Source organism: Somniosus microcephalus, chromosome 18 (assembly GCF_052327205.1).
Source record: "Somniosus microcephalus isolate GS21.2 chromosome 18, FLI_Smic_1.0, whole genome shotgun sequence".
Classification (NCBI taxonomy): domain Eukaryota; kingdom Metazoa; phylum Chordata; class Chondrichthyes; order Squaliformes; family Somniosidae; genus Somniosus; species Somniosus microcephalus.
The window spans coordinates 1,133,752-1,205,840 of NC_141004.1; positions in this window are offsets into that span (position 1 = coordinate 1,133,752).

Consider the following 72,089-nt stretch of genomic DNA (forward strand, 5'->3'; position numbering starts at 1 on the left):
AAATGCGAAGTTATCCACTTTGGTAGAAAAAAACAAAGGCAGAATATTTCCTAAATGGTGAAAGATTGGGGAATGCAGATGCTCAAAGGGACCTGGGTGTCCTTGTACATGAGTCACTGAAAGTGAATGTGCAGGTGCAACAAACCATTAGGAAGACAAATGGTATGCTGGCCTTCATTACAAGAGGTTTTGAGTACAGGAGTAAAGAAGTCTTACTCCAATTATATCAGGCCTTGGTGAGATCACACCTGGAGTAATGTGTACAATTTTGGTCTCCTTACCTAAGGAAGGATATACTTGCCATAGAGGGAGTGCAATGAAGGTTCACGAGATTGATTCCTGGGATGGCGGGACTGTCGTTTGAGAAGAGATTGAGTAAACTAGGCCTGTATTCTCTTGAATTTAGAAGAATGAGAGGGGATCACATTGAAGTATACAAAATTATTACAGGGCTTGATAGGGTGGATGCTGGGAGAATGTTTCCCTTGGCTGGGGAATCTAGAACCAGGGGCCACAGCCTCAGGATAAAGGGTAGGCCATTCAGGACTGAGATGAGTAGAATTTCTTCACACACAGGGTGGTGAATCTTTGGAATTCTCTACCCCAGAGGGCTGTGGAGGCTCAGTCATTGGTTATATTCAAAACAGAAGTCGATAGATTTCTGACTAATAAGGGCATCAAGGGATATGGCGATAGGGCCGGTGAATGGAGTTGAGGCAGAAGATCAGCCATGATCTCATTGAATGGCGGAGCAGGCTCAAATGGCCTACTCCTGCTCCTATTTCTTATGTTCTTATGTTCTAACAACAGTGGTCCCGGCACCAATCCCTGTGGGACACCGCTTCCCATCTTCCACTAGTCTGAGTAACTAACTTTAAACCCTCCTCTCTGTTTTCTGTTTTGTAGCCAGCTTTCTATCCATTCTTCTACTTGTCCCCTAACTCCATGTGTTCTGATGTTAAGCCATGAGTCTACTATGCGGTACCTTACCGAAGGCCTTTTGAAAATCCAGATATATTACATCCACTGCATTACCCTTGTCTGCTCTTTTTATTACTTCAAAGAATTTAATAAGAGTGGCCAATCATAGAATCATAGAAACTTATACCACAGAAGGAGGCCATTCAGCCTGCCATGCCTGTGCTGGCTCTTTGAAAGAGCAGTCGCTCTTAGTCCCACATCCCTGCTTTTTGTCCGTAACCCTGTAAGTTCTTCATCCTCAAGTACCTGTCCAACTCCCTTTTAAAATTACTTATGGAATCAGCTTCCACCACCTTTTCAGGTAGAGCGTTCCAGATCCCGACAACTCTGGGTGAATGCATTCTCTTCATCTCCCTTCTAGATCTTTTGCCAATGATTTTGAATCTATGACCTCTGGTTATTGACCCACTCCCCAGAGGGAATAGTCTCTATCTATCTACTCTATGAAAACCTCTCATCATCTTGAAAACCTCTATTAGATCACCTCTTAACCTTTTCTGTTCCAAGGAGAACAGTCCTAACTATTCAAACCTCTCCTCATATGTCCCTCATCCCTGGTAACATCCTGGTAAACCTCCTCTATACCCTGGGCTGAAGTGTGGTGCCTAGAATTTCACACTTCACTTCACACTTACCCACATTGTCATAGAGTCATAGAGTAATACAGCACAGATAGAGGCCCTTCGGCCCATCGTGTCCATGCCGGCCATCAAGCCCTGTCTAATCTAATCCCATATTCCAGCATTTGGCCCGTAGCCTTGTATGCTATGGCATTTCAAATGCTCATCCAAATGCTTCTTAAATGTTGTGAGGGTTTCTGCCTCCACAACCCTTTCAGGCAGTGAGTTCCAGACTCCAACCACCCTCTGGGTGAAAAAGTTCTTTCTCAAATCCCCTCTAAACCTCCCTCCCTTTACCTTGAATCTATGCCCCCTAGTTATTGACCCCTCTACTAAGGGGAAAAGCTCCTCAGCATCCATCCTATCTATGCCCCTCACAATTTTGTACACCTCAATCATGTCCCCCCTCAGCCTCCTCTGCTCCAAGGAAAACAAACCCAATCTGCCCAGTCTCTCTTCATAGCTGAAGCGCTCCAGCCCTGGTAACATCCTGGTGAACCTCCTCTGCACCCTCTCTAACGCGATCACATCTTTCCTGTAGTGTGGCGACCAGAACTGCACACAGTATTCCAGCTGTGGCCTAACCAGTGTTTTATACAGCTCCATCATAACCTCCTTGCTCTTATATTCTATGCCTCGGCTAATGAAGGCAAGTATCCCATATGCCTTTTTTACCACCTTATCCACCTGTTCCGCCGCCTTCAGGGATCTGTGTACCTGCACACCCAGATCCCTCTGACCCTCCGTCTTGCCTAGGGTCTTACCATTCATTGTGTATTCCCTTGCCTTGTTAGACCCCCCAAAGTGCATCACCTCGCACTTTTCCGGGTTAAATTCCATTTGCCACTGTTCCGCCCATCTGACCAACCCATCTATATCGTTCTGCAGACTGAGGCTACCCTCCTCGCTATTTACCACCCTACCAATTTTAGTATCATCCGCGAATTTACTGATCATACCCTTTACATTCATATCCAAGTCATTAATGTAGACCACAAACAGCAAGGGACCCAGCACCGATCCCTGTGGTACCCCACTGGCCACAGGTTTCCAGTCACAAAAACAACCTTCGACCATCACCCTCTGCCTTCTGCCACTAAGCCAGTTTTGTATCCAATGTGCCAAGGCACCCTGGATTCCATGGGCTCTTACCTTCTTGACCAGTCTCCTGTGCGGGACTTTATCGAAGGCCTTACTGAAATCCATGTATACCACATCCACTGCGTTACCCTCATCCACACACCTAGTCACCCCCTCAAAAAATTCAATCAAATTAGTCAGACATGATCTTCCCTTGACAAAGCCATGTTGACTATCCCTGATTAATCCTTGCCTCTCCAAGTGGAGACAAATTTTGTCCCTCAGGATTTTTTCCAGTAATTTTCCTACCACTGATGTTAGGCTCACTGGCCTGTAGTTCCCCGGTTTTTCCCTACTACCCTTCTTGAATAATGGTACTACATTAGCGGTTCTCCAGTCCTCTGGCACATCCCCTGTGGCCAGAGAGGTCCTGAATATATGTGTTAGAGCCCCCGCAATCTCCTCCTTTGCCTCACACAGCAGCCTGGGGTACATTTCATCGGGGCCTGGGGATTTATCCATTTTTAGGCCAGCTAAAACCGCCAATACCTTCTCCCTCTCGATGTTAATATGTTCGAGCATATCACAGTCCCCCCGCCCTATTTCTATGTCTACATCGTCCTTCTCCATAGTGAAAACAGATGCAAAAAATTCATTTAGAACCCCTCCTACATCTTCCGGCTCCACACACAGATTGCCACTTTTGTCCCTAATGGGCCCTATTTTTTCCCTAGTTATCCTTTTACCCTTAATATACTTATAAAACATCTTCGGATTTTCCTTTATTTTGCTCGCCAGTGTTATTTCATGGCCCCTCCTTGATCTCCTAATTTCTTTTTTAAGTATCCCCCTGCACTTTTTGTACTCCTCTAGGGCTTCCTCCGTCTTTAGCCTTTTGTATCTACCAAAAGCCCTCCTTTTTTTCCTAATCCATTCCCGTATATCCCCTGACATCCACGGTTCCCTGTGGTTTTTGGAACCACTCTTGACATTTATGGGAACATGTTGCCCTTGTATGATCTCAATCTCCCTTCTGAAAGCCTCCCATTGCTCCGATGTGGATTTTCCTACAAGTAGCTGATCCCAGTCCATTTTGGCCAGATCCTGCCTTATCCTATTAAAATCGGCCTTCCCCCAATTTAGAACCTTTATTTCCGGCCCATCCCTGTCCTTTTCCATGACCACCTTAAATCTTACCATATTATGGTCACTATCACCAAAGTGCTCACCTACTAGCACTTTTTCCACTTGGCCGGCCACATTCCCTAGAATTAGGTCCAGTACCGCCCCCTCTCTTGTAGGACTTTCTACATGCTGGCTCAAAAAGCTCTCCTGGATGCACTTTAAGAATTCTACACCCTCTGAGCCTTTCACACTTTGACTATCCCAGTTAATATTGGGGAAGTTGAAATCCCCCATTATTATTACCCTATTATTTGCACATTTCTCTGAGATTTGCCTACATATCTGTTCCTCTATCTCCCCCTGACTGTTTGGAGGCCTATAGTACACTCCCAGCAAAGTGCTTGCCCCCTTTTTGTTTTTAAGCTCCACCCATATGGCCTCATTAGAGGACCCAGCTAATATATCATCCCTCCTTACTGCAGTAATTGACTCCTTAATTAATATTGCGACACCCCCTCCTCTTATACCTCCCCCTCTGTCTCGCCTGAAGATTCTGTACCCCGGAATATTGAGCTGCCAGTCTTGCCCCTCCCTCAACCATGTCTCAGTGATAGCAACAATATCATACTCCCATGTGTTTATCAACACCTTCAGTTCATCCACCTTATTTGCAAGGCTCCTTGCATTAAAATAGATGCCATCCAGCCTTGCCCTTATATATTTGCCCTGCCTACCAAGCTGACTTGTTTTTTCCTCCATAATTGGCAGCACATCCCCCCCCTACTTCAGCTCCCCCCTGTATCCCATCCCCCTGCCAAGTTAGTTTAAACCCCCCCCGACAGTGCTAGCAAACCTCCCCGCAAGGATATTTGTCCCGCTCTGGTTCAGGTGCAACCCGTCCGACTTGTACAAGTCCCACCTTTCCCAGAAGCAGGCCCAGTGATCCAGGAAAGTAAAACCCTCCCCCCTACACCAACTCTTTAGCCACGCATTCATCTGCTCTATCCTCCCATTCCTATACTTACTAGCACGTGGCACTGGGAGTAATCCAGAGATTACACCCTTTGAGGTCCTGCCCTTTAATCTGTTACCTAGCTCCCTAAATTCTTGATGCAGGACCTCATCCCTCTTTTTACCTATGTCGTTGGTACCAATGTGGACCACGACCACTGGCTGTTCACCCTCCCCCTCCAGAATGCCCTGCAGCCGCTCAGTGAAATCCATCTGCCAAGCATCTGCTCATTTAACCATCCTATCTGTCATCCTGAAGCCTACAACTATCCTCATCACTATCTACAACGTTGCCACGTTTTGTAATATCTGCAAACTTTATAATGCTGCTCCCTACACTCAAGTCCAGGTCGTTTATAAAAATTGAAGAGTGTCATGGACCCAAAATTGACCCTTGGGGAACACCACTGCAAACCACCTCCCAGTCTGAAAAACATCCATCAATCACCACCCTCTGCTTCCTGTCACTGAGCCAATTCTGTGTCCATACCACCACTTTCCCCTTAATTCCATGGGCTTCCATCTTTTTAACAAACCTCCTGTGTGGCACTTTGTCGAATGCCTTCCAAAAGTCCATATATACAAGCATGACCTTCCCTTTTGAAATATGTGCTGACTACTACGTTTTTAGTTCTAGATGTTTTTCTTTTAATATGTTTGAATAAAGATTCTATTATCTTTCCTACCACCGACCTTAAGCTAACTGGTCTAGTTCCCTGGACTTGTTCTATCTACCTTTTTGAACATAGGAATAACAAAAGCTTGAAGGTTGGAGGAGGAAGAGAAGGGACGACTGAGAGTGGTGATGTATTCCACAGGTGTACAGTAGGAGATGGTGGGGCTACTTTGGGAGCAGCAGCACTGGTCTGGTGTAGAATCTGCCTGATTTTCACCTAATGATGATGCACAGAGTGGGAAAAACATTTGAGGCTTAGGAACAAGAGAGGAAACGAGTATCAATAAAAAGGAGAGAGTAGAATTGACATCAGCTGCATGTGGGAAAGTCAGAAAGTCATTACAAGCAAATGTAATCAGGCTGGATCCTGCTCTTTACAATCCTCAATTACGTTGTAAATCAACCTCAAGTGCAGACTGCCTGCAACCTGCCAACTGCACCATTAAACATGATGTAGAGTAAGTGAAAGAGGATAATGAATCAGCAGACATGTCCTGATAACACGCCGACCAAAACTCCTGAAAGCACAGATCAAAGGTCCCCCCAGAGAGCAGACTAATTGAGATATGAATCAGAATGCGCCTGTTGAATCTCTAACAGTTACAGAACAGTGAAGGTGCTTGTTTTTCATTTTTTCTTACACTTACCTACTACTTAAGAAAATATTCCCCTCTCTAATTTTGCCTCTTCAGTGCTGAAGCACAGTTCCACAGAACATCCTCTGGTACCTTGACTAAGTGATCATTCTTCATTTGAATCCAGTGACTGTTGGTCGACAATTCGACCATGGAAGGGAGCACAGCCAAGCTCGGTACTGTCATCACTTGATATCCATGCATGCTAACCAGAAGGTGAACTAGATCATCTTTATTCCCCATTGACTGGTTTGGAGACTCTTGAACAGGGTATCAGACACCTGGCCAACCCAAAAAACTGTGTCTAAACTGATCACTTTATAACTTGGAGCGCTTTGGTCCTCCAATAAAATACTGTAGTTTTAGAATGATTTACATGTGCATACAGTCACACACACACAAATACCGAGATACACTCCTAGTTTATTTCCACAAGGTTACATCAGTTTGTTATAAACAACAACATAAATTTATAACACGCCTTTAATATAGTAAAACATCCCTTGGCATTTCACAGAAGCTTAAGAATCCTTTGCCACTGGGCAGCATTGCCTCATCTCACTGCTTTCAGTGAAAAATCCCCAAATATCTGAGCTTTTTAAACAACTGCACCTCCATTGGCAGCAAGATGTAATTATAGTGCATGTATGTGGACATAAGAATTCATAATGGAATAAGTTGACAGGAAATGTTCAAAGATGTAAGATTTTCAACTTATTACTAGTCAATCTCCCATGGGGTTACACACTAGAAATCAAAACTAAGTCTTGAGGTGAAGTCATAGATCATAGAATGATACAGCACAGAATGAGGCCATTCAGCCAATCATGCCTGTGCCGGCTCTTTGAAAGAGCTCTCCCATTAGTCCCACTCCCCTGCTCTTTCGCCAGAGCCCTGCAAATTTTTCCCCTTCAATTATTTATCTAATTCCCTTTTGAAAGTTACTGTTGTGTCTGCTTCCACCATCCTTTCAGGCAGCGCATTCCAGATCACAACAACTTGATGTGTAAAATTTTTATTTCCTCATGTTGCCTCTGGTTCTTTTGCTAATTACCTTAAATCTGTGTCCTCTGGTTACCGACCCTTCTCCCACTGGAAACAGTTTCTCCTTGTTTATTCTATCAAAACCCTTCATGATTTTGAACATCTCTATCAAATCTCCCATTAATTTTCTCTGTTCTAAGGAGATCAAGCCCAGTTTTTCTAGTCTCTCTACATAACTGAATTTTTTCATCCCTGGTACCATGCAAGTAAATCTCCTCTGCATCTTCTCCAAGGCCTTAACATACTTCCTAAAGTGCAGTGTCCAGAATTGGACACAATACTCCTGCTGGGGCTTAACCAGTGTTTTTATTTCAGATCTCCAGCATCTGCAATATTTTGCATTTATGTTAGTGTTTTATAAAGGTATAGCATAACTTCCTTGCTTTTGTCCTCTATGCCTCTATTTATAAAGCCAAAGATCCCATATGCCCTTTTAACAGCCTTATCAACTTGTCCTGTCACCTTCAAAGATTTATGCACATATACCCCCAGGTCTCTCTGTGCCTGCACCCCCTTTAAAATTGTATCATTTAGTTTATATTGCCTCTCCTCATTCTTCCTTCCAAAATGTATCACTTCAAACTTCTCTGCGTTAAATTGCATCTGCCATGTGTTTGCCCATTTTACCAGTCTGCCTATGTCCCCCTGAAGTCTGTTACTTTCCTCCTCACTGTTTACTACATTTCCAAGTTTCGTGTCATCTGCAAACTTTGAAATTATGCCCTGTATACCCAAGTCCAGGCCATTAATATATATGAAAAAGAGAAATGGTCCTAATACCAACCCCTGGGGGACACCACTGCACACTTCTCTCCAGTCTGAAAAACAACCCTTCACCACCACACTCTGCTTTCTGTCCCTTAACCAATTTGTATCCTCGTTGCCATTGTCCCTTTATTCCCATGGGCTTCAATTTTGCTATTAGGTGGTACTATATCAAACGCCTTTTGAAAGTCCATATACACAAGACCAACTGCACTGCCTTCATCAACCCTCTCCACTACTTCATCAAAGTACTCGATCAAGTTAGTCAAACACAATTTGCCTTTAACAAATCCGTGCTGGTTTTCATTTATTAACCCATATTTTTCCAAGTGCCAATTAATTTTGTCCTGGATTGTTCTAAAAATTCAACAAATTTTCCCACCACTGAAGTAAACACATAAGAACGTAAGAATTAGGAGCAGGAGTCGGCCATATGGCCCTTCGAGCTTGCTCTGCCATTCAATAAGATCATGGCTAATCTTCAAACTCAACTCCACTTTCCCACCCGATCTCCATATTCTTTGATTCCCCTAGAGTCCAAAAATATATCTATCTCAGCCTTGAATATACTCAAAATGTTAGGCTGACTGACCTGTCATTGCCGGGTTTATTCCTTTTTGAACAATATGAAATTAGAAGTTGGGGTAAATTCGACCAAATGACACAACAACAACAACTTATATTTATATAGTGCCTTTAACATAATAAAATGTCCCAAGGCGCTTCACAGGAGTGTTACAAAAAAAAATTGACAGTGAGCTATATAAGGAGATGTTAGGGCAGATGACCAAAAGCTTGGTCGAAGAGGTAGGTGTTAAGGAGTGTCTTAAAGGAGGAAAGAGAAGTGGAGAGGCAGAGAGAATTCCAGAGCTTAGTGTTGTGTATGTAATATGTGTGCTACTTTGAACCTATGGACAGGACTGCACTACTTGTTGGGCGTAGTGATACGCAGTACCACTCCTGGCCATAGGGGTATAAATAGTACTGTGGGTACTGATCTCCCCTCAGTTCCCGCCTGTGGGCATGAAGTAAAGACCTACGTATAGTCCCTACCTCCAACCAGTAAAGACCTGTTTGAGTTATACATTTAAGTCTTTGTGTTAATTGTTCAATACAATACACATACTTAACACTGGTTCAGTCAGGTTCTTACCCTGCGGCAGTTGAAGAGAGGTTTCAAACATCACCACCCCACTAGAAGCGACAGGCTTTAGGACTCTGAAGCCTCCATCAGCGACTGAGCATTGGAGTGCAGCAAACATCCTGACAGCTTCCAGCGACTGACAGAAGTCTTTCTGCAGTTTCCTTGTTCAACCTAGGTGGTGGGGTAAGCCGTGCAGTGTTGGCTGCAAAGACAGGGCTGGGGAAGTTGGAGAAGATAAGGGCGATCGCAATCCCTGATAAGAGCCGCGGTGAAATGCGCGAGCGGGTGAGTCAGAGGCCGGGAGCCGCTTCAAGTGCGAGGCGCAGCGCGGGCCAGCGATCGGGACCAAAGATAAGAGCCGCACTCGGACTGAAAGGCGCGGCGGCTGCAGAAGCTCAAGGTGCGAGAGCCGCGGTGCAAAGCGCGGGCTATCGATCGCGGCGAAGATAAGGGCCGCACTCGGGGGCTGAAGGGAGACGGCGTCGGGGGACGGGTGAAGACCGCCAAGCGCGGGAAAACCGCCATTTTGTGGGCGGAGGACGACGGCAAGAGCGGGAAGCCGCCATCTTTGATAACAAGTAAAGAAAATAAAATCTGAGAAATTGCAAATCTACAATGCCTAAACACGGGAATATTAGCACCTTTGATAGTGACCTCGAAGATTGGGCCATATATGTTGAAAGAGTAAAAAATTATTGTAAGGCCAATAAAATTCGTGACCAAGATAAAGCTCTAACACTATTAAATTTAATGGGTGCGAAGACATACGGGCAATTGAAACACCTGTTATCACCAGATGAACCGGCGGATAAGACGTTCGATGAGATTGTTACTGTCCTGAAAGATCATCTAAACCCCACGCCGCTGATGCTAGCGGAACGATTTAAATTTTACGACAGAAGGCAGCTACAGCATGAAAGCAATGCTGAATATTTGCTGGAATTGCGTAAATTAGCGAAATATTGCCAGTTTCGAACGGGACTGACAGATGCACTACGAGACAAATTTGTGTGTGGGTTATTTAAACAAGATACACAAAAGCGACTGCTCGAGGAGAATGAGCTGACGCTTGAGAAGGCGGTCACTATGGCAGCAGCACACGAAGCCGCAGCGAGAGGCACGGCAGTAATGCAGCTACGGTCACCGGAGCTCAGTGCACACAAATTGGGTGTGAGTTCTGGCAAATGTTATCGTTGTGGAAAGACAACGCATGATCAGAACCAGTGTTGGTTTAAAAACCAAGAATGTAGAACTTGTGGTAGGCTTGGACATATAGCTGGAGTATGCAGGTCAGCGAAGAAGACCAGCAACAAGAAGTCACCACAAGGAAAATACGCAAAGGTACACAAGGTGACCGAACAGGAGTCCGATTCAGACGCTGCAGTAATGAACTGGCTAGCTTAAGAGTACTCAACGCTGGTAAGGGTGCAGACCTCCAGACAATTTGGGTCACTCTTCAGATAGAAGGAGTCCAAGTAAAACTGGAATTGGACACTGGATCGGCATTGACGGTCATAAATAAGAAAGATTACGGAAAGTTATTCCAACATATTCCCCTACAGGATACGGGGATTATATTGGAAACATACACGGGGCAAAGAGTGTACCCCATCGGGAAAATAGAGGTTGCAGTGGTCCACAAGGGCGAAGACAGTCAAATAATGGACTTATATGTGATATCTGAAGGAGGTCCTCCACTACTAGGACGGGAGTGGATTAGGAAAATGAATATGGACTGGCATTTCCTACAAACAATAACGAGTGAGAACTCGGTGAAGATAGTCGGCCCAGACTCTGGAACGGATGATGGTAAGCCCAACTCAGGTGCAAAAGACAAAGTTTCAGCACAGAATTCCACTGAGCAACAACAACATAGTTTAACTGTGGATTCTGAGTCTGGCAAGTCTACTGATGTGCCCATTTCTGAGGGACACCGGGCTCGAACTCAACTCCATTTCAAACTACAACAGCAATTAGAACAAATGCTTCGCCGTTTTGAGCAAGAGTTGAATGCAACGAAAGAGTTCTTTGATATAGAGTTGGAGAATCTGGAAAGACAACAGAAGCAGCTGATGGAGAAAATGGAGCAGGAGCACACAAAACGTCTGATGTCAGAGGAGTTAACGGTCAGCCAACTCTTGCATATGCTGAAGGACAGGACTCTGAAATGGGAAAAACTTGAACACGAACTTCAATATTCAAACGAAAGGGGTTCAGAGCTCTCAAAGGTTATTGGAAGAGCTGAGGTGGCAACACAGACTGAGATGACTGCAACAGAGCAGCCCTTGGATGCCAAAAGTACGCTGACTCACGTCAACGTAGAACAACAGACCGCTGAAACAGCTGCTCCGGTAGAGGGATTGAATAGTCCGATCAATCAATCTCCAAAAGAAGTTGAAGTAGTAAAATCTCAAATGAGGTCATTAGTAAACGACTTGCTGAAAGCCCAGAAAAAGCTGGATGAAGAGGTACGCATGAAGAAGTCTCTTCAGGAAAGATGTCTGGACTTGGAACAAAAGCTGGCTAACGCCCAGCTGGGTATGGAGGAAATAGAAGACCCTCTCGCTGGCCTAGATCAGGACGACACCGAATATTACTATGTCCTGTCCTGCCCAACTTGTAACTTCGACTCCCACCATACAGAAATCATGGAGGAGCACCGAAAGTCTACGGAACATCGGGAGAAGGTGGCTCTACGACGGAAACAGGAGGAAGAGAAGGAGGAACTGCGCATGCAGCTGGCAGCTGTGGCAGCTGACAATGGAGCCCAGAGAGTCTCCAAGAAGCAAAAAAGGAAAAGTAAAAACAGAAGATGACCCATCTGAACCATTATCACCTCTACCAGATCACACACGTGGTCCCTCCGAACGGAGCCAATTCAGTTCGGAAGTTCAAACTGTTAAATCCATGGAAGGACTATTGAATGAGTCACTCCAGCAACGTGAACCGACTCCACCACAGAGATTGAATCTGTGAACTGTTTTCCGCAGAGACTGAATCTGTGATCTGTTTTGACATGAAGTTATCTATGTATCTATGTTATTCTGTTATGTAAACCTGAAGTTATATATGTATATATGTTATTACGTTATGTTAAATGGGGAGATGACTGTAAAGCTAGGAAGGGAGGAATGTTGTGTATGTAATTTGTGTGCTACTTTGAACCTATGGACAGGACTGCACTACTTGTTGGGCGTAGTGATACGCAGTACCACTCCTGGCCATAGGGGTATAAATAGTACTGTGGGTACTGATCTCCCCTCAGTTCCCGCCTGTGGGCATGAAGTAAAGACCTACGTATAGTCCCTACCTCCAACCAGTAAAGACCTGTTTGAGTTATACATTTAAGTCTTTGTGTTAATTGTTCAATACAATACACATACTTAACACTTAGGACCTACGTGGCTGAAGGCACGACCGCCAATGGTAGAGCAATTAAAATTGAGTGTGCAAAAGGCGAGAATAGAAGGAGCGCAGAGTTCTAGGGGGATTATAGGGCCGGAGGAGATTACAGAGATAAGGAGGGACGAGGCCATGGAGGAATTTGAAAACAAGGATGAGAATTATAAAATCGAGGCGTTGCTTAACTGGGAGCCAATGTAGGTCAGCAAGCACAGGGGAGATGGATGAGTGGGACTTGGTGCGAGTTAGGACACAGGCAGCAGAGTTTTGTATGACCTCAAGTTTATGGAGGGAAGAACTAGGGAGGCCGGCCAGGAGTGCGTTGGATTAATCAAGTCTAGAGGTGATAAAGGAATGGATGAGGGTTTCAGCAGCAGATAAGTTGAGGCAAGGGCAGACATGGGTGATGTTACGAAGGTGGAAATGGGCGGCCTTAGTGCTAGAACGGATACGAGGTAAGAAGCTCAATTTGTGATCAAATATGACACCAAGGTTGCGAACAGACTTTGACAGTTGCCGAGGAGAGAGATCGAATCAGTGGAAAGGAGTTTGTGACATGAACCGGTGTAGGATTCACAAAATTGAACATTGCCCTATAAGGGTCTATTGGCAGAAAAGGCCTTAATTTTAAAGACTGTTTTAAAAGAAACCCAGAAAAAGGGGCACACAAAATGGCCACCAGACCCCGTGACCAGCTTTTTGGGACATTTTAAAATGGGTCCTGCAGTCCACAGACAGCTTTTGTGGATTCAGCCCACAGTAAGTTCTGGAATGCAATTTCGGAGAATGCGAAACCAGACAGAACCCCATACATATGGATTGGATGCAGATCCAATCAGATTGGCCTGTAGATAAAGGCCATCAAAATGTTTACCCAGACAAAGGGAAACAGCTTCAAATTCAAAGGGGGACATCAAGACCCATTAAAGACAATACAAGGTCATTCCAGACCAGAGATGGCAGTTACCGGCCATCCCGAAAGTACTTTAAACACAATGACTATCCCCTCTGTGCTACAAGCCCACCAAAAGTTAAACAAAGACTAACCTTGATATGGTGGGAGATAAGGGCCTCGATGAGAAGTATAACTGGAGACCCGGGGTAGCTATCGGGAAAAGATCGAGTTGGAGGTTCGAGTTCGGAGAGAAATTCGAGAGAGAGGTTCGAGAGGGAAGATCGAGTCAGCGCCCAAACCCGGGGTAGCTATCGGGAGATCATCGACAAACCCCGGGCCATTTGACGAGACGAAAAGATGGCGACCCTCCAAGAAGAAACCTATATGAAAATGGTCAAACAGTTGGTCTCTCTCCACGCTGACGTCCAGGCCTGCTAACATCCAGCCTGCCCATGTCCATCACCTCGAGGGAGAAAAGAGTGTGTCGCAGCCCGCTGTGTTCCGCTGACCACGTGAAGACAGGATGCCTGAGAGGACCAAAACGCAGACTTCAAAACCTCTATTTTCTAACTGGGACTGGTGAGCATGTTTCTGGCCCCTCATAATCTACTCTAGCTAGGTTTAGGGGGTGGGCATTTTAGGGGATAATTAACAATGAGTTGTTGTCCCTCGATGTTCCGTGTGTTTCCCTATTTCATGGTGAACCATGTAAAGTGTAATATGCCTGTGGATATATTGGTTAGTACTGTATTATGATTTGTTTTCCCCTCCCATGTACTTTATTTTGGCTTACATTCAATTTTTCCTTTATGCAATAAAATTTTGCTTCATTTCATTAAACTTGATCTACAGAGTATTCTCTGCATTGTAGTTCCTGCCTCAAAGTCCAGTGTACAGAACCTAAGGGGTGAGTGGGTCGAACCACTCGGTAAATTACTGTGCAAAAGAGAGAGAGGTCTCACCAGAGAGAGAGACCTAGCAAGAAAAACCCCTTACAGAAAATGGTGACCGTGGCAGGACATTGGCAGCAGGATTGCAATGTATTAGACCCAGGTTTAAATGGACAAAATGTTATGGATGAGAGGATAGCGGATTATGTTTTTGGTAAGGTAAATCTCACTAAGCAGTGGATTTCCGATCTCTTACTGGATGGGCGTCCGGTAGACGCAGCCGTCAGGTGGACAGAGAGTAAAGAATATAAAAGGTCAGTAGAGAAGGCAGTGTGGCTGATGTGCTACAAAAGACAAGTCCAGATTTTGGACAGAGTCGTTGCAGCGCAGGCAGCCAAGATCAAAACCCAGGCATCAGAAATAGAGGAAAAGGCCATGGGTGGGGAAAAGCTGATCACAGCGCTTCACGCCAAACTGTAGCCAGCCAACATCTGGCTAAAGTAGAGTACCTGGGATGCCAGGTTACTGAGGCAGAGATTCATGAAAGCGCCCGCCTCGCACAACAGCTAAGAGCGCAGGAGGAGAAAGTAGTGGAGGTTAAGGCAGCTTACAGGCTGGCCATCGAGCACGGTTTGAAAGTGCAGACCACGGCCCCTGCTAGAAGGTGGTAGAAGACCTAAGAATGGCCCTGGCTAAGGCAAAAGGCATGGTATGCCTCGTAAGCCCAAAGGCAAGTCACATAGACTTTCTGAAGGAATCCAAAAAACCGATTCCACGTGAAGTAGTTGTGGCACCAGCCACTGAACCCTCAGCACCGCCGAGCTATAGTGAGGTTTGGCCCGAAGGGGGGGTGGTAGAAGAGGAGGAAGCCGAGATAGAACAGGAGGAAGAACAACCCTCGGTAGTGAAGCCGGAGCCGGCACCAATGTGTCCTGCTCGGCACCAGAGGTACGGTCCCGCCGCCGCAAATGGCGATGACGGACCCCTCCAGAACCATCTCATACTGCCCCACAGTGCCCAACAAATCAGAGCGATGGTGAGCCACCTCCCAAAACTCTCCGAGAAGGGAGATCCCTCAGTCCATTTCAGGGAGATAGAGCAGACAGCCGCCATCAATGACTGCGATGGTCCAGAACAGGCTAAGATGTTGCTATTCTCTCTGGATAGCACAATCCTTCAGTGCCTCTCAGACGGGAGTAAGAGGGGGCAGAGAGGGCATGAGGAACTCCGGGACGAGGTCCTGGAGGTTATGGGAGTGGACGACGGCAGCCCATTCCTCCGTGTGGAAGGGACTATGCAGCTAACTGGAGAGCCCCCACGGGTTTTCGCAGAAAGGCTGTGGCCAGTGTATCGGCGCAGCTGTCCGGGCATGCCTGAACGGGCCGCAATGAACAATGTCCAGCGGGTTCATTGGCTCCGCTGCCTGGTTGCCAACAGCTTACTGCAGATACAGGCCCAAGCCAAATCTTGGTTTGACCCCCAAGGTCCCAGTACCACAGAGGAGACAGTGCTCCGACAGCTTACCATTGCGTATAAGAATTGCAGGGGTCAGGAGGCACCTCCCTCTAACGGAAAAGTGCATGAGGCAAAACCCGCAGCCCCAAGTAAAAAGGAGTGGCATCAGGAGGGGAATCGCCCTCCCCAGGCCAAGCTCAATTGCTATGGGTGTGGGAAGGATGGACATTGGCGCAGGGACTGTAAAAATCCGTGGAAGGGCAATAAGGGAAAATCTCCTGCAGCCCAAGCCCAAGCCCAGACCGCCGCCCCAGCACGAGTCCAGGTCCAAGCCGCAGCCCCTGTCCCAGGAAAAGGAGCCGGTGCAGCTATAGATCCCGCTGCGATAGAATCAATTTTAGAGACAATGCGGTCTCTTATGATCTCACAGGGGAAGATAGCAGTCACCACCGGTCCTGTCGTTCCCGCAGCCCCAATCGTTTCGCCCCAATGACTGGAGCCCACGCAGCCCATTTACCTGTGTTTGTTGCGATATGATTTATGGAGGCGACCCCTCGTGGAGATGGAGGTAGAGAAGGTAAAAGGGACCTATCTGTTGGATACGGGGGCATCGTGCACCGTGATCCACACGGCTAACCCTACTGTTAAGTCTGTGTGTCCCAGTTATGCTTATTATAAATCACTGGACACAGACCACAAGAATAACTTTAACAGGTCTTTACTATTCGGAGGTCAGGGCTGAACTGCCCAGTAAATCACTACACAACGCTTATATACCGGTGTGGTCACCACCGGTACTACAGTATACAGCAGCCAAGAGAAAGTAGTACATCTCTTAAGGTAGTTCTCTTAAGGTGGAACAGGTTACATACACCACAATCCTCCCTTTTTAGCTTAACAGTTATATCCCCATTTAACATAACATAATAACATATAGATATATATATATATACAACTTCATGCAAAACAGTTCAAAGATTCAGTCTCTGAGGAGGCCTCCTGATTCGAGTTGGATAACGCCTTTCAGGGGTCTCTGATTCTCGTTGCTGGGGTGACTCATCTAGTTGATCTCTTATGGATTGGACATCATCATCAGGTACATTCACTTCTGAGGTAGATGCTTCAGGTTCACTAACTTCTTCCACGGTTGTCTCTGCCGTAACCCTGGGTTCGACCCTTGTTCTTGATTCTACCAGTTGGTCAGCATGATGCCGTATTACATTTTCACCAATATCTACCGTGTACATCAGGGGTCCTTGTCTGGCCCGAATTGTTCCAGATTGCCATTTCTCATTTTTGTAGTCCCGGGCTAACACTGGTTGTCCTATTTCGAAACTCCGAGCGGTCTTGTTATTTATATGCTGGAACTGTTTGTTTTCAACTTCCCTCCGCACATTTGGTTTTAACAAGTCCAACCTGGACCGCAACCTCCTGTTATAGAACATCATGGCAGGACTTTGGTTTGTCACTGCATGGGTGGCATTTCGATATGCCAGTAGGAATTTGTCCACCTTGTGTTGTGGAATCTGATCTTCGCTCATGGCCTTTATTGCTTTTTTGAACGTTTGTACAAATCTCTCGGCCAACCCGTTTGTAGCCGGATGATATGGGGCAGAGGTATAATGTTTCACCCCATTCTTCTTCATGAATTTCTGGAATTCTTCTGACACGAACTGCGGTCCGTTGTCTGAACATATTTGTTCTGGCAATCCATTTCTTGCAAATATCGTTCTTAGCACCGTGATCGTCTTTTCCGAGGTAGTGGTAGTCATCTTAATCACTTCTGGCCATTTAGAATGTGCGTCCACCGCAATTAAAAACATGGAGTCTGTTAAGTATGTGTATTGTATTGAACAATTAACACAAAGACTTAAACGTATAACTCAAACAGGTCTTTACTGGTTGGAGGTAGGGACTATACGTAGGTCTTTACTTCATGCCCACAGGCGGGAACTGAGGGGAGATCAGTACCCACAGTACTATTTATACCCCTATGGCCAGGAGTGGTACTGCGTATCACTACGCCCTACAAGTAGTGCAGTCCTGTCCATAGGTTCAAAGTAGCACACATATTACATACACAACATTCCTCCCTTCCTAGCTTTACAGTCATCTCCCCATTTAACATAACGTAATAACATATATACATATATAACTTCAGGTTTACATAACAGAATAACATAGATACATAGATAACTTCATGTCAAAACAGATCACAGATTCAGTCTCTGTGGAAAACAGTTCACAGATTCAATCTCTGTGGTGTAGTCGGTTCACGTTGCTGGAGTGACTCATTCAATAGTCCTTCCATAGATTTAACAGTTTGAACTTCCGAACTGAATTGGCTCCGTTCGGAGGGACCACGTGTGTGATCTGGTAGAGGTAATAATGGTTCAGATGGGTCATCTTCTGTTTCGACTTTTCCTTTTCTGCTTCTTGGAGACTCTCTGGGCTCCACTGTCAGATGCCAGCTGCATGCGCAGTTCCTCCTTCTCTTCCTCCTTTTTCCGTAGTAGAGCCACCTTCTCCCGATGTTCCGTAGACTTTCGGTGCTCCTCCATGATTTCTGTATGGTGGGAGTCGAAGTTACAAGTTGGGCAGGACAGGACATAGTAATATTCGGTGTCGTCCTGATCTAGGCCAGCGAGAGGGTCTTCTATTTCCTCCATACCCAGCTTTTGTTCCAAGTCCAGACATCTTTCCTGAAGAGACTTCTTCATGCGTACCTCTTCATCCAGCTTTTTCTGGGCTTTCAGCAAGTTGTTTACTAATGACCTCATTTGAGATTTTACTACTTCAACTTCTTTTGGAGATTGATTGATCGGACTATTCAATCCCTCTACCGGAGCAGCTGTTTCAGCGGTCTGTTGTTCTACGTTGACGTGAGTCAGCGTACTTTTGGCATCCAAGGGCTGCTCTGTTGCAGTCATCTCAGTCTGTGTTGCCACCTCAGCTCTTCCAATAACCTTTGAGAGCTCCGAACCCCTTTCGTTTGAATATTGAAGTTCGTGTTCAAGTTTTTCCCATTTCAGAGTCCTGTCCTTCAGCATATGCAGGAGTTGGCTGACCGTTAACTCCTCTGACATCAGACGTTTTGTGTGCTCCTGCTCCATTTTCTCCATCAGCTGCTTCTGTTGTCTTTCCAGATTCTCCAACTCTATATCAAAGAACTCTTTCGTTGCATTCAACTCTTGCTCAAAACGGCGAAGCATTTGTTCTAATTGCTGTTGTAGTTTGAAATGGAGTTGAGTTCGAGCCCGGTGTCCCTCAGAAATGGGCACATCAGTAGACTTGCCAGACTCAGAATCCACAGTTAAACTATGTTGTTGTTGCTCAGTGGAATTCTGTGCTGAAACTTTGTCTTTTGCACCTGAGTTGGGCTTACCATCATCCGTTCCAGAGTCTGGGCCGACTATCTTCACCGAGTTCTCACTCGTTATTGTTTGTAGGAAATGCCAGTCCATATTCATTTTCCTAATCCACTCCCGTCCTAGTAGTGGAGAACCTCCTTCAGATATCACATATAAGTCCATTATTTGACTGTCTTCGCCCTTGTGGACCACTGCAACCTCTATTTTCCCGATGGGGTACACTCTTTGCCCCGTGTATGTTTTCAATATAATCCCCGTATCCTGTAGGGGAATATGTTGGAATAACTTTCCGTAATCTTTCTTATTTATGACCGTCAATGCCGATCCAGTGTCCAATTCCAGTTTTACTTGGACTCCTTCTATCTGAAGAGTGACCCACAATCGGAGGTGCATTTTGCACTTTTTGGCACCCTGAGCAGCTTTTCGTCAGATCCTCCATCTGTTGGTCGATACCCGGCCACCACACATAAGCCCTAGCAAGGCTTTTCATCTTGACTCCCCCCAGATGACCTTCATGCAGTTCCTTTAGAACTCTCTCTAACTTAGGAGGAATAATCACCCTTGTTCCATACATCAATGTTCCTTGACAGACGGACAGCTGTTCTCGTCTTGCTGAGAATGCCGGTAACAGTGGATCACCATGTGCTGGCCATCCCTTCACTGTCACTTCGTAGACCCGGGACAGTGTCGGGTCGTTCCTGGTTTCTCTTTCAATACTTGCATTGGTGACTGGTAAACATTCGATCATGGTCGAGTGAAATAACTCAACAGGGTCAACCGTCGGTGCCTCCTCCTCTGTAGGTAGTGGCAGGCGCGACAGCCCATCAGCATTACCATGCTGCTTTGTACCTTTGAATTCGATCTGATATTGATGTGCCCCTAGGAAAAGGGACCATCTCTGGAGTCTCTGTGCTGTCATCACCGAAACACCCTTCTTAGGGTTAAAAATGGATACCAACGGCTGGTGGTCTGTCAGAAGCGTAAACTTTTGGCCCTGCAGGTAATGATTAAACTTCTTTACTCCCCACACAAGGCTGAGAGCCTCCCTATCTATCTGAGCATAGTTGCGCTCAGCGGAGGTCAATGATCTGGATGCGAACGCAACTGGCCTCTCCAGGCCATTTGGCAACTTGTGTGAGAGTACTGCCCCAATACCATATGGAGAAGCATCACAAGCCAAACGAATAGGCAGCGTTGGGTTGAAGTGAGCCAACACTTCCTCTGAGGTGATCAATGCCTTGCTTTTGTGAAAGGCCCTCTTACAGTCCTCGCTCCACTTCCATGGTACTCCCTTCTGCAAAAGAGCATTCAGCGGGTGCAGCACCGTGGATAAATTTGGCAGAAACTTATGGTAATAGTTAATCAACCCTAGGAACGACCTCAACTGGGATACATTATCCGGAGTGGGAGCCTTCACAACAGCTTCGATCTTGTCAGGAGACTTATGAAGCCCCTCTTGGTCAATGACATGACCACAGTACGAGATCCGCTTCTGAAAGAACTCACATTTCTGGCGATTAACTCGAAGTCCATATTCTTTCAATCTGGTGAGCACCAGTTCCAAATTTGCAAGGTGTTCCTCGTCATCATCTCCTGTAATCAGAATATCGTCCAGGTAACATTGTGTGCCTGGAATTCCCTGTAATACCTGCTCCATGGCCCTCTGCCAAATTGCTGGAGCTGATGCCACTCCAAAAACCAGTCTATTATACCGGTACAAGCCTCTATGCGTGTTGATCGTGAGATACTGGCGTGACTCTTCCTCAACTTCCATCTGTAAGTACGCCTGCGCCAGGTCTATCTTGGTGAAGTGTTTCCCGCCAGACAACGAAGCGAAGATATCCTCAATCCGCGGAAGCGGATACTGCACCGTGTGAAGCACCGGATTAACAGTGATCTTGAAATCTCCACAGATGCGAACCTTCCCCAGTTCCCCCGGCTTGTTGCTCGATGAACGCTTCATGACGGGGACAATGGGCGTGGCCCACTCACTCCAGTCTACCTTAGACAGTACTCCTGAACGTTCTAGCCCTTCCAGCTCAGCTTCCACAGCAGGTCGTATCGCATAAGGTACCGGTCTGGCTTTGAAAAATTTCGGGTTTGCATGTTCTTCAACCTTGATGTTTGCCGTAATTCCTCTCAGTGTTCCCAGTCCCTGTTGGAACACCTCTTTAGCATCGTCCAATATTCTGGACAATCGTTTAGGTTTGACATCTTCTTTACCGGTATCTACCGTTAGTGCTTTTAAGGAATGCCAGTCCATATTTATTTTCCTAATCCACTCCCGTCCCAGTAGTGGTGGACCTCCCTCAGGTAGCACATATAAGTCCATTCCTCGGCTTTCTTTGCCCTTGTGGACCACCTTTACCTCTATCTTCCCGATGGGGTATACTCTTTGCCCTGTGTATGTTTTCAATACAATCTCCGTATCCCGTAGGGGAATATGTGGGAATAACCTTTTGTAATCTTGCTTATTCATGACCGTCAATGCCGATCCAGTGTCCAATTCCATCTTCACTTGGACTCCTGCTATCTGAAGTGTGACCCAGATTGTTTGGAGGTCTGCTTCATTACCAACACTGTGTACTCTTAGACTACCCAGTTCATTACTGCTGGAGTCTGAATTTGACTTCTGTTCGTTCAAACTGTTCTCTGTCACCTTGTGTACCTTTCTGTACTTTTCCTGCGGTGACTTTTTGTTGCTGGTCTTCTTTCCTGACCGGCATACTTTAGCTATGTGACCAAGCCTGCCACATTTTCTGCATTCCTGATTTTTGAACCAGCACTGGTTCTGATCGAGCGTTGTCTTTCCACAACGATAACATTTTACTGTACCCAAGACCATTTGATTGGTGCTGAGTTCCGGTGACCGTAGCTGCATTTCCGCAGTGCCTCTCACTGCGGCTTCGTGCGATGCTGCAATAGTGACAGCTTTATCAAGCGTAAGATTATTCTCCTCAAGCAGTCACTTTTGTGTTCCTTCTTTTAACAATCCACACACAAATTTATCTCTCAGCGCATCTGCTAGTCCTGTTCCAAACTGACAGTACTTTGATAGCTTACGCAGTTCAATTAAAAATTCAGCGTTGCTTTCGTCTTTCAGCTGCGTTCTTCTGTAAAATTTAAATCGTTCCGCTATCATCAGCGGCGTGGGGTTTAAATGATTTTTCAGGACAGTAACAATATTCGCGAAAGTCTGATCCGCCGGTTTATCTGGTGATAGAAGGTGCTTCAATAGCCCGTATGTCTTCGCACCCATTGAGCTTAATAAGGTTAGTGCTTTCTCATCATCTGGTACCTTATTTGCTTTACAATAAACTTCCATGCGTTCTACATACGTGGTCCAATCTTCGATATCGCTATCAAAGGTATTAATGTTCCCATGTTTAGGCATCCTTGCAAGTTTTTAAATTTTTCTTTTTCTCAAAATGGCGGCTTCCCACGCTTGTCTTCTTCCCCCGCCTACTAAAATGGCGGCTTCCCGCGCTTGGCGGTCTTTCCCGTGCTCGTCTTCTTCCCCCGCCGACTACAATGGCGGATTCCCGCGTTTGCCTTCTTCCCCCGCTGGCTGCAATGGCGATTGCCGTGCTGCTGCCGTTCTCGCCTCCCCAGCGGTTCTCAATTCCCCGACGCTGCTTTTACTCCCCCGCGGTTCCCGTGGGCATTCACGCTTCCCCTGCTGTTGCGCCTCTCAGCCCCGCATGCAGCCCGGTCCTTTACACCGGCTGCGTTTGAGTTCTCCGCGGCTCTCGTGCCTTAAGCTGCCCCAGTCGCTGCGCCTCTCGGCCTCGATTGCAGCCCGGCCCTTTTCACCGGCCGTGGTCGAGTTCTCCGCCCTTTTTCCTCCGTTTTCCCTCCCCCACTCCACAGTCAATGCGGCTGACTTTCTGCTCGTGTCGCTGATCGGCTTACCCACCACCGTGGTAGAAGGGATGATCACTGCCTGTCGCTGATGGAGGGCTTCGTGGTCAGAATTTTTCTTTTTAACCTGGGTTCTCGATGCCTCCCGTGCGATGGTGCTCAGCAGGATGATGAGGGCGGATGCCTCTTCTCGACGCCTGTTCTGAGGACGAAGCTGCCTTGGATGTAAAACTGCCACAGGGTAAGATCGGACTCGTCGCCACTGTTGAGTCTGTGTGTCCCAGTTATGCTTATTATAAATCACTGGACACAGACCACAAGAATAACTTTAACAGGTCTTTACTATTCGGAGGTCAGGGCTGAACTGCCCAGTAAATCACTACACAACGCTTATATACCGGTGTGGTCACCACCGGTACTACAGTATACAGCAGCCAAGAGAAAGTAGTACATCTCTTAAGGTAGTTCTCTTAAAGTGGAACAGGTTACATACACCACACCTGCCACCTCACCTCTGTCCACCGGGGTTCCATATATTCTGTCGGGCTTCACGGGCAAAGAACAGGCTGGCGCATTCTCCATCCCCCTCTCCATTCATTTAGGACCAGTCTGCACCACGTGGAAGTGTGTACTGATGAAGTGGGAGGTGGAGGGTGGAAATGGGATCCTTGGGCCCGATTTCTTAGTAGAACACGGGATCCTCTTTGACCTTAGAAATCACTGTCTCTGGGGAGCGAGTACGGGTAAGAAAGGCGAGGTAGTCATCATCCCAGGGAAGGAAGGGAATGGAACCCTATGTACCGTGAAGCCAAAAGAGGGCTACAACCTCGAGCTCATGGTCGCCAGCGTCCCACAAGATCTGCAGGCATTCGTGTCAGATCACCTGACTACATTTGCCACTCACAAACACGATTGCGGGAGGGTCACCGGGTTTGAGGTCAGAGTAGACGGGGACCCCATGGCCCGACCCCAAAAACAGTACAACTTCCCCAGGGAAGTGGAGCCCGACATGGAGACAGCAATGTCTTCATTGGTGCAGCAGGGCGTGTTGAGGCCGATAGCCACCCACGTAAACTCTTCTTTGTGGCCGGTGAAGAAGCCGGACAATCCTGGAGAGCCACGGTGGACTAGAGAGTCCTCAATAGTAACATCCCAGCCTGCGCGCCGACGGTAGCAGCAGTTGCCGACCTGATAGGGAGTATTCCAGCATCCGCGACCACGTTCACGGTGCTGGATATTTCCAATGGGTTTTGGTCCATCCCTTTAAGGAGGGAGGATCAGTACAAGTTTGCCTTTACTTTTAAAGGGCAACAGTACACCTGGAACTGCTTGCCACAGGGTTTCCATAACAGCCCCAGCATTTTCCATCAATGTATGGCAGGAAGCTTAAAAGAGTTCAGCCAGCCCAATCAGCTAGTGCAGTATGTGGATGACCTGCTCCTGTTCACAGATTCCAGAGAGGAGCATGGCCCACTATTGGCCGAGCTATTGGAGCTGTTAGGCAGGAAGGGTTTCAAGGTGAACCCAAAGAAGGCACGGATCGGCCAGCAGGAAGTAAAATTCTTGGGTCTGACCATCGCGTTGGAGAGAGAGCCATAGACAAGGCTAGACGGGAATCGGTGCAAGATCTACCGATCACCACCACCGTATCGGGTGTGAGGTCCTTTCTGGGACTGACCGGGTACTGCAGAGACTTCATTGAGGACTATGCAGCCACAGCAGCCCCGCTGCTCCGACTCCTACACAAAGGAGTGGAGTGGTCCTGGGATGAGGGTTTCCAGGCAGCATTTGAAAAACTCAAGGGGGGCTTGCAGACCGCGCCAGTTCGGGGGGCCATAGATGGGGGAAAAGAGTTTTTCCTGGAGGTAGCGGCTAGCGGGGATAGCCTGAGCGCTGTACTGCTCCAAGAGCGACACGGCAGGCTAAGGCCGGTGGTTTACTCCTCCAGGGTGCTCACAGATGTGGAAAGGAGTTTTTCCAATTGCGAGCGGCATCTTTTGGCCACGCATTGGGCTGTGAAAAGGTCTTTGATCTTCACAGGCACCTCTCCCATCACTCTCCTCACCCATCACACACCCACTTGGGTGCTTCTGGATGGAAGGATTAAGGATGGGACAGTAAGCAGTGCACGCATTGCGCGCTGGACCCTCCTCCTTCCCCAGATGGATCTGAAGGTGAAGGGTCTCTGCGAGCCCAAGCTCGCGGCCAACATGGTATATCCCGGAACAGCCCATCGGTGTTCCGTAGAAGGGGTATGGGAAGTGAAAGTAGGTTTACGGGCCGGGATACATCCCACGGGCCGCGAGATCTACGCAGACGGTTCCAGCACGGTATCCGCTGGCGAACGACTCACAGGGTGTGGAGTTTATGACCCCGCGGCAAACATTGCCCTGGCGATTAAGCTCCCCAGCACTATGAGCGCACAGCAGGCTGAACTGTCCGCGGTGGCGTACGTGGTTACCTACCCCGAGATCTTCCCCACCCCATACACGATTTGCTCGGACAGCATGTTCACATGCAACTCGTGTACGGAGTACCTGGCCATCTGGTCTCGCCGCGGATATACCTCTGCGGACGGGCGACCCTTGACCGTAAAGCCCCTACTAGAAAGGATCCTGGCCGCAGTGGGGGAGGAAGGGGAAGTCTTTATCCACAAGGTGAAGGCCCATTCCTCCACGGAACCCCGCAACCAGGGTAACCAGCGAGCGGACACGTTAGCCAGGGAGGGTGCCCACACCGGCACTTTCTGGGATCCCTATGGGTCCAAACCCGTGGCAGTAATCCGAGGCAGGGATGGGACTCAGGGGACCACAGGGGTAACATTGCCCCCAGACCTCAAGACCGTCCAAACCCTAGATCCCGCCCTAAAAACAGTCCTCAATGCCATCACTGAGGGCAAGGAAGTAGAGGGTCCGTCCGGTACAGCAGCCCTCTCCATCAACGAAGGCATGCTGTTCCGAGGGGAACAGTGGGTTGTGCCGCAGCAGCACCGGAGGGAATTCCTTCAACTGGCCCATGAGGGTCCAGGAGCGGGACACCCCGGGCCTGAGGTCACCTGGCAACGGGTAGAACAGGCGGGATGATGGCCGGGACTTCGGGACGATGTCCGCGAGTTCTGTGCTAATTGTCTTGTGTGCGCTGCAAACAACCCAGACCCCCAGAAAAGGAAGGTGCCCATGGGACACATCAGGAGAGTAGAGGGACCATGGCAGTCGATACAGGTCAACTACTTCGGGCCCCTGCCCACCGCCCAGGGAGGCTATAATTATTGCCTTATCCTGGTGGATGTGTTCACCAAATGGGTAGAAGCCTTCCCATGCAAAACAGCCACGGCACTTAGCACTGCCAGGATCTTGGTCCGGGAAGTGTTCTTGCGGTGGGGACTACCACGATTTGTGGAGTCTGACCGAGGGAGTCATTTCACTGGCCAAGTGATGCAGGACACCCTCATGCTCTTAGGCATCGAAGGGAAGTGGCACGTGGCCCACAATCCTCAGTCATCCGGGATTGTGGAGCGCATGAACCGCACCCTCAAAGAAAAACTGAGGAAAGAGACGATGGACTCACCCCAGAAATGGGCGGAGGTCCTGCCTTTAGTCCTCATGGGGATCCGGGCTAGCCAGTTTAAAAGTACGGGGTACTCCCCGCACGAATTAATGACTGGGAGAGTCATGCGAATCCCCACCCATGTACTAGCCCCGGTGCTCACTGAGGGTCAGCTCCGAGAGGTAAATCGGGACAAATTTGCCCGGACCCTTTTGGAGCGCCTGAAACAGGTTTATGGGCAAGCGGCTGGGAACATGGGAAAGCAGCATCAGGGCAACCGACTGCTGCTCGAACCCCGTAAGACACAGGAGTGGGAAATTGGAGATCAGGTCATGGTGAGAAACTATGCCCGAGTGGGGAGTTTAGAACCACTGTACATGGGGCCCTACAGCCTTGTAGACAAAGCCAGCCCCATGGTATACGCAGTGAAGTTGCCTCGGCGCACTAAATGGTTTCACGTAAACCAGTGCAAACTATTTAAGCCGGGTGCAAAAGAGCCAACAACCGAGGCCAGGTCTGAGGGTAAAAATCCTCAGCCTGAGGCGTGCAAAAAGTCACAGACCACACAGGCTGGCGCCGCAGCCTGCTTGAGTGGAGGAGCTATCCCGCTTACCTGGGAGGTTTCCCCATTGGCCTGGGACTCGGATGGGGAAGAGCCCGAAGACCAAGGCCCTCCCCCTGACCCGAGCACAGTTAGGGGGGAGCCCGAACAGCTAGGCCCCGCCCCTGACACGATTCTGGAGGAGGTGGAGTCGGAGGATGGAGGTCCCGCCCTCGGCTCAAGCTTAGGGGAGGTAGAACTTGGGGGCGGAGATTCTCCACCTGTAGGGACAGGTAGGGAGGAGTCGTCTGCCACAGACCCAAATCCCAAAGGGGCGGAGTCTGAGGGAAGGGAGCCGAAGCCGACAGTCGTGGAGAAGCCACGGGCTGTGAGGGCTAAAGTCCCAACCAAAGGTCCACTCACTAAGGGAGCCTCGCCCGAAGTACCCCCTCGCAGGTCGTCTCGATGCCTCAGCCAATAAAACTCTGGCCAGATTCCCCCTACTTCAGCAGACACCGACTTGGGAAATCCCTAGAAAGACGCAGTCCCCAATTGGCAGCAAAAGGCTGCGGGGGACTCAAGCTACAGGTCAGTGCGGCTCCGCCACAGGGAGTGGTGAGCTGCAGTCCGAACAGGGATTAGGCAGGCCGCCCGGGAACGGGCGGCGCTGTACATAAGTTTAGTTAAGTTTAAGTTTGGTTAAGTATAAGGTGTGTAAATTTTTAAGGTGATGGGTGTTATAACAAATAGTTTTGGAATCTGCCCAGCATGTGTGTTTGTTTTGGATCTCTCGGGAGCCTGGCTGTATCGTTTAATCTGTTGCAGGAACCAAAGGTACCATGGAAAGGATTCTCATCGTGTTCGCGGTGATTGGGTGTAGCTTGGCCTATCGGGGCTACACCAAGGACTCCATCATGTATGGATGCTCCGGGGACACAGCCCCCATCGCGACTGATGGGACAGGTGAACGGGACGTTGAGGAAACAGCCACCTACTTCCACGAAGGGAGGCGGCCAGGATGGCTGGGGTCGAACTCTACGGAATACTCCAGCCAGTCCGGGTTTGCATACGGAGAGACTTCTCTAATGTGTCCCAGGGTGAGGATCATCGCGCCCAGAGTCAGCGTAACCGTTGGGAGGAAGATTTGTTTAGTATGCAACGGACATGTTCCTTTGGACAGATGGTGGTGGCTTTGGAAGCTGAGTAAGACCATGAAAAACTCTACGGTCGAGTGGGAGCGACTGGGTAACAATGCCCATCGGACTATTACGGGGACTCATGGGGGATTGAGTGTCTGTTGGGACAAATGGTGCGAACCAGATGAGGGGATTTACATCTGCATGTGGGGTTCAGAACGCGTCTGTCCCACAGGCGTCTCCATCTTTTTCCAGAGACAGTGGCAGGATGCTGGGAAAGGGATGAGGTGGGATGTCAGCACGCGGGCGTGCGGAGTCCCATACTCTCCGATCCCGGTGAATGCCACTGAGCTCATCACCCGCCCCCGCAAGCCCCTGCCCACGATTCCGGTAGCCAAAGCCCGCAAGGAAGGGTGCCCCGCCACTACCAAGGGACCCGGGAATGGACTGGTATTGGTACCCACAGGTCAGGTGCATAGAAGCATAGAAACATAGAAGATAGGAGCAGGAGTAGGCCCTTCGAGCCTGCTCCGCCATTCAATGAGATCATGGCTGATCATCCAAATTCAGTACCCTGTCCCTGCCTTCTCCCCATATCCCTTGATCCCTTTAGCCTCAAGAAGTATATCCAACTCTTTCTTTAATATATTTAATGAACTGGCCTCCACCACCCTCTGTGGCAGAGAATTCCACAGGTTCACCACTCTCTGGGTGAAGAAATTCCTCCTCATTTCAGTCCTAAATGGCTTACCCCTTATCCTTAGACTATGACCCCTGGTTCTGGACTCCCCGGCCATCAGAAACATCCTTTCTGCATCTAGCCTGTCCAGACCTGACAGAATTTTATAGGTTTCGATGAGATCCCCTCTCAATTTTCTAAACTCCAGTGAGTATAAGCCCAATCGACACAATCTCTCCTCGTACGTCATTCCTGCCATCCCAGGTATCAGCCTGGTGAATCTTCGCTGCACTCCCTCCAAGGCAAGAACGTCCTTCCTCAGGTAAGGTGACCAAAACTGCACACAATACTCCAGGTGCAGTCTCACCAAGGCCCTGTACAACTGCAGCAAGACATCCTTGTTCTTGTACTTGAATCCTCTTGCTACGAAGGCCAACATACCATTTGCCTTCTTAACCGCCTGCTGCACCTGCATGCTTACCTTCAGTGACTGGTGCACAATAACACCCAGGTCTCTTTGCACTTCCCCGTCTCCCAATCTATTGCCATTCAAATAATAATCTGCCTTCCTGTTTTTGCCACCAAAGTGGATAACCTCACATTTATCCACATTATAGTGCATTTGCCATGTTTCTGCCCAATCACCCAACCTGTCCAAATCGTACTGGAGTTTCACGACATCCTCCTCACAGCTTACCCTCCCACCCAGCTTTGTGTCGTCTGCAAATTTGGAGATATTACATCCAATTCCCTCGTCCAGATCATTAATATATATTGTGAACAGCTGGGGTCCTAGGACCGATCCTTGCGGTACCCCACTAGTCACTGCCTGCCACTCGGAAAATGACCCGTTTATTCCAACTCTTTGCTTTCTGTCCGCCAACCAGTTCTCTATCCAAGTCAATACCTTGCCCCCAATCCCATGTGCCTTAATTTTGCACGCTAATCTCTTATTTGGGACGTTATCGAAAGCCTTCTGAAAGTCCAAATACACCACATCCACTGGTTCTCCCTTATCTATTTTACCAGTTATATCCTCAAAAAATTCCAGTAGATTAGTCAAGCATGATTTACCTTTCGTAAATCCATGTTGACTTTGTCCGATCCTGTCACTGCTTTCCAAGCGCTCTGCTATTACATCTTTTATAATAGACTCTAGCATTTTCCCTACTACCGATGTCAGGCTTACCGGTCTATAATTCCCTGCTTTTTCTATACCACCTTTTTTGAATAGTGGGGTAACATTAGCTACCCTCCAATCCATGGGTACTGTTCCAGAGTCTATCGAGTTCTGGAAGATGACCAGCAATGCATCTACTATCTCTAGGGCCACTTCCTTAAGTACCCTGGGATGTAGACAATCAGGCCCTGGGGATTTATCGGCCTTCAGTCCCATCAATTTTCCTAACACCATTTCCCTACAAATACTGATTTCTTTCAGTTCCTCCCTCTCATTAGACCCTATGTTCCCTGGCATCTCTGGGAGGTTATTTGTGTCCTCCTTTGTGAAGACAGAACCAAAGTATGTATTTAGTTGGTCAGCCATTTCCTTGTTTCCCATTATAAATTCCCCTGATTCTGACTGTAAGGGACCTACGCTTGACTTCACCAATCTTTTTCTCTTCACATATCTATAAAAGCTTTTACAGTCAGTTTTTATGTTCCCTGAAAGCTTACTCTCATATTCTATTTTCCCTTTCTTAATTAATCCCTTTGTCCTCCTTTGTTGACTCCTAAACTGCTCCCAATCCTCAGGCTTATTGCTTTTTCTAGCCAATTTATATGTCCTCTCCTTGGATCTTATGCTATCCCTAATTTCCCTTGTTAGCCACGGTTGAGTCACCTTTTTTGTTTTATTTTTATGCCAAACTGGGATGAACAAATTCTGTAGCTCATCCATTCGGTCTTTGAATGTTTGCCATTGCCTATCCACTGTCAACCCTTTGAGTGCCATTCCCCAATCAATCCTACCCAACTCACTCCTCAGACCATCGTAGTTTCCTTTATTTAAATTGAGGACCCTTGTCTCTGAGTCAACTACTTCATTCTCCATCTTAATGAAGAATTCGATCATATTATGATCGCTCCGACCCAAGGGGCCTCGTACAACAAGATTGCTAATTAATCCTTTCTCGTTACATAATACCCAGTCTAAGATGGCCTGATCTCTGGTTGGTTCCTCAACATATTGGTCCAGGAAACCATCCCGTAAACACTCCAGGAATTCCTCCTCCACAATATTGTTACTAATTTGGTTGGCCCAATCTATATGTAGATTAAAGTCACCCATGATGATTGCTGTGCCCTTATTGCACGCTTCTTTAATTTCCCTTTTAATGCCATCCCCATCCTCCGCCTTACTGTTTGGAGGTCTATATACCACTCCCACTAATGATTTTTTCCCCTTAGTATTTCTCAATTCTACCCATACAGATTCCACATCATCAGAGCTAATATCCTTCATTGCAATTGTATTAATCCCTTCTTTAACCAGTAATGCTACCCCACCTCCCTTTCCTTTTTGCCTATCTTTCCTGAATATTGAATACCCCTGGATGTTGAGTTCCCAGTCTTGGCCATCCTTGAGCCATGTTTCCGTAATCCCTACCAAATCGTACCAAGGGGTGCACTACGCGGTAGCCTCGGTGATTTTAAACCTCACCGAGGTGCGATTGCTAGAGTGGTGCCCCAAGCAAACGGAGCAATTGTACCAGGTCCTGTTAACAAATATGTTCAGACAATTTTATGAGTTCGACTTTGCCGATGTCGAAAGAGCCGGATTGTACACCACACCACATGAGGTCTTGGACAGGGTAGGGAGACAAAGAAGGGGTACAGTCAATGACATTTTTACCACTTTTAACACAGGGACTTCTGTCATCACTGCTCTGGATGATGTGGAGCTGGTTTAAAAGCGCAGTTAAGAAAGATACTGACGGATGAGAATAAGGTAGTGGGTTCTGAGTTACATGAGGACCAGGCCATGACACTACACTTAAAAGAAATCATAGCTGAGCTGGAGAAACACGCTAAAATGGTAAATGCTCTCATCAGAGAGGATCGGAATGCGTCAGATCAGGCTGCGCAGAACGAGGCGTGCGTGCTGTACGGGGCGTGGTTACTGGGCGAGGGCCGCAGTAATCTGGAGGATTTAAAACAAGGTTTGGTCCCCTCCTGGATCAGCAATAAGCACCTCGCAGCCCTCCACCCTTTTGAGAACGCATTAAGTCCGTGCCAGCTCAGACTAGTTTCAGAGGCCTACCCAGTCCCAGTGGACTGTGGGCGGTCTAATCACACCATTATGGGTATAGTGGTAAGAATGCTGGTTATGGGAAAGACAGCTAAACCTGCCCCAGTATACAGGGTGGAGAACATTGGAGTCATTCAAGGGGGTGCACACATTCGCTACATAGCGGTCCCACCTTACGTCATTCAATGGGAGCATGCAATGATGGGTACCGACCTCTCGGGGTGCCGGAGCCGGGGAGTACACATCATCCTGTGTCCCCAGCACTTGAATGCCTATTCGAAACCACAGTGCGGGTTCAGAGCTGCTGGCGCGACGCATATAAATTGCACCATGGAGGCAATGGCACAAAGCCATGTGCCCCCGCAGGTGGCATGTATAGGAGGTGGGATATACTGTGTCACCACTGCAACGCCCCACTAGCAACATGGACAGCACGGCTGGTGTCCGGTCAGTGACAGCAGTTTCTGCTTCAAACCCAAGGCAGAAGTTCAAGTGGCCCAAGAGCGAATTGTCCCAATTCCTGAACCTTCTACTGTTCACCTCACTGTCAAGGAAAATTTCACCGATCTGCAATGATTCATTGCACATTTTGGCTACGTCATTCCCCCTCTCCCTGAACACCTCACCAAGATACTAAAAGCCATTGCCGTTTCACAGAAACATTTTTACACGCTGGAGCAGAAGAAATTAGAAATAGGGGCAGACATATTAGATATAGTGACCCCACAGTGGTGGGACCTGTTCACTAATATAGAAGTCCCTTCATGGATTAGGATAGCCTCCCACATCCTCGTAGTATGTCAGATTTTTATTGTGATTTATTTACTCTTTGTACATTGTAAGAGGGACAAACGTTTCCAGAAGTATGAGAACAGAGGAGAATGGAGGAAGCATTATGTGCGGGTAGACGAGACACCCGTTTAAATTTAGCTGCTATGTATAGAGTTAGAGTTTCCCTCCCTCCTCTATTTTTGATAGTATTCATGTGTGATTTTGTGTGTATTTTCTTTCTTTATTATTTCTATTGAAGTTTATCATGTGTGTTGTTATTAATAAAAGATAATATGTATGAACGAGGTGGTGTAGGGGTATTAGGCCCCCCTCCATGCCTGGAAATATGTGTGTCAGATTTTAACTCCAATGTATTGCCATCTATAGATGCTTAATGTACACTGTGGGTTTTCTGAAATGGGAAATGCATGTGTCGTGGGGTTATAGATAGGTAAATACAGGGGATGGTTTGATTATGGAGAGTCAGAAAATTTTGCTCACCCAGACTTATGATACTTCAAACAAGTTATAGAATCAGCTGGGGGGACTGTAGGATTTGCAAAATTGAACATTGTCCTATAAGGGTCTATTGGCAGAAAAGGCCTTAATTTTAAAGACTGTTTTAAAAGAAGCCCAGAAAAAGGGGCACACAAAATGGCCGGCAGACCCCGTGACCAGCTTTTTGGGACATTTTAAAATGGTTCCTGCAGTCCACAGACAGCTTTTGTGGATTCAGCCCACAGTAAGTTCTGGAATGCAATTTCGGAGAATGCAAAACCAGACAGAACCCCATACATATGGATTGGATGCAGATCCAATCAGATCGGCCTGTAGATAAAGGCCATCAAAATGTTTACCCAGACAAAGGGAAACAGCTTCAAATTCAAAGGGGGACATCAAGACCCATTAAAGACAATACAAGGTCATTCCAGACCAGAGATGGCAGTTACCAGCCATCCTGAAAGTACTTTAAACACAATGACTATCCCCTCTGTGCTACAAGCCCGCCAAAAGTTAAACAAAGACTAACCTTGATATGGCAGGAGATAAGGGCCTCGATGAGAAGTATAACTGGAGACCCGGGGTAGCTATCGGGAAAAGATCGAGTTGGAGGTTCGAATTCGGAGAGAAGTTCGAGAGAGGTTTGAGAGGGAAGATCGAGTCAGCGCCCAGACCCAGGGTAGCTATCGGGAGATCATCGACAAACCCCGGGCCATTTGACGAGACGAAAAGACGGCGACCCTCCAAGAAGAAACCTATATGAAAATGGTCAAACAGTTGGTCTCTCTCCACGCCTACGTCCAGGCCTGCTAACATCCAGCCTGTCCGTGTCCATCACCTCGAGGGAGAAAAGAGTGTGTCGCAGCCCGCTGCGTTCCGCTGACCACGTGAATACAGGATGCCTGAGAGGACCAAAACGCAGACTTCAAAACCTCTATTTTCTAACTGGGACTGGTGAGCATGTTTCTGGCCCCTCATAATCTAATCTAGTTAGGTTTAGGGGGTGGGCATTTTAGGGGATAATTAACAATGAGTTGTTGTCCCTCGATGTTCCGTGTGTTTCCCTATTTCATGGTGAACCATGTAAAGTGTAATATGCCTGTGGATATATTGGTTTGTACTGGATTATGATTTGTTTTCCCCTCCCATGTACCTTATTTTGGCTTACATTCAATTTTTCCTTTATGCAATAAAATTTCACTTCGTTTCATTAAACTTGGTCTACTGAGTATTCTCTGCATTGTAGTTCCTGCCTCAAAGACCAGTGCACAGAACCTAAGGGGTGAGTGGGTCGAACCACTCGGTAATTTACTGTGCAAAAGAGAGAGAGGTCTCACCAGAGAGAGAGACCTAGCAAGAAAAACCCCTTACACCGAAGACAATGGCTTTAGTCTCCCTGATATTTAATTAATGGAAATTTCTACTCATCCAGTGCTGGATGCCGGACAAGCAGTCTGATAGTATGGAGATGGTGATAGGTTCGAGAGAGGTGGTGGAGAGGTAGAGCTGGGTATCATCAGCTTATATGTGGAAACTCACAATGTGTTGCCGGATGATGTCACCGATGGGCAGTATGTAGCTGAGAAATAGAAATGACACAGATATAATTTAGTCCCTATTTTAAAGTCACACATTCTGTCGATATAATTATAATATTTTGATTATACATTATTACTCGTTGATCTCCCATGACATTTGACAGAGGATAGGGTCTCCACTACTTCCTGTTGCAGTTTCTCTCTGTCTCCCCATTTGCTTCTGTCTCTCTCTTTCTCTTCTTTTCTCTTTCTCTCTGCTTCTCCTTAACTATTTTTGCTTCTCTCTCTTATTCTTTTTATTTCTGTTCAGTGATGGTGGGTGTCATGCTTGGTGTAGTGGGGAAAGGAAATACAGATGGCTGAAGGCTGCATTTGGGTTACTGGTTGAAGGAAAAATGGCTGTCAGCTGCTCTTCCAAGCGCTCATGTTTCCCACCACCCGCTCACTCCCATTTTATCTGCTACTTCTTTACTTTACCACTACCCTATCCCCTTCCTACCAATCTCTCACTCCTATAACTACTCCCGCCACTTGCCCTTTCAATTAAAAAAAATAATTAATTTATGAAATGTGGGCATCGCTGGCAAGGCCAGCATTTATTGCCCATCCCTAATTGCTCTTGAGAAGGTGGTGGTGAGCCGCCGCCTTGAACCGCTGCAGTCCGCGTGGTGAAGGTACTCCCAGTGCTGTTAGGTAGGGAATTCCAGGATTTTGACCCAGCGACGATGAAGGATTGGCGATATACTTCTAATTCAGGATGGTGTGTGAGTTGGAGGGGAACTTGGAGGTGGTGGTGTTCCCATGCGCCTGCTGCCATTGTCCTTCTAGGTGGAAGAGGTCGCGGGTTTGGGAGGTGCTGCTGAAGAAGCCTTGATGAGTTGCTGCAGTGCATCTTGTAGATGGTACACACTGCAGCCACAGTACACCGGTGGTGGAGGGAGTGAATGTTTAAGGTGGTGGTTGGGGCACCAATCATGTGGGCTGCTTTGTCCTGGATAGTGTCGAGCTTCTTGAGTGTTGTTGGAGCTGCACTCATCCAGGCAACTGGAGAGTATTCCATCACACTCCTTACTTGTGCCTTGTAGGCGGTGGAAAGGCTTTGGGGAGTCAGGAGGTGAGACACTCGCCGCAGAATACCTAGCCTCAGACCTGCTCTTGTTGCCACAGTATTTATGTGGCTGGTCCAGTTAAGTTTCTGGTCAATGGCGACCCCCCAGGATGTTGATCGTGTGGGATTCGGTGATGGTAATGCCGTTGAATGTCAAGGGGTGGTGGTTAGACTCTCGCTTGTTGGAGATAGTCATTGCCTGGCACTTCTGTGGCGCAAATGTTACCTGCCACTTATCAGCCCAAGCCTGACGTCATTCAGGTCTCGTTGCATGCGGGCATGGACTGCTTCATTATCTGAGGAGTTGTGAATGGCGCTGAACACTGTGCAGTCATCAGCGAACATCCCCATTTCTGACCTTAAGTCAGAGGGAAGGTCATTGATGAAGCAGCTGAAGATAGTTGGACCTAGGACATTGCCCTGAGGAACTCCTGCAGCGATGTCCTGGGGCTGTGATGATTGATCTTCAACCACTACAACCATCTTCCTCTGTGCTAGGTATGACACCAGCCAGTGGAGAATTCTCCCCCCAATTCCCATTGGCTTCAGTTTTACTAGGGTTCCTTGATGCCACACTCAGTCAAATGCTACCTTGATATCAAGGGCAGTCACTCTCACCTCTGGAATTCAACTCCTTTGTCCATGTTTGGACCAAGGCTGTAATGAGGTCGGGAGTCGAGTGGTCTTGGCGGAACCCAAACTGGGCATCAGTGAGCAGGTTATTGGTGAGTAAGTGATGCTTGATAGCACTGTTGATGACACCTTCCATCACTTTGCTGATGATTGAGAGTAGACTGATGGGGTGGTAATTGGCCGGATTGGATTTGTCCTGCTTTTTGTGGACAGGACATACCTGGGCAGTTTTCCACATTGTCGGATAGATGCCAGTGTTGTGGCTGTACTGGAACAGCTTGGCTAGAAGCGCAGCTAGTTCTGGAGCACAAGTCTTCAGCACGATAGCCGGGATGTTGTCCGTGCCCATAGCCTTTGCTGTATCCAGTGCACTCAGTGATATCACGTGGAGTGAATCAAATTGGCTGAAGACTGGCTTCTGTGATGGAAGGGACTTCAGGAGGAGGCCGATATGGATCATCCACTCAGCACTTTTGGCTGAAGATGGTTGCAAACGCTTCAGCCTTGTCTTTTGCACTCACGTGCTGGGCTCCACCATCATTGAGGATGGCAATATTGATGGAGCCTCCTCCTTCCGTTAGTTGTTTAATGGTCCACCACCATTTACGACTGGATGTGACAGGACTGCAGAGCTTTGATCTGATCCGTTGATTGTGGGATCGCTTAGCCCTGTCTATAGCTTGCTGCTTCCGCTTTTTAGCATGCATGTAGTCCTGTGTTGCAGCTTCCCCAGATTGGCACCTCATTTTTAGAGACGGCTGGTGCTGCTCCTGGCATGCTCTTATACACTCCTTATTGAACCAGGGTTGGTCCCCTGGCTTGATGGTAATGGTATCCACTCAACCTCTGTATCATACCTTTCCCCTTGCTCCGCTGTCGCTCACCACACTCTTAGCTCACTGTTCACTCCTTGCCACTCATACCCACTCTCCCAAGGGAAGCTGGCAAGAGAAGAGACACTCTCAAGCTCAACCTGTTCCTCTGCTCCCCAATACTTGCTCCCCATCCCCTTTCTAATCGTCCTCCCTCAGAAGTTTTGTTTGCTTTCAAATTTCAACTTTCTTTAAACAAATGATATCAAATTAGAATGAGGAAAGATACTCTGTTTGCCTCTCTCTCTATCTGTGTATTTTTATCTGCTTGTCTCTCTCTCGTAGGTGTTAGGAATTAAAGCATTTCCCTTTTCCATCTGTCAACAAACACAAGTGAGGTAATTAGTTTGCATGAAAATTCAACATTTTAAAAAACAATTGTACTAACAGCACAAGGAAAGTCTGTCATTCAAAACTTAATGTGCTTTCATAAGAACATAAGAACATAAGAAATAGAAGCAGGAGTAGGCCAATCGGCCCCTCGAGCCTGCTCCACCATTCAATAAGATCATGGCTGATCTGATCCTAACCTCAAATCTTCTATCACTCTGCATCCACCCGAACCCATGTGATCTCCCGGGAGAGGCGAAAAACCAGATAAAGACCCAATGGCCAATTTGGGAGAAAAAAATCTGGGAAATTCCTCTCCGACCCATCTAGGCGATCGAAATTCTTCCAGGAGATCACTCTGTCCCTATATTTTCTACAGTACTTACCTTCTGTAAAGGCGATCTCCACCCCAGCCAGGAACAGGAATAAAACCATCTCCTGAAATCTAACAGAATTAGAACACAGTAGGAGCAGAACAAGGCTACACGGCCCCTGGGCCCGCTCCACTACCCACAGGGCCATGACCATTCCGAACCCAGACTCATGTCCAATTTCCTGCCCGCTCCCCGTAACCCTTTATTCCCTTTACTTCTAGGAAACTATCTATTTCTGTTTTAAATTTATTTAATGATGTAGCTTCCACAGCTTTCTGGGGCAGCAAATTCCACAAACCTACCACCCTCTGAGTGAAGAAGTTTCTCCTCATCTCAGTTTTGAATGAGCAGCCCCTTATTTTAAGATTATGCCCCCTAGTTCTAGTTTCACCCATCATTGGGAACATCCTCACCGCATCCACCCGATCAAGCCCCTTCACAATCTTATATGTTTCAATAAGATCGCCTCTCATTCTTCTGAACTCCAATGAGTAGAGTCCCAATCTACTCAACCTCTCCTCATATGACCACCCCCTCATCCCCGGGATTAACCGAGTGAACCTTCTTTGTACTGACTCGAGAGCAAGTATGTCTTTTCTTAAGTATGGACACCAAAACTGTATGCAGTATTCCAGGTGCGGCCTCACCAATACCTTGTACAACTGCAGCAATACCTCCCTGTTTTTATATTCCAACCCCCTAGCAATAAAAGCCAACATTCCATTGGCCTTCTTGATCACTTGCTGCACCTGCATACTAACTTTTTGAGTTTCGTGCACCAGGACCCCCAGATCCCTTTGTACTACAGTACTTTCCAGTTTCTTGCCATTAAGATAATAACTTGCTCTATGATTTTTCCTGCCAAAGTGCATAACTTCACACTTTCCAGTATTGTATTCCATCTGCCAAATCTCTGCCCACTTACTTAGCCTGTCTATGTCCCTTTGCAGGTTTTTTATGTCCTCCTCACTCACTACTTTCCGTCCCATCTTTGTATCATCTGCAAACTTTGATATGTTACACTCGGTCCCCTCCTCCAAATCGTTAATATAGATTGTAAAGAGTTGGGGACCCAGCACTGACCCCTGTGGAACACCACTAGTTACTGGTTGCCAATCTGAGAACGAACCATTTATCCCAACTCTCTGCTTTCTGTTAGAGAGCCAATCCTCCACCCATGCCAGAATATTACCCCCAATCCCGTGATTTTTTATCTTGAGCAATAATCTTTTGTGTGGCACCTTGTCAAATGCCTTTTGGAAGTCTAAATACACTACGTCCACTGGTTCCCCTTTATCCACCCTGTATGTTACTTCCTCAAAAAACTCAAGCAAATTTGTTAAACATGACTTCCCCTTCATGAAACCATGCTGAGTTTGCCCTATTAAATTGTGTTTATCCAAATGTCCCGTTACTGTCTCCTTAATAATGGACTCTAACATTTTACCAACCACAGATGTTAGGCTAACAGGTCTATAGTTTCCAGCCTTCTGCCTACTACCCTTTTTAAATAATGGTGTTACATTAGCAGTTTTCCAATCTGCCGGGATCTTTGCTGAGTCCAGTGAGTTTTGGAAAATTATTACCAATGCATCCACAATCCCTATCGCTACTTCCCTCAAGACCCTGGGATGCAAGCCATCAGGTCCAGGGGATTTATCCGCCTTGAGTCCCATTATTTTACCAAGTACCACTTCCTTAGTGATTTTAATTGTATTTAGTTCCTCCCCCCCTAGAGCCCCCTGTTTGTCCAGTGTTGGGATATTCTTAGTGTCCTCTACTGTAAAGACTGATACAAAATAATTGTTCAGTGTTTTTGCCATCTCCATGTTTCCCACCATTAATTTCCCGGTCTCATCCTCTAAGGGACCAACATTTACTTTAGCCACCCTTTTTCTTTTTATATAACTATAGAAACTTTTACTGTCTGTTTTTATATTTTTTGCTAATTTACTTTCATAATCTATCTTCCCTTTCTTAATCAATCTTTTTGTTATTTTTTGCTGTCTTTTAAAGACTTCCCAATCTTCCATCCTCCCACTAGATTTGGCTACCTTATATGCCCTTGTTTTTAGTCGGATACTATCCTTAATTACTTTACTAAGCCACGGATGGCTATCTCTTCTTTTACACCCTTTTTTCCTCAGTGGAATATATTTTTTTTGGAAGTTGTAAAATAACTCCTTAAATGTACACCACTGGTCATGTACCGTCTTACCCTTTAATCTATTTTCCCAGTCCACTCTAATTAATTCCGCTCTCATACCTTCATAGTCTCCTTTATTCAAGCTCAGCACGCTTGTTTGAGATCCAACCTTCTCACCCTCTAATTGAATATGGAACTCAACCATGTTATGGTCACTCATTCCAAGGGGATCCTTTACTAGGACATTTTTAATTAATCCTGTCTCATTACACAGGACCAAATCTAAGGTTGCTTGCCCCCTGGTCGGTTCAGTTACATACTGCTCAAGAAACCCATCCCTAATACACTCAATGAACTCTTCCTCAAGGCTGCTCTGCCCAATTTGATTTGTCCAGTTAATATGATAATTGAAATCCCCCATAATTATAGCTGTTCCCTTATTACAAGCCTCAACTATTTCCTGATTAATACTCCGTCCAACAGAGTTGCAACTGTTCGGAGGCCTATAGACTACACCCACTAGTGTTTTTTTTCCCTTATTATTCCTTACCTCCACCCAAACTGTTTCACTATCCTGCTCCTTTGACCCAATATCATTTCTCTGTATTATAGTGATTCCTTCCTTTATTAACATAGCCACCCCACCTCCTCTCCCTTCCTGCCTGTCCTTCCTGATTGTTAAATAACCTGGTATGTTTAATTCCCAGTCATGGTCACCCTGCAGCCATGTTTCTGTAATGGCCACAAGATCATACCCATATGTCATTATTTGTGCCGTTAACTCATTCATTTTGTTACGAATGCTACGTGCATTCAGATAAAGAACTTTCAAATATGTTTTGTAACACTTAGTTCCTGTTTTTTCCCTTTTTAGTACTTTACTTTTTACTCCATACCTTCTGTCCCTTCCTGACACATTCTGTTTTTTAATTCCCCCACTGCTACCTAAGTCTATGACCTTCTCTGTTGTCATTTCTATGATTTGCTCTCTAGAAACCTCCCCCCCACTAATTAGTTTATAGAACACAAAGCAAAAGCTGTAACAGATATGTAATCAGTACACTGTCACTTCTTTCTCACTTTTCTTATGCACACATGGGCACACACACACACACACCGGGCACACACATGGAGCATATGCACACACACACACGCACACACACACGGGCACACACACGGGCACACACACACACATGCGCACACACACACACACACACACACACACGGGCACACATATGGGCTACAAATGGGAACACACATGGTGGCACACACGGACACACAATGGGGCACAAACAGGAACACCCATGGAACACACCCGGGGGACGGTAACATAGTGGTTATGTTACTGGACTAGTAACCCAGAGGCCTAATGATCTAGAGATATGAGTTCAAATCCCACCACGGCAGCTGGGGAATTTAAATTCAGTTAATTGAATAAATCTGGAATAAAAGCTAGCATCAGTAATATGACCATGAAACTATCGGATTGTTGTAAAAACCCATCTGGTTCACTAATGTCCTTTAGGGAAGGAAATCTGCCGTCCTTACCTGGTCTGGCCTATATGTGACTCCAGACCCTCTGAAATGGCCAAGCAAGCCACTCAGTTCACCACCACCTTCTCAAGGGCAGATGGGCAATAAATGCTGACCTTACCTGCGACCCCCACATCCCGTGAATCAATAAAAAAACATGCACAAGCACTTTCTTTTAAAATACACTCAATATAAACTGTCTGAATAAAGCTTTTGTCCTCTAGCTTTTGTAAAACAACTGAGCAGAGAAAAATATCCCATCAGTACAGCTGACTGAATAATTCTGACGCATCCTGTGAAATTAGGTCCACTGCATGTACTCAGACTGCACAATCCAAATTCATCTCTCAAAAATCTCAAGCCCAGGCTTTTGGGAAATGTTAGAGATTCACGCAACAACTTTAATAAAGGCACAAAAGTTAATTCAATGGAAAAATAAATATTTGTATCATACTTTACAAATCCTATTAAATACAGAAAAATATAGACAGCAATCTAGGTGTTTGGAATTTCATTCATTCAAGTTTGCTGGCTGCAAGACAGTAAGCAGAGAGTAAGGGTGAAGGGTAGTTATTCTATGTGGCAGAAGGTGGAAAGTTGGGTCCCACAAGGATCAGTGCTGGGACCACTGTTATTCACATTTTATATTAACGATTTAGACTTTGGAATCAAAAACACAATTTCTAAATTTATGGATGACACCAAATTGGGGGGTGGGGGGATAGTTAATACTGAGGGGGACTGCAACAGATTACAGGAGGACATTAATAAACTTGCAGAATGGGCAAATAATTGGCAAAAGAATTTCAACATAGATAAGTGTGAGGTATTACATTTTGGTAAGAAAAATAAGGAGGTCACATATTACTTAGAAAATAAACTAAATGGGGTAAAAGAGCAAAGGGATCTCGGAGTACAAATACACAAATCACTAAAAGTAGCGACACAGGTTAATAAGGCCATAGCAAAAGCAAACCAAGCACACGGGTTTATTTCTAGAGGGATAGAATTGAAAAGTAGGGAAGTTATGCTAAACTTGTGTTGAACTTTGGTGAGACCACACTTAGAGTACTGCGTACAGTTCTGGTCGCCATATTATAAAAATGATATAGAGGCACTGGAGAGGGTTCATAAAAGATTTACAAGGATGATACCAGAAATGCGAGGGTATACCTATCAGGAAAGGATGAACAGGCTGGGTCTCTTTTCGCTTGGAAAAAGAAGGCTGAGGGGTGACCTAATAGAGGTCTTTAAAATTATGATAGGTTTTGATAGAGTGGACAAATTGTGGGGAAGAGCAAAACTAGAGGTCATCAATATAATATAGTCACCAAGAAATCAAATCGGGAATTCAGAAGAAACTTCTTTACCCAGAGAGTAGTGAGAATGTGGAACTCGCTACCACAGGGAGGGGTTGAGGCAAATAGTATGGATGCATTTAAGGGGAAGCTGGATAAACACATGAGGGAGAAGGGAATAGAGGGTTATGCTGATAGAGTGAGATGAAGAAGGATGTGGGGAGGCTCGAGTGGAGCATAAACACCGGCACGGACTGGTTGGTTCGAATGGCCTGTTTCTGTGCTGCATATCCAATGTAACTGGCCCAATTATCCCGCAATCTGAACCCTTCCCTCATGAGCCTTGGCTCAGTGGATAGTACTCACGCCTCTGAGTCACAAGGTAGTGGGTTCTATGCAATTCTAAGTTTGAATTCTGACCATCCCACTTTTATGTCGTTTCTCTGGGATGTCTGCGGATCTTTCCCCGAGGGTCAATGAACAGATTCCACTGCCAAAATTTACTCCCTAAACTCAGTTTGAATATAAATAGAATTTTAAACCCTTTACTTCAGTTTGGTATTTCATTTTACACACTCCCACCTCCCACCACCCCCTCCCACCTTTCTCATCCCCAATTCCCTGTAAATTACTGTTGTATAAACACTTAACACAGTCAAAGCAAATTCCTTTTGTCTGCTACTTTCAGATAAACCCTCAGATTCCTGGCTCTTTCAAAGAAACTGCCTGGGTAACTGGTTTTGTTTGTTTACAACTTTTGCACTTTGACAATAAAATAAACACTAATATTACATTAATAAATCTGCTCAAACACGAGGAATAAATTCTTAACTAGGATTTTAACTGACCTATGGAATTAAACACCTAGAAGTTGAATTTCTGCAGGCAAATCAGAGGAAAATATGTCTATGGCGAGGCAGCAAAGCCGTGGGATTAGTTTTGGATTGCTTTAGCAAAGAGCTGGCACAGACATGATGGGCCAACTGGCCTCCTTCTGTGCTATAAGCTTCTATGGTTTGACGGATTAAATGTTTTTAAATGAAAATTTTCATAAAGCATTTTGGACTATGTAATCCTATGAATGATTGGGAAAATTATAAGATGATGTCACCTGATGGTCAGATTATGCAATTTTTCAAATGGAAGCAAATTTACACCGGTCATGGTGACAAGAGAATTTAGAATGGAAAAAGTTGACACAAAAATGACAAAAAGAGGAACAACAGGATGTAAGGTTTCCCAGATAATCTATATTTTTTTATTCATGCGTGGGATGTGGGTGTCGCTGGTAGGGCCAGCATTTATTGCCCATCCCTAATTGCCCTTGAGAAGGTGGTGGTGAGCCGCCTTCTTGATCCGCTGCAGTCCGTGTGGTGATGGTACTCCCACAGTGCTGTTAGGGAGGGAGTTCCAGAATTTTGACCCAGCGACGATGAAGGAACGGCCGATATATTTCCAAGTCAGGATGGAGTGTGTCTTGGAGTGGAATTTGAAGGTAATGGTGTTCCCATGCGCCTGCTGCCCTTGTCCTTCTAGGTGGTAGAGGCCACGGGTTTTGGATGTGCTGTCGAAGAAGCCTTGGCGAGTTGCTGCAGTGCATCTTGTAGATGGTACACACTGCAGCCACAGTGGGATGGGATGCCAATCAAATTGTTGGAGCTGCACTAATCCAGGCAAGTGGAGAGTATTCCATCACATTCCTGATTTGTTCCTTGTAGATGGAGGCTTTGGGGTGTGGCATCAAGGAGTCCTAGTAAAACTGAAGTCAATGGAAATCAGGGGGAAAACTTTCCACTGGCTGGAGTCATACCTAGCACAAAGGAAGATGGTTGTAGTGGTTGAAGGTCAATCATCACAGCCCCAGTACATTGCTGCAGGAGTTCCTCGGGGCAGTGTTCTAGGCCCAACCATCTTCAGCTGCTTCATCAATGACCTTCCCTCCAACATAAGGTCAGAAATGGGGATGTTCGCTGATGACTGCACAGCGCTCAGCGCCATTCACAACTCCTCAGATAATGAAGCAGTCAAGACCTGGACGACGTTCAGGCTTGGGCTGATAAGTGGCAGGTAACATTCACGCCACAGAAATGCCAGGCAATGACTATCTCCAACAAGCGAGAGTCTAACCACCCCCCCTTGACATTCAAGGGCATTACCATCACCAAATCCCCCACCATCAACATCCTGGGGGGTCACCATTGACGAGAAACTTAACTGGATCTAAATATTGTGGCAACAAGAGCAGGTCTGATGCTAGGTATTCTGCAGCGAATGTCTCACCTCCTGATTCCCCAAAGCCTTTCCACCATCTACAAGGCATAAGTAAGGAGTGTGATGGAATACTCTTCACTTGTCTGGATGAGTGCAGCTGCAACAACACTCAAGAAGCTTGACACCATCCAGGACAAAGCAGCCTGCTTGATTGGCACCCCATCCACCACCTTAAACATTCACTCCCTCCATCACCGGTGTACTGTGGCTGCAGTGTGTACCATCTACAAGATGCACTGCAGCAACTCACCAAGGCTTCTTCGGCAGCACCTCCCAAACCCGCGACCTCTTCCACCTAGAAGGACAAGCGCAGCAGGTGCATGGGAACACTACCACCTCCAAGTTCCCCGTCAAGTCAAACACCATCCTGACTTGGAAATATATCGCCGATCCTTCATCGTCGCTGGGTCAAAATCCTGGAATGCCATACCTAAACAAACTGTGGGAGTACCATCACCACACGGACTGCAGCGGTTCAAGAAGGTGGTTCACCACCACCTTCTCAAGGGCAGTTAGGGATGGCCAGATTTGCTTAGTCTAGGCAATCAAGCACTTTTGCCTCGCAGCTTCTTACCAGAGCATCGACAATGGCCAAGAACCATCGGATTCCTAGCACTCTGACCACCATACTGACAATTGCAAGTAATCCTAAGCCCTAATGTGGAAGTCCCATTTGTGAAATGACACACACCACAACTGCAACAGTTGCCATCAGAATTTTTATTTACAATAACCAACTGGTGGCATTTAAAAAATAAACACAACATTTCACCCAAGTGACTACCCTTGTTACTATTTGTGCAGTATCTTTCTCTTACGTGTTCTCCTACGTGGTGCTTCCCCTATGGCTTCAGCAGATGTGGAGGCCCCTTGCTCACTTTCTTGCTGCTCCTGTCTCGACACCTTTGGCGGGAATCCTCTGGAGTTGCGAACCTGTGAGGACTCGGCAACAGTCTGCTGCTCCTGCGGCTGTGCAGGGGTTGAGACGCCAATCTCAGTTGGGTGGGGACTCTGGTGGGGCTCTGACCGAGGGCTCTGCAGTGGCATGGCCATGTGAGCACTTGGAGAGGAGCCCCCACTTCCTTGTTCTCTGCCACCAACATCCCTCTCATGGGTCAGGTCCAACTTAGCGCTTGCAAGTGACTTGAGAGCACTTTGCTGCACATCAGGGGGGCCATGGGGAGCCGTATCTGCCCTGGCAGTCCTACTCAGAAGGACTTCCATGAAGGTCTGGTTTCTCTGTTCAATAGCTGACCATCGCTCCTCCAGAGATGTCAGTCTATTCTGAACAAAGACCATGTTTTCTACACTCTGGCGGCTTAGCTCCTCCATGGCCGTAGCCATCCTCTCGTCTACTGTAGCCATCCTTTACACGGAGGTTGCCATCCTTTCCGTGGTGCTGCGTTCATGTGCCAATGACTCCACAAAGGCTCTGCTCATGTTCACGATGGAGTCCTCCATTCGCTCCACTCTCGAGGCGACCCTGGAGACAAAACCTGCCAGAGACTCCTGCACCTGTTCCTGGATGGACCCGGAGGCAGAGGGTCGACATGCAGCTGAGCCGAGCTGGGAGACTCCTGCGCCATCCGACTAGGACACTCCACTGCTGTCCCTGTCTCCACAATCTGCTGATGCTCACTTGTGAGCTGTGATACACCAGGTGACAACACTACTCTATCTCGCGATGGTCCCACCGAGGTGTGAGTGTCTGCGCTGGTGCTGGGTTGGCTGAATTCTGCTGACGCTGCGCCCTCAGAGGTTGCAGCTTCCTCTGAGGAGTCTGGAGACTCAGGTTGTTCCTCCTGGATAGTGGGGATGGGTGCTTGCGATGGTCCTGTGGGGGAGTAAAGGAAAGAGTCAGAGATGTGAGGCCAAGGTTACATGCACATTGCACACTGCAGATGATCATAAGTCCATCTGTTAGAGCTTCAAAATCATTATCAGTGACTCATGCAATGTCAATGAGAGAGATGAAAAACTATTCTGTCACCAGCTTTCTCTGATGCACCCGTCTGTCCGTCCCCCACTTGCGCATCGTCCTCGAGTCCCACTATCTCCAGGACCGCCTCCTCCCAGGGGGTGAGCTGGGCTACTGAGGGTGGCCCTCCTCCTGTCCTCGCTCTTTCCCTCTTATTGTGAGCTCTCTTTTCCTGCAATGAGGGAGACAAGTGGAGTTTGAGTGAGAATGAAGGAGTGAGTGTAGAGCATAGATGCTTAGAAGGAGACAAAGATGGAGTGAGTTGGCAAGACCAAGGGCCCTCACTGTGTTTTGTAAGTTGTTTTCATAGCATCACAGTGATAGGGAGTGTGAGGGCTGCATAATCGAATAGTTAGGTGAATGTGACCATAGAGAGAGAGGGAATGGGTAAGGGTGCAGGGATGTCAGTGTCAAGTGGAATGTGGAGGAAGAGGTTGCTAAAGCTGAGTGCTGGTGAGGAGAGGCAATGGGGATCAGTTTGAGGGTGATGGGAAAGTCGTACTCACTTTTCCAGTGCGCAGAAGGTCATGAAACCTCTTCCTACACTGAAGCCAGGTTCTACGGATGAGGGACAACGGGTTCATCTCCTGGGCCAAATGGACCCACACAGCCTTGGTCTGCTGGGGAGGCTTCTTCCTCCCTGAAGAAGGGAACAGCACCTCCTTACTAGCTCTTGCTCCCTCCACCAAAGCTTGCAGGGTGACGTCATCAAATCTGGGAGCAGACTTAGGTCTCCCGCTGCTCATTCTGCCTCCAGGTCCCTCTCACTGCAAGGGCCAAAAGGTTGGCAGTCTGCAGAAGAAGCAAGGCTTCTTGCAGACCTTAAATGCAGCAGCAATGATGACTGTAATGATATCAGCAAATAGTGATGGTATTTGCCTGTTTGATTATTTATGCCTTACCAGCATATTTGCCTGATTGATTATTTATGCCTGACCAGCAGAGGGCATGTGAGAGACAAGCAGTTTAGTTTTAGTTTCGTTTTAGATGGATCTCTAAGATGGTGTCTCCTGTAATGCTGTTAACAGAGTTGAACAAACTTTAGATTAAAAGATATTCTGTTTCATAAATGTCTCGTCATTGAACCCACAAAGAAATCAATACATGGTGTCAGAAGTGATTGAAAGAGATGAAGAGGAAAAATCTGAAGTTAAATCAGCTCTCCACATATTAGCAAGCCAAAAGACAACATCGTTACTTACCATTGGAGAATAGCTAACGAAGTGAAAAATGGAAGGTTTACACCCACCGGCGAAGCTTCAGTTGACAGGTAATGTGGCTGAAAATTGGAGGAGATTCAAACAACGTTTGGAGTTGTATTTAGCGGCAATCGGAGCTGACGAGAAAAGTGATAAAATGAAAGCGTCAGTGTTCTTACATGCCGTGGGTGATGAAGCGCTGGAGGTGTATAATAACATCACATTCGCTGCTGATGGAGACAAAATGAAGCTGGATAAAATAATGGAACAGTTTGAGGCCTACTGCATACCTAAATGTAACGTGACGTTTGAGAGGCATAGATTTTTCACATGTGTACAGAAAATGGGAGAGAATATTGATCAGTATGTGACTGAACTGAGAAACAGAAGCAAAACATGTGAATTTGGGGGACTGACAGACTCGCTGATAAAAGACAGACTGGTGTGTGATATTCCAGATAATGGTCTAAGGGAAAGTCTGCTAAGAGAGCAAAATCTAGACCTGGGAAAAGCCATAGCACTGTGTAGGGCTACAGAGACTGTGAAGTCGCAGGCAAAGGAGCTGTTCAGTGACAGTAGCTGCAACGTGGATGCAGTGAGAAAGAACGGACACAAACCGTTTAACAAAAAGAGCGCCAATGTGAAAAAAGAGGCGTGGCCAGCGAACAAAAATGAAAGGGACAATCGAAAGTCATGTAGTCGATGCGGTACACAGCATCCACCAAAAAAGTGTCCAGCATATGGTAAAACATGCAATAGTTGCAACAAAAACAACCATTATGCCCGTTGCTGTAAGAACCAAGCGCAACAAAGCAAGGTCCATGCAGTAGATGAAAGCGAGATAGAGGAGTTCTATGTAGATGTTGTGTCTGAAAACAAAAAAGAAAAAAGAGACTGGATGTTGACACTAAAAGTGAATGACATACACATTCCATTTAAATTGGATACTGGAGCACAAGTTAATGTGATATCAGAGACTGATTTTAAGAAAATTAGACCCAGACCAAAGATACATGGAATAAAAGTGAAAGTGACAGGATACTCAGGTACTAATATACCAGTGAAAGGAAGATGCATTATCAAAGTGACACACAAGGACAGAGAGCACACGCTAGCATTAATCGTGGTGCCAAAGGATGTGCAGGCCATACTAGGTTTAGTAGCCTGTGAGAGACTGAACCTGGTAAAGAGAGTCCTCGTTGTGGAAAGCGAAGGAGAGACAGTCTATGATGAACTCATGAAAGAGTACAACGACCTATTTAAGGGTCTAGGCTGCCTTCCAGGAGAACACACGAACAGAGTAGATAAAAGTATGCCAACGGTCATACATCCATGCAGAAAAGTTCCGTTTGCTCTTCAAAAGCAACTGAAGGCAGAGTTGGACAGAATGGAAAACCTGAACGTGATTCAGAACATAGATGAGCCAACTGAGTGGGTGAGTTCCCTCGTCGTTGTGGACAAATCGGTCCAGACAGTGAAAAGACTGATGTACAAGGCAAAAGACAGTGGAACTGACTTCTACCAGAGCATGCTTGTATACCGCTCAACGCCGCTCGAGTGTGGTATGTCACCAGCCCAACTCCTTATGGGACGTCTGCTAAGGTCAAACCTACCCATCCCGGAGAACCTCCTGAAAACAAAAGAGGGGGAGAAAGTGAGGAAGTTCAAAGAACAACAGAAAGAAAAGCAAAAGTACTACTATGACAGAGGAACACAAAACCTACCTGAACTCCACACTGGTGACCAAGTAAGGTTCAAAGACAAAACAAACATATGGACTCAGAAGGGAACTGTCCTGAGTGAAGTTCAACCAAGATCATACACCATTCAGACAGATGAGGCTGCTGTTCTGCGAAGAAATCGTCGAGATCTTCTCATGGGACCAGCCACAGCAAGTCAAAAGACTGATACTGTTGAACAACTTGATCACACAGCAGGTCAAAAGACTGATACTGTTGAACAACCTGATCACACAGCTGAGAAATCATCATCTGAGGCAACAACTCAGATTCAAGGACAATCAATCAGAAAATCCTCAAGACGCGTGAAGCCTCCTGAGAGACTCATTGAGCAAATTTAAGGACTATTGTTATAGAAGGAAGTAATGTTATCTTATTCTCTCTTCAAGTTCTAGGTATTTACATATTTCATGTGAACACACAAAACAAGGTTAAAAAACCTTGATCATGATAATGATAATGTAAGTTCATTAAGTGTTACAGTTAAAATGCAGAGTAATACAAAGAAAACATGTTGTTAGATAAAAGTAAAATACTTTTATTTTACGAAAGGGAGATGTAATGATATCAGCAAATAGTGATGGTATTTGCCTGTTTGATTATTTATGCCTTACCAGCATATTTGCCTGATTGATTATTTATGCCTGACCAGCAGAGGGCATGTGAGAGACAAGCAGTTTAGTTTTAGTTTCGTTTTAGATGGCTCTCTAAGATGGTGTCTCCTGTAATGCTGATAACAGAGTTGAACAAACTTTAGTTTAAAAGATATTGGCCTAGAAATTCGGTAGGCTTAGCGCCGCTTTTGAGGCGCTAGAGGGCCTAGCGCCGGAGTTACTGCCAGTTTGGAAATTGAGTGGGTCCCTAAATCGGCGTTAGGCCGTTAGCGCTGCGCCGGCACCGATGACGTCATCAGTGTGCGCAGCGTCCCGGTTGCCATGGTAACCCGCCCGAACTCCGAAATTGACTTGCGGCCGCCTCGCCCGTGGCAGCCGCAAGCAACGTTCTGGCAGAGGTGCCTTACTGGACTTTGCGCCGGCGCATTAAAGGCCCCGCGGCGGCCGGCCGCTTTCCCGCCGGCCGCCTGGCCGCAGCTCCCTCCCCGGACTTCTCCCCCCCCCCCCCCGGGACAGATGCAAGCCCGGCACTTGTCCGAGGTGCCGGGCTCATTTTTACAATGATTTTCGCGGGCCGCGGCCGGGTGCAGGCAGCTCCTCCTTAAGGGAAGGAGGAGGCCTGCACTTCCCGAACCTGCCGCGCCGCAGCGCCGGAATAGCGCCGCAATTCAGCGCGTAGCGCCAGTTTTCAGGCGCAAACAGCTTTCAGCAGCGCCGGCAGCCGTTTGGGCGCAGAACTAGTGAATTTTTGGCCCGCCCAGCGCGACTTAGCTCCGGCACTAACTTCCGGCGCTAAAGCCGTCGCTGCGCCAAAACCCAATTTCTAGGCCATTCTCTTTCATAAATGTCTCGTCATTGAACCCACAAAGAAATCAATACAATGACATCATCGGAGGCGAGCATCAGACTGAAAAAACTAATTGGGCCATGGGTTCCCATATGCTGGAACTCAATTGCCCAATTATGTGAAAATCGCATCAATCTCCCACATCAATTTGGAATCGGGTGGATAACACGAAAAGCGGATGATACAACTCCAGCCCGCCCCAATGACAAATCCAGCCCTATGACTCTATTTATGAAGCCCAGGATCCCGTATGCTTTGTTAACCACTTTCTCAACCTGCCCTGCCGCCTTCAACGATTTGTGCCCATATACCCCGCAGTCTCTGCACCCCCTTTAGAATTGTACCCTTTAGTTTATATTGGCCTAGAAATTGAGTTGACGCCGCGCCAGGGCTTTAGCGCCGGAAATTTAGCGCCGGCGCTAATTCCCTTGCGCGCGCCAAAAATTCAGTAGGGCCGCGCCCAGACGGCTGCCGGCGCTACTGGCGGGCGTGAGCGCCTCCCAATGGGCGCTGAGTGCCGAATTGCGGCGCTAATCCGGCGCTGCGGCACCCGATGCGGTGCGGCAGGCTGGGGAAGTGCAGGCCTCCTCCTTCAGTTAAGGAGGAGCTGCCTGCACCCGCCCGCTGTCCGTTCAAATATTGAAAAAATGAGCCCGGCACCTCGGACAAGTGCTGGGCTTGCAGGCCAGACGCATCTGTTCCGCGGGGGGGGGGGGTGGAGGAGTCCGGGGAGGGAGGTGCGGGCAGGCAGCCGACGGGAAAGCGGCCGGCCGCCGCGCGACCTTAATGCGCCGGCGCTAACTCGGGGAAGACTCGGTTGCCAGAGTCTTAGTTGCGGCTGCCACGGGCGAGGCGGCCGCAACTGAATTTCGGCGCTGGGGCCCGTCGGCATGGCAACCGGGACGCTGCGCACACCGATGACGTCATCGGTGCCGGCGCAGCGCTACCGGCTTAACGCCGACGGAAGGGCCCCACTCAATTTCCCAACTGGCCATAACTCCGGCGCTAGGCCCTCTAGCGCCTCAAATGCGGCGCTAAGGCTACTCAATTTCTAGGCCATTGCCTCTCCTCGTTCTTCCCACCAAAATGTATCACTTTTCTGCGTTAAATTTCATCTGTCAAGTGTCCGCCCATTTCGCCAGCCTGTCTATGTCTTCTTGAAAACTATCACTATCCTCCTCACTATTCACTATACTTCCAAGTTTTGTGTCAATTGCAAATTTTGAAATTATGCCCTGTGCACCCAAGTCTAACTCATTAATATATATAAAGAAAAGCACTGGTCCTAGTATTGACCCCTGGGGAACCCCACTGTGTACCTTCTTCCAGTCCGATAAACAACCATTCACCATAAACACCCTTCGTGTTTCGGATCCAGCCAGGATTACAAATATCTCCAAGATATTCAGCGCTCCTCAAACTACTGCTCTTGCCGCATCTTGAGATCCACGCTCAATGCCATGTGCCGCCACATGAACACTCTCGACCTCTCTCTTCAGCAGCACCGACCCACTCTATCTCAAAGCTGTCCGGGTCCACAGTTCCATTTCATCCTTCGACTCACCCGACGCTTCAACAAAAAACTTTTTTTCTTCCTTTCTGATGTCAAGGACCGAAAGCTTCATCAACTCTTGGACACCAATGCCCCTCCAGAACCTTCTTCCCCTTCACTTTCCTCTGACCCCATCCCTCCTTCCAATCTCACCCCCTGCCGTGTTTTCACTATCCCCGCTGACTGTCCCCTCTCTGACCCCGAACGATCAGTCCTCAGCAAAGGCTTGAGCTTTATCCTCTCAATGAATTTCGAGCTCGGCACGATGCTGAGCTCTTTTTCCGTCGCCTTCATTTCCGTGCCCACTTCTTTGGCCAGGAGTCTTCCCCCCGCACGGCTGACCCTTTCTCCCGTTTTCAGAATTCTCGTTCTATCTGGCCTCTTACCCTCTCTAGATCTTTTCATTGCTAACTGCTGGTGGGACATCAGCCGTCTCAATTGCTCTGCTCCCCTCTCTCACTCCAACCTACCTCCCTCTGAACTTGCAGCACTCCATTCTCTCCGATCCAACCCAAACATTATCAGTAAACCTGCTGATAAGGGTGGTGCTGTTGTTGTTTGGTGAACCGACTTCTACCGTGCGGAAGCTGAACGCCAACTCTTTAACACCTCCTCCTACCTCCGCCTGGACCATGACCCCACTAGCAAACATCAAGCCATTGTTTCCAAGACTGTCACTGACCTCATCTCCTCTGGAGATCTTACCTCCATGGCCGCCAACCTCATAGTCCTCCAACCCCAGACAGCCCGCTTCTACCTCCTTCCCAAGCTCCACAAACAGGACTGCCCTGGTAGTCCCATCGTTTCAGCCTGTTCTTGCCCCACAGAACTTATCTCTTCCTATCTCAACACTACTTTTTCTCCCCTTGTCCAGTCTCTTCCCACCTACATTTGTGACTCTTCCGACGCCGTCCACCACTTTAACAGTTTCCAGTTTCCTGGCCCCAACCATCTCCTTTTCACTATGGATGCCCAATCCCTTTACACCTCCATCCCCCACGAGGACGGCCTGAGGGCGCTCCACTTCTTCCTTGAACAGAGGCCCAACCAGTCCCCATCCACCACCTCCCTCCTCCGCCTGGCTGAACTTGTTCTCACATTGAACAACTTCTTCTCTGACTCCACTCACTTCCTCCAAATTAAAGGAGTTGCTATGGGAACCCGCATGGGCCCTAGCTACGCCTGTCTTTTCATGGGATATGTGGAACACTCTTTGTTCCAGTCCTACTCGGGTCCCCTCCCTCACCTCTTCTTCCGGTACATCGATGACTGTATCGGTGCCGTTTACTGCTCTCGCCCTGAACTAGAAAAGTTCATTCACTTTACTTCCAATTTCCACCCTTCCCTCACCTTCACATTGTCCATCTCCGACTCTTCCCTTCCCTTCCTTGACGTCTCGGTCTCCATTTCTGACGATCGGCTATCGACAAACGTCCACAACAAGCCCACTGACTCCCACAGCTACCTGGACTACACTTCCTCCCACCCCGCTTCCTGTAAGGACTCTATTCCATTCTCCCAGTTTCTCTGTCTCCGCCGCATCTGTTCTGACGATGCCACCTTCCACACCAGTGCTTCCGACATGTCTTCCTTTTTCCTCAACCGAGGATTCCCCTCTACTGTGGTTGATATGGCCCTTGACCGTGTCTGTTCTCACCCCTTCCCCTCTCTCCCGGAACCACGATAGGGTTCCCCTTGTCCTCATCTTTCACCCCACCAGCCTCCACATTCAACAGATCATCCTCCGCCATTTCCGCCACCTCCAATGTGAACCCACCACCAAACGCATCATCCCCTCACCTCCCCTTTCAACATTCTGAAGGGACCGCTCCCTTTGTGACACCCTGGTCCACCCCTCAACCACCCCTAACAGCTCTTCCCCTGCACCCGGCACCCTCCCGTGCAAACGCAGGAGATGCATCACCTGCCCTTTTACCTCCTCCCTTCCTGCTGTCCAGGGCCCCAAACACCCCTTCCAGGTGAAACAGCGATTTACTTGCACTTCTTGCAATTTAGTATACGGTATTCGCTGCTCACGCTATGGTCTCCTCTACATTGGGCGACCGCTTTGCGGAACACCTCCATTCAGTCTGTAAGGGTGACCCTGAGCTTCCGGTCGCCTGTTACTTTAATTCTCCGCTTCACTCCCACTCTGATCTCTCTGTCCTCGGCCTCTTACATTGTTCCAATGAAGCTCAATGTAAGCTCGAGGAACAGCACCTCATCTTTCGATTAGGCACTTTACAGCCTTCCGGACTCAACATTGAGTTCAACAATTTCAAACTATAACCCCTGCTCCCATTTTTCATGCTGTATTATTTTGCCACCCCCTTTGCAACATTTTATCTTTCCTGACTCTTACCTTAGCATAGTATGTTCCTTCAATTCCTTCCTCCCCTCCCACCAGCCCCACCCCCACCCCTCCCTGTCTCTGCATCTGCTTAATATCTGTTACATCTTCAGCTTTTTCCAGTTCTGATGAAGGGTCCCAGGCCTGAAACGTTAGCTCTGTTTCTCTCTCCAAGGATGTTGCCTGGCCTGCTGAGCATTTCCAGCATTTTCTGTTGTTGTCTCATTCACCACTACTCTCTGTTTCCTGTCACTTAGCCAATTTCATATCCATGCTGCCACTGTCGCTTTTATTCCATCGGCTTCAACTTTGCTGGCAAGCCTATTATGTGGCACTTTATCAAACGCCTTTTGGAAGTCCATGTACACCACATCAGCCGCATTGCCCACATCAACCCTCCCTGTTACCTCATCAAAAAACTCAATCAAGTTAGTTAAACACAATTTGCCTTTAATAAATCCATGCTGGCTTTCCTTAATTAAACCACACTTGTCCAAGTGACTGTTAATTTTGTCCTGGATTATTGTTTCTAAAAATTCCCCACTACCGAGGTTAAACTGACTGGCCTGTAGTTGCTGGGTTTATCCTTACACCCTTTTTGACACAATCTTGTAGCCACAGTATTTATGTGGCTGGTCCAGTTAAGTTTCTGGTCAATGGTGAACCCCCCCAGGTTGTTGATGGTCGGGTATTCGCCGATGGTAATCCTGTTGAATGTCAATGGGAGACGGTTAGACTGTCGCTTGTTGGCGATGGTCATTGCCTGGCACTCGTGTGGTGCAAATGCTACTTATCAGCCCAAGCCTGAATGTCTTCCAGGTTTTGCTGCAGACGGGCGTGGACTGATTCATTATCTGAGGAGTTGCGAATGGAACTGAACATTGTGCAATCATCAGCGAACATCCCAATACCCAGAGGGCTATGAATGCTGAGTCTTTGAGTATATTCAAGGCTGAGATAGATAGATTTTTGGACTCATGGGGAATCAAGGGATATGGAGATCAAGTGGGAAAGTGGAGTTGAGGTTGATGATCAGCCATGATCTTATTGAATGGCGGAGCAGGCTCGAGGGGCTGTATGGCCTACTTCTGCTCTTACTTCTTATGTTCTTATGCTCTTACCTTATGATAGAGGGAAGTTCATTAATGAAGTAGTTGAAGATGGTTGGGCCTAGGAGTTGATTGACCTCCAACAAATACAACCATCTTCTTTCGTACTAGGTATGACTCTAGCCAGTGGAGAGTTTTCCCGATTCCCATTGACTTCAATTTTACTCGGGCTCCTTGATGCCACACTTGGTCAAATGCTGCCTTGATGTCAAGGGCAGTCACTCTCACCTCACCTGTGGAATTCAGCTCTTTTGTCCATGTTTGTCCAGCTCTAAGATTTTTAATATGATGTGGTTATGTATAAATACATTGACGCAAAGTCCAATATATTTCCTGAACCAACCTGGAGTTTTTAAAAATACAAATAGGAATTAAAAAAAGGGTGCAGCATTGAATTAAATCAGATAAACCCCATCAGGAGCACTGGGTTCAGTTCTAGGCACCGCCCCTCAGGAAGGATATATTGGCCTTGGAGGGGGGGCAGCGCAGATTCACCAGAATTATACCAGAGCTAAAAGGGTTAAATTATGAGGACAGGTTGCACAGACTGGGCTTGTGTTCCCTCGAGTGTAGAAGATTGAGGGGTGATCGAATCGAGGTGTTTAAAATGATAAAATGATTTGATCGGGTAGATATGGAGAAACTATTTCCTCTGGTGGGGGGAGTCCAGAACAAGGGGGCAGAACCTTAAAATTAGAGCCAGGCCGTTCAGGGGTGATGTCAGGAAGCATTTCTTCACACAAAGGGTGGTGGAAATCGGGAACACTCTGCCCCAAAAGGCAGTGGATGCTGGGGGTCAGTTGCAGCTTTCCAGACTGAGATCGATAGATTTTTGTTGGGTGAGGGTATCGAGAGTTACCGAACCAAGGCACATAAATGGAGTTGAGGTTCAGATGAGCTTATTGCATAGAATTCCTGATCCCAAAGTGTAACATTTTCCTCTATAATTAAGATCTGAAATGTCAGTGCACTTAATAGAATCAGTCCACTGCCAAACTGCACTAACAGACAGTGAGAAGTCTCCTTATTTTTCTGTTTTGTTTAGATTGAGTTGCTGACTGATGATTAAACAGACTGTGACACAAAGATTGGCAAATTGCCTGTTTTATTCCACAGTTCATAGAAGTCCGGATCCAAGAATAACATTCCTTGGAAAACCAGCAATGTCGTTATCGGATTCAACTAATATTTCATTTCAGAGAGTAGGTATGTGGTCCAAGGCTCTTCTGGCAGCTGGTTCAGTGAGCAGGAGAGTAGAGACAGTTTTAATCATATAATAATTGGTGATCTTGAGAAAATTTGTTTCATGGACAATTGAAATAATTTATTTCACCTTGATTTGGAGATTTAGTTTGTAGATAGTGTCGCTGTGTTGATGGGTTTCCACATTTTTTACAGCCTATAGTTCACAGAGCTGGAATGGGAAGATACAAATCTTCAAAACAGGACAAGCCTTTCCTACACACATGGCTAATTGCAGCAGTTCACTGTTCCAGCTCTATTCCTTTACTTTCATCTTGCAGCCAGCAAGTTATGCATATTGTCTCACATTATCAGTTAAAGTCAATTTAAAGCTTTAATGCGACTGTTAGTATTGTTCATTCATAAATCTTGTGTCTGGTAATGTTCAGTGGCTTTGGTTTGAGATAGAGGCCTGTCTGGAGAGTTGTTATTTCAGTGTTTGCTGCTAGCCATGTCTATTCGCAGGCTCAGTGTAGATTACCATGTGTTTAGAGAAGTGAGGCATTATTCTCTTCTGAATTACCACCTGTTTAGGGGCATTAAGTGAAATAAACTTAATAAATTACCACTTCAAATCTCCTGCTAAAAAACTGCAACTGAATTATCCCCCAAAATAAGACCCCACTGGGACCCAATCTGCCACGTTTAAATGGGGTTAAGGGCATTTGGCTAACCCCCTGATACATTTCCCCCAACTTCCAACCTAAACCCACCCAAATTATTGCTGCCACTACAACAGCTGCAAGAAGCTGTTCCTGGGCAGCTACCACATTGAGGAGGCCATTTTGTTGCTGCTGCTGAGGCTGGTATTACTTCACCTGCATATTGATCTCTTTAGTGCTTTAGAAGTTCAGTATAGCAGGAGAAGGTTTCTATTGTAAACTACAAAAGAGAAACAAACTCTCCACAGGGACTGAGCCAAACTGGCCCCTAATCAGTCAGTGACCAGACCAGCTTGTGGGAGGCAATCATACTTGATCTTTTTTGGAAACACTTGCTCTCCATGCTGTCCAATCTCTGTGTGATCGGGTGATGAAGCTTTGGTTCTTGAGCCTACTCCTCTGAGCGGTACTATTTCTTACTCTAGTGCTATCTGTCTCTCCCAATCCTTTGTGCACCTTGTTTCTCCTTTCTAATGCTACATCCTGGTGCCCATCCCCCTACCAAATTAGCTTAAACCCTCCCCAACACTAGCAACGCACCCCCCCCAAACCCCGCGAGGACATTGGTCCCAGCTCTGTTGAGGTGCAACCTGTCCGGCCTGTACAGGTCCCACCTCCTCCACAACCGGTCCCATTCTGAGGGAGGAGGGTGAACAACCAGAGGTCGTGGTCCATATCGGTAACAACAACATAGGTAGAAAGTCATAGTGAAAGAGGAGTTAGTTGAGATAATGGATGGAATAAAAATTGATAAGGAGGAGGTTCTAGAAAGGCTGGCTGTACTTAAAGTAGATAAGTCACCAGGACCAGATGGGATGAATCCTAGGATGTTGAGGGAAGGAAAGGTGGAAATTGTAGAGGTACTGGCCATAATCTTCCAATCCTTCTTGGATACAGGTGTGGTGCCAGCGGACTGGAGAATTGCAAATGTTACACCCTTGATCAAAAAAGGGTGTAAGGATAAACCCAGCAACTACAGGCCAGTCAGTTTAACCTCAGTAGTGGGGAAGCTTTTAGAAACAATAATCAGGGACAAAATTAACAGTCACTTGGACAAGTATGGATTAATTAAGGAAACCCAGCGTGGATTTGTTAAAGGCAAATCGTGTTTAACTAAATTGATTGAGTTTTTTGATGAGGTAACAGAGAGGGTTGATGAGGGCAATGCGGTTGATGTGGTGTACATGGACTTCCAAAAGGCATTTGATAAAGTGCCACATAATAGGCTTGCCAGCAAAGTTGAAGCCAATGGAATAAAGGGGACAGTGGCAGCATGGATATGAAATTGGCTAAGTGACAGGAAACAGAGAGTAGTGGTGAACAGTTGTTTTTAGGACAGGAGGAAGGTACACAATGGTGTTCCCCAGGATTCGGTACTAGGACCAGTGCTTTTCTTGATATATATTAATGACTTAGACTTGGGTGTACAGAGCGCAATTTCAAAATTTGCAGATGACACAAAACTTGGAAGTATAGTGAACAGTGAGGAGGATAGTGATAGACTTCAAGACGACATAGACAGGCTGGTGGAATGGGCGGACACATGACAGATGAAATTTAATGCAGAAAAGTGCGAAGTGATACATTTTGGTAGGAAGAACGAGGAGAGGCAATATAAACTAAAGGGTACAACCCTAAAGGGGGTGCATGAACATAGAAACATAGAAGATAGGAGCAGGAGTAGGCCATTCGGCCCCTCGAGCATGTTCCGCTATTTAATGAGATCATGGCTGATCATCCAAATTCAGTACCCTGTCCCTGCTTTCTCCCCATATCCCTTGATCCCTTTAGCCTTAAGAAATATATCTAACTCCTTCTTGAATACATTTAATGAATTGGCCTCAACTGTCTTCTGTGGTAGAGAATTCCACAGGTTCACCACTCTCTGGGTGAAGAAATTCCTCCTCATCTCAGTCCTAAATGGCTTACCCCTTATCTTTAGACTGTGACCAGTGGCTCTGGACTCCCCCACCATCAGGAACATCCTTCCTGCATCTAGTCTGTCTAGTCCTGTTAGAATTTTATAAGTTTAAATGAGATCCCCTCTCATTCTTCTAATCTCTAGCGAATATAAGCCTAATCGACCCAATCTCTCCTCATACATCATTCCTGCCATCCCAGGTATCAGTCTGGTGAATCTTCGCTGCACTCTCTCCATGGCAAGAACATCCTTCCTCAGATAAGGCGACCAAAACTGCACACAATACTCAAGGTGTGGTCTCACCAAGGTCCTGTACAACTGCAGCAAGACATCCTTGCTCCTGTACTCGAATCCTCTGGCTATGAAGGCCAACGTACCATTTGCCTTCTTAACTGCCTGCTGCACCGGCATGCTTACCTTCAGCGACTGATGCACAAGGACACCCAGGTCCCGTTGCACTTCCTCTTCTCCCAATCTATTGCCGTTCAGATAATAATCTGTCTTCCTGTTTTTGCCACCGAAATGGATAACCTCACATTTATCCACATTATACTGCATTTGCCATGCATCTGCCCAATCACCCAACCTGTCCAAATCATACTGGAGTTTCTCTGCATCCTCCTCACAGCACACACGCCCACCCAATTTTGTGTCGTCTGAAAACTTGGAGATATTACATCTAGTTCCCTCGTCTAGATCATTAATATATATTGTGAATAGCTGGGGTCCTAGCACCGATCCCTGCGGTACCCCACTAGTCACTGCCTGCCACTCGGAAAAAGGCCCATTTATTCCAACTCTTTGCTTCCTGTCTGCCAACCAGTTCTCTATCCAAGACAGTGCCTTACCTCCAATCCCATGTGCTTTAACTTTGCACGCTAATCTCTTATGCGGGACCTTATCGAAAGCCTTCTGAAAGTCCAAATACACCACATCCACTGGTTCTCCCTTATCTATTCTACCAGTTACATCCTCAAAAAATTCTAGTAGATTAGCCAAGCATGATTTACCTTTTGTAAATCCATGTTGACTTTGTCCAATCCTGTCACTGTTTTCCAAGTGCTCTGCTATTACATCTTTTATAATGGACTCTAGCATTTTCCCCACTACTGATGTCAGGTTTACCAGTCTGTAATTCCCTGTTTTCTCTCTATCACCTTTTTTAAATAGTGGGGTTACATTAGCTACCCTCCAATCCATGGGAACTGTTCCAGAGTCTATAGAATTTTGGAAGATGACCAGCAATGCATCTACTATTTCTAGGGCCACTTCCTTAAGTACCCTAGGATGTAGATTATCAGGCCCTGGGGATTTATCGGCCTTCAATCCAGTCAAACAGAGGGACCTGGGGTGGGTATATGTGCACAAATCGTTGAAGGTGGCAAGGCAGTTTGAGAAAGCGGTTAAAAAAGCATACGAGATCATGGTCTTCATAAATGGAGGCATAGAGAACAAAAGCAAGGAAGTTATGATGAACCTTTATAAAACACTGGTTTGGCCTCAACTGGAGTATTGTGTCCAATCCTAGGCACTTCAGTTTAGGAAGGATGTGAAGGCCTTAGAGAGGGTGCAGAAAAGATTTACAAGAATGATTCTAGGATGAGGGACTTCAGTTATGTGGATAGAGTGGAGCAGCTGGGGTTGTTCTCTTTAGAGTAGAGAAGATTGAGAGGAGATTTGATAGAGGTGTTCAAAATCATGAGGGGTCTAGACAGAGTAGATAGAGAGAAACTGTTCCCATTGGTGGAAGGGTCGAGAACCAGAGGATGCAGGTTTAAGGTGATTGGCAGAAGAGCCAAAGGTGACATGAGGAAAAACCTTTTTACGCAGCGAGTGGTTAGGATCTGGAATGCACTGCCTGAGAGGGTGATGGAGGCAGACTTAATCGTGGCTTTCAAAAGGGAATTGGATTAGTACCTGAAGGAAAAAAATTTGCACGACTACGGAGAAGGGTGGGGGAGGGGGACTAGCTGAAGTGCTCTTGCAGAGAGCTGGCATGGGCTCGACGGGCCGAATGGCCTCCTTCTGTGCTGTAACCATTCTATGATTCTATTCTACATGGAAGGATTAAACTTTCTAAATTTCATAATTGTACAATGTGCAGCAGGTGATGGTAATATTTGAAGCCCCTGCCCACCTGTAGATCCCCCAGGCCCACCGAACCTTTGCAGTGCCTGTCGTTCGCTCTATAAGATTGGGGGGTCCTTGGGCCTTGTTGTCCACTGGTGACCTTGAATGCCAGAGAGGTGCCCACCCTATACTTACCCTATACTTAGATGATAGCGAAGTAATGTCGCTGTGCTGCTGGATTCAGGGAGTTGTGTGGCAATAGCTCAGGCTGACTCAAGCTTCAATCCTCTCTCCATGGAACAGTTCATTCACTGGCTCCTTGCACTGGGCTGGTGACAGGAGATGCCAGCTCTGTATTCTTTCCTTCTTTGAGTAGAAACTGTTCTCTACCTGTCTGCTTGTAGGGCCCATGCCTGTTGAGCTATCCTCGTTGTCTGCCTGATGTCGGAGTAACTTTCGTAGATATGCAGCTTTTTCCCTTCCTGTCTGAAGGATGCTGGGTTCCCACAGGTGCCACTCAAATCACCAGTCTTCATCTGTGAGCCTTGGCATTAAGTGTCGGCAGGCACTTTGACTTTAGGGGGCATCACATTTGAGGTTGAACCTGTCCTCAATTAAACCATGTTTATTTACCCAAGAATTGGAATGATAGCTTGTCAAACGCTGGCATAGACCAGTTTGGCCGAATGGCCTGTTTCTGTGCTGTACACTCAATGTAGCTCAATGTGTGTGCAGCTGTTGGGATATGAGGGAAGTCCATTAAGATCCAAACTCTGGACTTTTTGCACTATTTTATTTCAATAAAAAGCAGAAGAATAATGAGACCAGTTGAACTGTAACTTGCAGACGTGCAGTGTTTTGACAGGCGTGCTGTTCCTGCAGCCCTCCCTGTTATGTTCATTAATAACTAGACATTCTTATTATGAACACAGCTAGCTTTTGCTAGTTCCTTTTATTGAGCACATGTCGACTTGTACAGCATCTTGTAGAGGCTTCCATCTTGACTGCTGCCTTCTGGGTAGCCTAGTGCCTCATGGGTAATGTAGTCTTAATATAATATATAGCTGGGTAGTGTAGTCTTATACATACAGCTATATACAGCTCTACGGCTCCACCTAGTGTCCACTATAGAATGACATGCTATTGATCACTACATCCCCCTTTCTTTGAGGTTTAACAAAATCAATATCCATCAACTTTCAAGAAAACAATAAAGATAATATCAGTAACACTTTTGTTAGTGCTCTATAAACATGAACATTTTCAAAACAGTCAACACATTTTCAAAGCTTTACATTGTACTCAAAGATTAAGTCTATCAGGCTTTGTTACTTCACGTGTGGATCTTCTCAACACGGGTAAGTCTGATGTGTCTTCATGAGATTGATCTGGCGGTGAATGACAAGATGCAGTTGCGGCATTGTCATCAATCTGCTTTTGTATAGATCGAGGTCTCCTTGCGATCTTTGCTTGGAGAGGGTTTCAGTGTTTCCTTCACTCTTCATGCCATAACTCTCAATGTAGTCAATGCACTCTCGAAAAACTGCTGGCAGCTGGATCCCATCATACAGCATAGTCCTCTCAGCAGCCTCGGCTAATGGAACACCAAAGATTGGCCTGAGGGAAGAAGGAGTATCCACCAGAACTGCTTCCTGCTCTGGTGCAGGCTTCTTCTTTTTCTTTTTCTCTTTCCACTGCTTAACAACATCTGCTGCGGTTATATCTTTGGACTTTTTCTCCTTGTGTTTTTCCTCCTTTGGCTTCTCTTTGACCTTAAAGTCTTTTTCTTTCTTCTTGGAGAAACTAGGCTTTTTGAAGACATGGATACCCTTTGGCCTTTTCATCCTTGATGGGCTCTCTGCTTCATCACCCGAGTCATCTGGTCTGCTTATGGCACAGTTTATACGGTAGACTCTCTTGACCAGTTCTAAGTCTTCACAAGCTTTGTCACCTAGTATCGAATCAAGTCTTTCAGCCACAACAGAAAACATGAGATGATGCACTTTGTCTTTGACTGTCACTTTGAGTCTGCATACACCTAAGCTATCTATTTTCTGTCCATTATAGTCCTTCAGTAGTACTGACTTTTTCTGTATTTTGGGCTTTTCTTTCATATTGTTAATGTCACTCATACTGATTAAGTTTGCTTTTGCCCCAGTGTCCAGTTTCAATGTAACTAATGCTCCATTTATCTGCAGTGGGATCATCCATTTGTCCTCTTTTACTGCATTAACTTTATGTTCAGCATTGTCTATTTCTGAGGGCTGCACATTTTCTGTATCTTTTTTGATATCGTCACATGACACCATTCCTACAAAAAATGTCTCACTTAAATCAGTGTCCTCAATCACATTAACTCGTTGCCCTTTCGTCGTTTTTACTTTTGAAAAGCATTGTTTGGCAAAGTGATTCTTTCCATTACACTTTGTGCACATTTTTCCAAACGCTGGGCATTGTCTTAACTGGTGTTTGTAACCACAGTGTTTACAATTAAAAATGTCATCCTCCGATTGCTTTTCATTTCTGTTCTGCCCACGTTTCTTCCCCTTGTAGGACACAGCACTGACAGCAGCATTATCACTCATTACATTCGCATCATTATTGATTTCACTGAAAGTCTTCGCGTGATTTCGAGCTAGCTCACTGGCTTGGCATATTTTCACCGCATTTTCCAAATTTAGTTCAGTTTCTCTCAACAGACGTTCCCTGACTTTTTTATCATGAATACCAAACACAATCTGGTCACGAATCATGGATGCTTTGAGCTCAGAGAAATGACATGTCTGTGCTTTCAGTTTCAAATCAGTTATAAAGCTATCAAAGGTCTCATTTTGTTGCTGTGTCCGAGAACGGAAGATGTATCTTTCATACGTCTCATTCTTTTTGGGAGAACAATGTGCATCAAATTTCTGTAGCACATTGTCTAATTTGTCTCTGTTCTCCGCTGGATTAAATACAAATGTATTAAATACCTCTATCGCCTGTAGGCCTGCAACCGTAAGCAGCAACGCTATCTTCCTTGCGTCTGGCTTCGTACCGAATCCGATGGCTGCAATGTAGAGTTCGAATTGCTGTTTAAAATCTGCCAATTGTAGTCGATTTTTTCAGTGAGTTTCAAATGCTCTGGTGTCTTCAAATTCTCCATGTCGCTTTTCACAATTTTCAGCAGATCTTCACCACCCTGGTACCATGTTATGTTTATTAATAACTAGACATTCTTATTATGAACACAGCTAGCTTTTGCTAGTTACTTTTATTGAGCACATGTGGACTTGTACAGCATCTTGTAGAGGCTTCCATCTTGACTGCTGCCTTCTGGGTAGCCTAGTGCCTCATGGGTAATGTAGTCTTAATATAATATATAGCTGGGTAGTGTAGTCTTATACATACAGCTATATACAGCTCTACGGCTCCACCTAGTGTCCACTATAGAATGACATGCTATTGATCACTACACTCCCTGACACTGTGAAACTCTTCTCTTCCAGTCTCCCTTGCTGCTTTCAGAGAGACAGGGTCATAGGTCAGAGTGCAAGCCACAGGAACTCAATCTACTGGCAATCACTATTACACTGTTTGCCTCTTAGTGCAAATCTAACAAACGTAACTAATCTATTGGTTGAGATACTGAGACTGTTTCCATTGCAGCAGAGATTAAGAGTATATTTAATAAAGATTTTTTAAATTATGAAGGGTTTTGCTAGGCGAGTAGGGGCAAGGGCCATCAATTTAAAATTGTCATTAGAGAATGAAGAAGCTGGTAAGGGTCAATTTCTTTATGCAGAGGGTGGCTGGAGCAGGGAATGTGTTGCCACAGGGAGTAATTGAGGCAGAGATTATTGCATCTTTTAAGAAAAGATTGGATAAAAGTGAGAGCGGGACAGTGGGATTAGTTTGGGATTGATACAGGGCTCTGGTGAGAGCGGGACAGTGGGATTAGTTTGGGATTGATACAGGGCTCTGGTGAGAGTGGGACAGTGGGATTAGTTTGGGATTGATACAGGGCTCTGGTGAGAGCGGGACAGTGGGATTAGTTTGGGATTGATACAGGGCTCTGGTGAGAGCGGGACAGTGGGATTAGTTTGGGATTGATACAGGGCTCTGGTGAGAGCGGGACAGTGGGATTAGTTTGGGATTGATACAGGGCTCTGGTGAGAGTGGGACAGTGGGATTAGTTTGGGATTGATACAGGGCTCTGGTGAGAGCGGGACAGTGGGATTAGTTTGGGATTGATACAGGGCTCTGGTGAGAGTGGGACAGTGGGATTAGTTTGGGATTGATACAGGGCTCTGGTGAGAGTGGGACAGTGGGATTAGTTTGGGATTGATACAGGGCTCTGGTGAGAGCGGGACAGTGGGATTAGTTTGGGATTGATACAGGGCTCTGGTGAGAGTGGGACAGTGGGATTAGTTTGGGATTGATACAGGGCTATAAGGAGAGAATGGGGCAGATTTTATTGGACAAAAAATTGGGAGTGCCCTGGATTAGGTGTGTTGACTTACACACCCAATTTTCCAACAGTGCTCTCTCCCACCTGCTGAAGTGTCTCTGAAACTTTCCCCATGGGATGACAATTTTCTGTATGCAGCGTGCAGTTAAAGAAAGAAAGACTTGCATTTATATAGCGCCTTTCATGACCACCGGACGTCTCAAAGCGCTTTACAGCCAATTAAGTACTTTTTCAAGTGGAGTCACTGTTGTAATGTGGGAAACGCAGCAGCCAATTTGCACACAGCAAGCTCACACAAACAGCAATGTGACAATGACCAGATAATCTGTTTTAATGATGTTGATTGAGGGATAAATATTGGTCCCAGGACACCAGGGATAACTCCCCTGCTCTTCTTCGAAATAGTGCCATGGGATCTTTTACGACCACCTGAGAGAGTAGACGGGGCCTCGGTTTAACGTCTCATCTGAAAGACGGCACCTCCGACAGTGCGGCACTCCCTCAGTACTGCACTGGAGTGTCAGCCTAGCTTTATGTGCTCAAGTCCCTGGAGTGGGGCTTGAACCTACAACTTAGCCACAGCTGACACCCTTCATTGTTCGGCTGAGCTGAAACGTTTTTTCCAATGCTTTGCCTGATGCCTCCTGAAAGCCCAAGTGGCAATTTGTGAAGAACATTTCTGTATTTGCACACTTCCCGATGTAGTGTATGTAACGTTCCACCTTTAAGAGAACTATTTTAAGGGTTGCACTACTTTATCTTGGCTACTGTATACTGTAATACCGGTGGTGACCACACCGGTATATAAGTGCTGTGTAAGGATTTATTGGGCAGACCCGCCCTGACCTTCAACCAGTAAAGTCCTGTTAAAGTTTACTCTTGTGGTCTGTGTAGTAATTCGCAATATAACACACAGACTTTACAGTGGCGACGAGTTCGATCTTACCCTGCGGCAGAGATACATCCAAGGCAGTAACGGACGTCGAGAAGAGGAATCCGCCCTCGTCATTCTGCTGAGAGAAGACTCGAGTCTGCAGAGCAAGGAAGAAGGAAGAATTCTGACACGAAGCCTTCCATCAGCAACAGGCAGTGATCGTCCCTTATATCACAGTGGTGGGTGAGCCGATCAGCGACGAAAAGCAAGTTGGCCAAGTTGACTGTGAGTAGGGGAGAAAATTTAAAAAAAACGGAGGATAAGGGCGGAGAACTCGACCATGGCCGGGGGAAAAAGAGCCGGACAGAAGTCGGGGCCAGAGGCGCTGAGACTGGGGCAGCGTAAGGCACGGAAGCCGCGGTGCAGGCAAACGCAGCCGGTGTGAGAGACCGGGCTGCAAGCGGGCTGGGAGACACAACAGCGTCGAGAGCAAGCTCGACCGCGACCGGTAAACAAGGCCGGGCAGCTACCGAGGCCGCGAGGCGCAGCGACCAAGAACCGCTTGCGCGGGGGAAAATAAAACAAATAAAAGAAAATCGCGGAGAATTCAGCCGCAGCCGGGGGGGAAAGGACCGGACTGCAAGAGGGGCTGGGAGGCGCGATTAAAAACCGCTGGGGAGGGCGAACGCAGCAATACGGCAATCGCCGTCACAGCCAACGGGAGAGCCAGAGCTCGAGCGAGCAGGAGAGATAGACCGAGCGAGCAATGGAGAACGAGACCGAGCGAGCGAGGGAGACCGTGTGAGTGCGGGAAAATGCCATTTTCGGAGGCGGGGAAGACGACAAGCGTGGGAAACCGCCATTTTCGGAGGCGGGGAAGAAGGCAAGCGTGGGAAACCGCCATTTTTTTTTTTTTTGGAAAAAAAAGTTAAAGAAAAATTTCGTTGTTGTCTCTCAAAAAGATTGCGAAGATGCCTGAGCGTGGTAACATCAACGATTTCGATTCCGAGGTGGAAGATTGGGCCACGTATGTAGAACGCATAGAGATATATTGTAAGACAAATAACATATCAAATGATGATAAAGCACTAACCTTACTAAACTCAATGGGTGCGAAGACATACGGGCTATTGAAGCATCTTCTATCACCAGCTAAACCGGCGGATCAGACTTTCGCTAATATTGTTGCTGTCCTGAAGGATCATTTGAACCCCACACCGCTGATGTTAGCGGAACAATTTAAATTTTATGTGAGAACGCAACTGAAAGAGGAAAGCAATGCGGAGTACTTGGTTGAACTGCGTAGGCTAGCAAAATACTGTCAGTTTGGGGAAAATCTGACAGAGGCACTGAGAGACAAGTTCGTGTGTGGGATGTGGAAGGAAGGAACACAAAAGCGACTGCTCGAAGAGAATGATCTTACACTTGATAAGGCTGTCACTATTGCAGCATCGCACGAAGCCGCAGCGAGAGGCACTGCGGAAATGCAGCTGAAGGCAGCGGTACTCAGCGTAGATCAAATGGCTTCGGGTACAATGAAATGTTATCATTGTGGGAAGACAAAACACCATCAGAACCAATGCTGGTTTAAAAACCAGGAATGTAGAAAATGTGGCAAGCTTGGTCACATAGCTAAAGTATGCCGGTCAGGAAAGAAGACCAGCAACAATAAGTCACCGCAGAAAAAGTACAGAAAGGTACATAAGGTGACTGTGAAGAGTTCAGATGAACAGAATTCGGATTCAGACTCCAACAGCAAGGAACTGGGTAGTCTGAGAATTCACAATGTGAGTAAGGAAACTGACCGACAAACTATCTGGGTCACACTGCAGATTGCAAAAGTCCAAGTGAAGATGGAATTGGACACCGGATCGGCGTTGACGGTCATGAATAAGCAAGATTACAAAAAGTTATTCAAACATATTCCCCTACGGGATACGAAGATAGTATTGCAGACATACACGGGGCAAAAAGTATACCCCATCGGAAAGATAAAAGTCAAGGTGTTACACAAGGGCAAAGAACACCAAGGAATGGACATATATGTACTACCCGAGGGAGGTCCACCACTTCTGGGACGGGAGTGGATCAGGAAAATAAATATGGACTGGCACTCCCTAAACACAATAACGGTAGATTCCGGAAAGAAAGATGTCAAACCTGAATGATTGTCCAGAATATTGGATGAGGCTGAAGAGGTATTCCAACAGGGACTGGGAATACTGAGAGGAATTAAGGCGAAAATCAAGATTGCAGAACATGCAACCCCAAAATTTTTCAAAGCCAGATCGGTACCTTATGCGATACGACCTGCTGTGGAGGCTGAACTGGAAGAGCTTGAACGCTCAGGGGTACTGTCTAAGGTGGACTGGAGTGAGTGGGCCATGCCCATTGTTCCCGTCATGAAGCATTCATCGAGTAACAAGCCAGGGGAACCGGGAAAGGTCCGCATCTGCGGAGACTTCAAGATCACAGTTAATCCGGTGCTTCACACGGTACAATATCCGCTTCCGCGGATTGAGGATATCTTTGCTTCATTGGCTGGCGGGAAACACTTCACCAAGATAGACCTGGCGAAAGCGTACTTACAGATGGAAGTTGAGGAAGAGTCGCGCCAGTATCTCACAATCAACACGCACAGAGGCTTGTATCGATATAATAGACTGGTTTTTGGAGTGGCTTCGGCTCCAGCAATTTGGCAGAGGGCCATGGAGCAGGTCTTACAGGGAATTCCAAGCACTCAGTGTTACTTGGACGATATCCTGATTACAAGAGAGGACGAGGAGGAACACCTCGCAAATTTGAAACTGGTGCTCACCAGGTTGAAGGAATATGGCCTTCGAGTTAATCGCCAGAAATGTGAGTTCTTCCAGAAACGGATCTCGTACTGTGGTCATGTCATTGACCAAGAGGGGCTGCACAAGTCACCTGACAAGATCGAAGCTGTTGTGAAGGCCCCCGCTCCAGAAAATGTATCCCAGTTGAGGTCGTTTCTGGGGTTGATTAACTATTACCATAAGTTTCTGCCAAATCTATCCACGGTGCTGCACCCGCTGAATGCTCTGTTGCGGAAAGAAGTACCATGGAAGTGGAGCGAGGACTGTAAGAAGGCCTTTCGCAAAAGCAAGGCATTGATCACCTCTGAGGAAGTGTTGGCTCACTTCAACCCAACGCTACCTCTTCGTCTAGCTTGTGATGCTTCCCCTTATGGTATTGGAGCAGTACTCTCACACAAGTTGCCAAATGGCTCGGAAAGGCCAGTCGCATTCGTATCCAGATCATTGACCTCCGCTGAGCGCAATTATGCTCAGATAGATAGGGAGGCTCTCAGCCTTGTGTGGGGAGTAAAGAAATTCAACCATTACCTGCAGGGCAAGAAGTTTACACTGCTGACAGACCACCAGCCGTTGGTATCCATATTCAACCCTAACAAGGCCGTTTCCACAATGACAGCGCAAAGGCTACAGAGGTGGTCCATTTTCCTAGGGCACACCAATATGACATCGAATACAAAGGGTCCAAACAGCATGGGAATGCTGACAGGTTATCGCGCCTACCATTGCCAACGGTAGAAGAGGCGCCTACAGTGGACCCAGTGGAGATGTTCCACTCAACCACAGTTGAATGTCTACCAGTAACCAATTCTACGATAGAAAAGGAAACAAGAAATGACCCGACTCTCTCACGAGTCTACGATTTAACGGTGAAGGGATGGCCAGAACATGGCGAACCAATGTTGCCAGCATTTTCGCAAAGAAGAGAACAGCTGTCAGTGTGCCGAGGAACTTTGATGTGTGGATCCAGAGTGGTGATTCCACCCAAACTCCAGCATAAACTGCTAAAGGAGCTTCACGAGGGGCATCTGGGTGGAGTGAAAATGAAGAACCTAGCCAGAGCGTTTGTGTGGTGGCCAGGTATCGATGGAGACATCGAAGAAATGACCAAGAGCTGTCTAGGATGCCAGAAGGTCCAAAACGCCCCACCACAAGCTCCTCTGCAT